Source organism: Oculina patagonica, chromosome 1 (genome assembly GCF_052425735.1).
Source record: "Oculina patagonica isolate OP01 chromosome 1, crgOcupat, whole genome shotgun sequence".
NCBI lineage: Eukaryota > Metazoa > Cnidaria > Anthozoa > Scleractinia > Oculinidae > Oculina > Oculina patagonica.
The window spans coordinates 32153905-32207873 of NC_135758.1; the positions used below are offsets into that span (position 1 = coordinate 32153905).

General features: G+C 38.7%; 5 protein-coding genes and 1 long non-coding RNA gene across 8 annotated transcripts; 2 read left to right on the plus strand and 4 right to left on the minus strand.

The window, feature by feature from the left end:
• Window positions 1-287: 287 nt before the first annotated feature.
• LOC144650002 (bcl-2-related ovarian killer protein homolog B-like) lies at window positions 288-3050 on the minus strand. Its single transcript, XM_078509640.1, has 2 exons — window positions 2430-3050; window positions 288-722 (listed from the first exon to the last, which is right to left on the minus strand). The coding sequence occupies exons 1-2, from the start codon at window positions 2934-2936 to the stop codon at window positions 555-557; spliced, it is 675 nt and encodes a 224-aa protein (XP_078365766.1). The 5' UTR covers window positions 2937-3050; the 3' UTR covers window positions 288-554.
• A 3385-nt stretch (window positions 3051-6435) lies between these two features.
• LOC144664394 (RNA-binding protein RO60-like) lies at window positions 6436-12436 on the plus strand. The gene is made up of 4 exons (XM_078525508.1): window positions 6436-7503; window positions 9546-9830; window positions 10553-10786; window positions 11488-12436. Exons 1-4 carry the CDS (start codon window positions 6670-6672, stop codon window positions 11782-11784), a joined length of 1650 nt encoding a protein of 549 aa, XP_078381634.1. The 5' UTR covers window positions 6436-6669; the 3' UTR covers window positions 11785-12436.
• Window positions 12437-15061: 2625 nt separating this feature from the next.
• LOC144664402 (uncharacterized) lies at window positions 15062-15627 on the minus strand. The gene is made up of 2 exons (XR_013572803.1): window positions 15492-15627; window positions 15062-15428 (listed from the first exon to the last, which is right to left on the minus strand). It is a non-coding gene; the product is annotated as an uncharacterized LOC144664402 (long non-coding RNA).
• Window positions 15628-16993: 1366 nt separating this feature from the next.
• Window positions 16994-25645, minus strand: LOC144664602 (uncharacterized). Its single transcript, XM_078525722.1, has 7 exons — window positions 25289-25645; window positions 23194-23930; window positions 22190-22452; window positions 21365-21549; window positions 20547-20699; window positions 20132-20221; window positions 16994-19032 (listed from the first exon to the last, which is right to left on the minus strand). The coding sequence occupies exons 1-7, from the start codon at window positions 25398-25400 to the stop codon at window positions 17351-17353; spliced, it is 3222 nt and encodes a 1073-aa protein (XP_078381848.1). The 5' UTR covers window positions 25401-25645; the 3' UTR covers window positions 16994-17350.
• A 51-nt stretch (window positions 25646-25696) lies between these two features.
• Window positions 25697-38556, plus strand: LOC144664675 (uncharacterized). Of its 2 annotated transcripts, XM_078525872.1 has the most exons (12): window positions 25697-25743; window positions 26106-26139; window positions 28204-28260; window positions 28362-28482; window positions 28720-28793; window positions 29503-29575; window positions 30436-30523; window positions 35590-35658; window positions 36187-36258; window positions 36620-36764; window positions 37447-37534; window positions 38183-38556. In XM_078525872.1, exons 1-12 carry the CDS (start codon window positions 25715-25717, stop codon window positions 38260-38262), a joined length of 930 nt encoding a protein of 309 aa, XP_078381998.1. In that variant the 5' UTR covers window positions 25697-25714; the 3' UTR covers window positions 38263-38556. The 2 variants fall into 2 exon arrangements, with proteins under 2 accessions (XP_078381998.1, XP_078381988.1); XM_078525862.1 differs by lacking the exon at window positions 25697-25743 and having other exon boundaries at window positions 26126-26228.
• Window positions 38557-40694: 2138 nt separating this feature from the next.
• LOC144664628 (sulfhydryl oxidase 1-like) lies at window positions 40695-53573 on the minus strand. 2 transcript variants are annotated; one of them, XM_078525793.1, is made up of 12 exons: window positions 53288-53573; window positions 51194-51294; window positions 50590-50638; window positions 49966-50068; window positions 49732-49825; window positions 48952-49011; window positions 48539-48624; window positions 47458-47613; window positions 45646-45775; window positions 44501-44617; window positions 43624-44175; window positions 40695-41944 (listed from the first exon to the last, which is right to left on the minus strand). In XM_078525793.1, the coding sequence occupies exons 1-12, from the start codon at window positions 53535-53537 to the stop codon at window positions 41816-41818; spliced, it is 1827 nt and encodes a 608-aa protein (XP_078381919.1). In that variant the 5' UTR covers window positions 53538-53573; the 3' UTR covers window positions 40695-41815. The 2 variants fall into 2 exon arrangements, with proteins under 2 accessions (XP_078381919.1, XP_078381910.1); XM_078525784.1 differs by lacking the exon at window positions 40695-41944 and having other exon boundaries at window positions 42214-44175; window positions 53288-53571.
• Between the last annotated feature and the right edge of the window lie 396 nt (window positions 53574-53969).

Here is a 53969-nt window from a genome sequence, read left to right on the forward strand (position 1 = left end):
TCACATCTCATCACGAGCCGAGAGCACCACCCAACAGCCGAGAAAGGAAAAGAGCAGGCAGCAAAACCGCGGGCCCCGCGACCAATAGGAGAGCGCACGTAGCGACAAAGTATTGGTGTGAGTGATGCAATGTAGAATCGGTAGTAATTGTCAGATGTATGAATGAGGTGCATGAATCAGTAAGAGCAATAAAAAAAAAAAAAAAAAAAAAAAAAAAAAAAAGAAAAGAAAAAGAGCGCGAGTGCGAAAATGGCTGTCTCAACCCCAGGTTTCCCACGACCATTTTTCCACGCACGTCCTTTTTAGCTTCATTCTCGACGCACTAAGGAAAAACTGACTGACTGACTGACAACTGCTTGTAGGGAGAGCATAACACAATTCCTATGTTTGAGATGAAAGATTTGTTTATTTTCTGGTCATAATATATATGTATCTCTATAATTTATTCATTGCTTTATTTTGTTTTGGTTCTAGTATGTAGAATTTTAACGTCATTTGAATATTTTTTATACACATAAAATTTGGCGCTTCTGATGAAATTTCTTTTTTGCTAGCTATCCACCGTTTATAAGACCCATACATTCACTTATCGCATGCCAAAGTGAGTACAGTCTATCCTTTGTTGTGTCCACAAGCCATTGTCTGTTATAGTCAAACCATCGGAGAATATACGCCATGGAATATCTCTTCTCTATGCACTTGAACTTTTCGCTGATGTCAATCTGTTGAAAAATGGTATTCTAATTTAGTTTGATGGGGGAGTTCCGAATACAGACTGCAGATCTGCACTCTAAGGGACGGACCATTATTTTCTTGGAGGGGGGGGGGATGAAAAATTTTCCTCTGCAAACTTTTTTTTTTAGTTTATGCACCTCTGCAAACATTTTTTTTCGAAATTCTTACTATTTTTTGCTATACATATCGTTTTTGCAAACAATTTATTTTGTCTTTCCAGGCCCTGCAAACATTATTTTCAATATTTTTCATCCCCCTTCCCCCTCCAAAAAAATAATGGTCCGTCCCTAATTTGCCTTGATAGCACTCCGGTTAACCTGTTTACGGTTAGCTCTCGATTTTGCCACGGATTTTAACAGATTTTTGAACAGCCAAAATGTATATATTTGTGTCAAAGGAAACCAAAAAATAATGCTCCATTTTTAATAACAATTGCTATATAATAGCACTGAAATTGATTGCAAGCGTCTTTTGCTGCGGGTGGCAAGGATGGAAATGGATTTCAACTTGATAAATTAAGGCTAAACTTTTCAAGTTGTTTCCGCGCGTCCTTCAAAAATTGATATTCATTGCCGTGGTTTGATTTCTATCCACAAATTAAGGTGATATCTACCTTAAGATGTTCAAAGATAATGTTTTTTCTGGCATTAGTTGCCTACCACTAATTTCAGAACTGATTAGACCAAAACTCCGCTTAATCGCCGTGACGTAGCTCAAGTCTGCCAGTCAGAGACAGGACTGAGTCTGCCGTTTTCAGTCATAGCGCCATGGATGTCGTGGCAACCTTCACAGCTGTCACTTGAGTGCTCGCGTTATAAAATAAATAAAAACAGAATACTATATGCAGATTTTGAATATTAACAGTATTTTCTTGAAATTTAATGCCCTTTGAGTTCAGTTCCCCCCAAAATCGCGAATAGAAATCTTTACAGAGTATGGCTCCCTGTCCGGCATTTGCGCGAAATCTAAGTACCGCCAAAAATTAAATTAATGAGAGAAAGGGTAGGAATTATTTAAGGCGAAGCGAAGGAGACGGCTGATCGAATGCGGCTTGTGGGTTTATATTAATGATATATGCAAATGTTGCAATGTGTTCCGCTCTTCTCGTGTCGCTAATTGTTGCTATGTGTTTGATTGTTTTCGCGGCCGCTTTACTGTATTTGTATTTTACAGCGATGATAAAATATTGATTTTTTCAACTTTTCGATCAGTTGAATGCGAAGTTAATTAAAAAACTTACTCAGAAAAAAATGTTGGTGACAACAATTGAGCTGATTTAGTAAGAGTTTCAAATGCAGTGATGAGTAGGAGTGTATACTAACTGAGTTTATAAACTCCGATTTTCTTTCTTACGTTTTATTTTACATGAGATGAGGGATGTATTTCTCAGTGAAAGTTTGCTATGTCAGTTATAACTACGAAATTATCCAAAAAAAAAACTTGAAAATAAAATAAAATTTCTCTTTCAAAATCAATCACAATTGAAACGCCTTGTCAAGTACTGAATGCGCTCTTTATCTATGTTTGCTGTTTTAGAGAAACGATTGATTTTTCAATATATATTCGTTCGGTTTGCATGGGAATAAATGTTGCTTTTTAGGAGGCAAGGCAGTAAGCAGTACATTAATTAATTGTTTTTGCTCACAAATAACTGACTAAAAACAAAAAGAGTAGATTTGTGAGTTTATACTAACCCAGCCGCCCTGGCTCCTTATCCAGACCGCCAAATGATCCAACACATAAAGTCTCACGCAGCTTAACACTGTTTTAACAAGCTCTGGCCGTCCCTGGGTGATACAGTCGGCGCTTATGGCGGCAGCAAATGCGAACAAGGCGACGATTCGTCCCCAAGTAACCCCTTCACGAAACAGCTCGCGTCCAAAGTTCCTGAAAATATCGCTGACTATCACTTCGCTTCGAAGTTTCACCTTGAGCTGTTTGGAAACATTGTTGTAGAGATGAGGATACGAAGTCTCCAGAAGTTCGCCCACCTCGATTATTTTTTCCGAAATTGAAAGAGTGTTTTCAGAGACATCTTTAGGGCGGATAAATTCGAGATCCGACTCGATATTGGAGCGTTTCAGCCTCTCCTCTATGTAGTCAAGGCAGTATAAATTTGCATCGTTCGCTATAGAGACGTAGTCCTCGTTTAGTTTCGCTTCTATAAACGGTTTCAACTTCTTGGTGACAGATTTGAGCATGGTTAACCGAAGATGATTTCCCCGCGCATTTAATTCTGCATTTTGAGAAAAACATTAAGCCGAAAATAAACGAATTAGAATAAAAGCGCCGATGACAGGTGGGTTCTATATGGAAGCTAAGTGCAGGTGGCATTTTTAATGGGTTCCTACGGCTATAAAACATTTGAATAGGGTCGTTCGTTAAAGTAAACAGACATTATTGACAGTGAACTGTCAAACGCATCGTGACAAAAGAGAAATTATGACCCACTTGACAAGCACTGTGTGGCCCTATCATTCTAATGAAATCAACAAAACAACAGGCTCGTAAGGGAAACATATTCCCGTAAGGGGGGGAGGGGGGATCCGGGCATGCTCCTCCTAGGAAAATTTTAAATAATCTCAACACGCTTTAATGCCATTTGGTGCATTTAGGAACAACACTTAATGAAGCAGGTTCGTTTCATTTTCAAGCAATTTTAAAAACATTTTTTGACTCTCCAAAAAAAGATAGCGTTTCTTTTGTATGTGATAAATTCAATGTTCCCGATTGTTAAGACCTGATAAGTCCTGTTCGTTAAACCCAAACCCTGACTTTTGCTTGGAGTTTCCGATCTTTTTTAGATTTTTCAGCAACGTACGTTTTAGCTGGTTCAAATAATCAATACGATCTTGGCATTACTTAAGCGTTGTTGTAACAACTTGCGAAATTACACAAGCATAAAATTCAACAGTAAACTGTGCAGCAATTTCTACCCAGCCAATTTCGTTGACACTTGCTTACATTAAACCTTGCATAATTTAAAGCATCCTCGGAGACCCAGGGGCAGTTAGTGGGGGCGACGGGCAGGCTATCGGGACGACGGGACTTTCGCGTGTAAACTTTCGCCCGGCGAAAATCCCGTCGTCCCGATAACCTGCCCGTTGCTCCCACTAACTGCCCCTGGGTTTCCGAGGATGAATTTCAAAGTAAGTGACATTAATAAGAAAAAATCTATCTTCGCATTTGGAAAATATTAGCTTTTTTCGAAAAATAGATTTTTCTAAAAGCGCTTACTTTCTCGTGATCGTTTACTTTATTCCCTCCAAAATTTAAAGCTTTATTAAATTTAAACATTTGTTATTTCGATAACCAAAAATCAGAGAAATCGGTTAAAGTTTAATTTACATGTCCAAAATTCGATTTAGAAAAGCCGAGCACCTCTGCTCTCAAAAATGGCCGTGGGCCACCGTAAATGGCACATAACTAGCTATAACTTATTATAGGAAATTAACGCTGCATGAATTTAACGCGAATTTCAAAAATTCGCGTTAATTTAAGTCGCGATAATTTTTGTTAACGTTAATTTACGCGCCGTTAATTAAGTGGAGCGTAATTTCCATGACCTTAATTTTATTTATTTTGGCCCCAATTTCTCGATACAGTCCAGACGTTGTTGACTCCTAGAAAAAAACATTATTTTTATCAGGGTGGAGTTCAGCTGTTATCACTACAACTACAAGGAACGCTAGGAGCGGTCAGATTCCTTCGATAACCCCTACTTTTGGGGAACGTTTCACGAACATTGTTTATCCCTGTTTCTCAACATTTTTGTCTTTGTGTCGTCGCGTTGATTTCCTCATTTGAAATGTACCCCATCTATCGCGTTAATTTCTTATTGGGCAGTGCCGTTTTCTTCTTGCGTTTTTAGTCGCGTTTCAGTACCAACACAAGCCTTAATTTCCCATAATAAGGTAAAAGCACCAATCACTCCACAAAAATACCAAGTTCACGACATGAACAATTGATGGCAAACTATAAAGGTTTGGGATGTTAGTAAGGGTACTTAGGCAGGCAAGAAACAGTACTGAGCTCGTGTTGTTAATTTTAATTTTTGTTCTGTTTTACACTGAAGTATTGAAATATCAAACCGACCAATGATCGAACTGCTGGGAAGAAGAGTAGAGCATAGCAAAGAAATATTCCGATTAGTGTGGAACAGGCAAAAAATAGAGACTCGAAAGCGTGAAAACCTAAAATCAGTTGTTCCTGGTTGGTTGTTAGTCTGAGCCCCAAGTTATTGTCTGCATTGTCCCCTATTGTCCTGTTGTAACAGAGATATCGGTTTTCTTGCTGATATCAACTGCCCACCCCCACCCCCACCCCCTGCATTGTCCCCTATTGTCCTGTTGTAACAGAGATATCGGTTTTCTTGCTGATATCAACTTCCCACCCCCAACCCCCACCACCCTGCATTGTCCCCTATTGTCCTGTTGTAACAGAGATATCGGTTTCAAAACTTGCTGATCAACTCACAACGAAAGAAAAAGGCGATTTAACCATAAATAAAACTTCAAACCGTTCCTTTAGACTGAGTAGCGCGGGCTACGGAAAAAAAAGCCCACGTTACACACTCGCGGCTTCGTAGCTCGTATATTGCGCTCGCTCGCTTACGCGTTCGTCCCCACGGAATTTAAAGCAAAAGAGAGACTTCCCTTTTTTCCGCGCAGATCGCAAAACTCGTCCAGGGAGCGACCGGAAGATTGGGTCTGTATCCGGGAGAGTTGGCATATAAAGAGGATCGTGTGGGATTTGATGTTCTCTCCAGTGTTATAGATCTAAAGCCTGGCCTCTTTTTGTTGTGATGTAAGTTACCATTTCGAAGAAAAAATAAACGATGAAATAGAAAATAAGCGATAAAAAAATAAAATAAAATAAAATAAACGATGAAACTGAAACGATGTAGCTGCGGTAATGGTGGACTCTGAAACTGAAAAGGAATTTGACATTCAGTCGTACTGTAGCGAAATCATATATCAAGTGACTCCTATTTTTGCTCTAATTCAACTAAACTTTATCCAGTAATCAAGATAGTATATTCTGTACATGTCCTTGTGATGGTTATTTTATTTTTTCAGCAATTTTACAATACGATTGAGAGATAGGTCCTTACAATAGTAACGCTACGTAACGCAATGCAAAACACTTCAGTAACGCAAATAGACCCTTCTCGAAGACCCTGGGGACGAAGTTGTACAGGTACAAAGGGGTTTACAAACACAGCTTTGAGAGTCTTTAGAGACGCTGCTTACTTTAATGCTCTCAGGGACCAGAGAAACAGGCTACTTCTGTTGCCCTGCTGTTCAAAGCCGGGTTTAAAGCTCAGTACTGGGATAAGAGTAATAAAATAATCAATCGCCCTCATAACAAAAGAGGCCTTTATAAAAAATTCATTTTGTATTGCATCTTCTCGAGAAACCGAAACTGAAAGTGCTGGCGTAAGCAGCTTTGATCGCGATGACAACTTGTGGTGAAATGTACAGGGCCCAGTCCCCAAGCGTCGATTTTGTTAAGCGCCGGGGCTCAGCGTTTTGACCCTTACAACAAGTATTTTCCCATTTAATTCGGTAATGGACTTGGAGTATTTTAAATGAAGGTGGTCGAAATGGTGAAAATTTATCTAATGTTTGCAATAAACCCGATAAAGTAGAAAAAACATCGAAGAAGCCCTTTCTGGGGGATGGGAGTCTGGGTCGGAGTCCTTTCAGAAGTTCCAGGATGCGCTTCAGCCATTTACAAAGTTTGCTGATACGAGGGTTTTAGCAGGTAAAAGAAGGGAAATATTGTTAAATACGCACTTTTTGACCGAAAGCGAAAGGAGGAGAACTACTCCAACTCGGTCCGTGTGTATTTTAGAAACTGAAGTGAGTAAAAAGTTTGGGATTTGGGGATTTGACGAACAACAAACAGTACAAAGCAGAAGGATCAGGAAGCATGGCTCAACAACAACCCCCAGACGTGGAGATGGCGGCAGCTGATCCCTCGGATACGCCGCAATCACAACCGATAGCAGCAAACCAGGTACAAAATGAAGCAGGCGGTTTTGTGTGGAAAGTAGATGATTTGGAGAGGTTCCGACGCTTCCTTGTGCTTGGAAGCGAAGGTGGTACGTACTACGCTACGGAGAAGAAACTTGGCCAAGAAAACGCTCAGGCTTTGTTGCGACTTATTGGCGAAGGTAGGGGGCCCGAAGCTGTAAAAATAATTGTCCAGTACAGCACGGAGGGTCGTACAGCCAAACAGGATCCCATAATCTTGTCTTTGGCTTTGTGCGCTCGCTCGACCCACCTGGAGACCAAACGGGCGGCGTACGCAGCTCTCAACCAAGTGTTGCGAATTCCTACGCATCTCTTTAACTTCGTTGAGATTTGTGAAACGCTGAGCAAGCCAAAAACTGGCTGGGGTCGAGCCCACCGAAAAGCGATTCAAAAGTGGTATACCGGAAAGAAACCACGAGGTCTAGCAACGGCTGTAACCAAATACAAACAGCGAAACGGATGGTCCCACCGTGACCTGTTTCGACTCTGCCACGTCAAACCAACAGACCCAGCCATACAGTTCATCGTGAAGTATGTGATCAAAGGCTTTGATGCCGTGCAGCCTGACGCAGCGGCGGCTGGAGTTGGCCAGGATATCACATCGGTGTACACCTTCTTGAAAGGGGTAGAAGCTGCCAAGACAATGAGCGAAGACGAATTGGTGAGCGCTATCAAGGATCACGGTCTGGTGAGAGAACATCTTCCCACAAACCATCTCAATTCTAGTAAGGTGAGCAACGTTTCAATTCATTATGAAAAAGTCTTTTAAACTATAGGGGATTGTTAGCTGAAAAGTTGAAAGCTGTAGTGTTAGTTAACCCTTGTATGGGGGGGGGGGGGGGGGAGGGGAGTCTCCAAGTATGGGCTAATGACTGTGTTAATGAAAGAGTCCAGCCTCCTGACATACCATTGGTAAGTGCAGAATTCATTTCAAATGGCTAAATGGTGGTTGCCGGTTTGGCTTCTCTGAGTTTGCACCCACGTGAAACCAAGTTTGCTCCCACCGTGAAACCAAGTTTGCTCCCAGTACGACAGAGTTCACTCCCATGTAATGACTTCCATTAACTTCATAATTGTTAAAATGGGAATTAACAGTTTGAACATAAAACCTCAATTAAGTTGTTCACACTTGTGAACATGTGAGCCCAACCTTTGAACATGAGCCCTTGATTAACTTTTTATTCAAACTTGTTAACATACAAATCTGCACGCTTTGAAAAGAAACCTTGATTAAGGTATTATTCATACTTCTGAACATGCATATATCCACACTTTGAACTGGAAACCTCGATTAACTAACTTCATACTTGTGAACATGCAAATGTACATGCTTTGAACACGAAACCTTGATTAACTTATTATCCATACTTGTGAACATGCAAATATGCATGCTTTAAACACGAAACCTTGATTGACTTATTATTCATACTTGTGAATATGCAAACTCGCACGCGAACAGAAACCTTAATTAACTTATTTATACTTGTGAATATGCGAACCCCGCTGAACCAAAAGGCAACAACAGAGCTTCTCAGATGTTTTCTACCTTGTGGAGGAAACTTGAATCAATTGCACCATCTGGCCAGCTATGTGCTGGTCCATGTATCATCAGTCAATCAGAACAAACAATAGCATGAAGGGTGACATAACAGCCCAACAGCTGAGCACAAAGAAAGAGCCATCTGCCGCTGTATAATATTTTATTTTTGCCAGGGCTCCTAAAATTATGTTCATAGGTTGTTCGCTTAAACTTGATTTCTGGTAATGAAATCCAAATAACTCACATTGTTATTTTCGGTCGGCCCAGATCCTGTGCACTTTATATTTCAAAATGGCTGCAATTTAAACCATGAAGCTTTAAATAGTGCACTCAGTTGAATGAAAAGGGTGGGTGTGGACTACAAAAGGGTGGGTGCAAACTCAGATGGTGCGAACTGGATTGGGAGTGAAACCTCCATAACCCTGGTTATTTCTCCACACTTGCTGAAATGCCCCCTTTACATTCATTTTCTTGAAAAGAATTCCAGTGGAAAACCTTGCTCCAACCACCAACGAACCATCAAATACGTTCATATTGACAGGGTGGTTTTATAAAAGGGGTTTTCAAATAAAAAATGGCTTACTGGGCTTTACATTGGGCAAAGAGAAAGTGGCTGTAATAAGGTTACAGTTTTTTAGGTAGTGTCTAAGGGCCTGTTTACATGATTCCGGAATGACTTTCATTCCGGAACGAAACTCATTCCGGAATGAAGTTCGTTCTGCATTCACATGAAACAGTCGACCGGCTCAACCTAGGCGTTTTCACGTGCGTGGTTTTCGGCGCGAGATCAAAAACAAAGATGGGCGCGTGTTTCGCGCAAACATGTTATTGTCCCCATTTATGACCAATTCTGCAATTTTAACGAGAAATTTGACCATAGGGCTGCTTCTTTGGGCTAAACAGGAAATACCATTACCGTTTTTCGCTCTGAGTTCAAACTGTGGCCTCCGTTTGAGGTTTCATGAGATGCGGTGTCATCTCAGAACGAAATTCGTTTCGTGTTTACAGTGATACCAGAATGAGATGTCATTCTGGAACGAAAATTTCATTCCGGAATGAAAACCGGAATGAACTCATTCCGGAATGACTTGACTTTCGTCTCGGTATCATGTAAACAGATACAGAGAAATGTATGGGGATGGAATGAACTCGTTCCGGAGTAAAAGTCATTCCGGAATCAGGTGTAAATAGGGCCCTAAGATAACAGTTCATTTTTTTCTTGCTTGCAACAGATCTGGGAGGCTCTCCTTGAAAAAATGCCCATGACTGCCATGATTAGAAATCTTGGTAAAATGACGAGTGTTGGAGTGTTGGCACCTTTGTCAGACGGAATGACCAAGGTCTGTGAAATGCTGCGGAGTGAACAGAAATTAAAGGATGCTCGTGTTCACCCATTCTCCATTCTGTTGGCTCTGAAACAGTATCAAGCAGGTCAAGGCGACAAAGGCAAGCTTACTTGGACTCCTAACCAAGCCATTGTGACGGCATTAGATGAGGCATTTTACATCGCTTTCAAGGTTTGTGGTTGTGCAATGTAGTTGACTTTCCTTTCAAATAAAGTAGAACAATTGAGAATAAACCGAGTAATACCAGTGATTTAATTCACTTGAGTGTCTAAAGTAATTTGCATTTGCTTTGGTTCTGCATTACTAAACTTGGGGATTGTTTAAAAAAGAAACTCACACAACTTTTTCAACCAGTCAGGAGTAAAATTAAACCAGCTGCTACTTCTCAACACTCTTTTTCATGCTTCACACTGGCTACATGTAATATAATAATAATATTTAATCTTATATTGCGCTTTTCTATAAAAATATTCAAAGCGCAACAATATTATTATTAAACTAAATAAAAAAAGACACAGAAAAATGAATTTAAAATTACAATATTTACATATAATTGCTTCTAGTTTTGATTGGTTCACTGAATAATCTGTTCAGCCAGAGTAATTACTCAAATGGTTTTGTTGTTATTACCCTCAAAAGAGACTGAATTGACCATCATGCATCACAATATCACAAATCAAGAAATGCAGTCTTGCCTCAAAATAACTAAACAACCTTAATCACATGTCACACAAAAAGAATAGGGGACCTTGACATTAACAACAAAACGCCACGATAATTTGACCGGTTTTCAGACAAAAGTGCTATATCAAATTGAATAACATTGTTTTGGACTATCTAGCCAAACCAATTCTTTGAAGTACATGTATGCTAAAAAACGTTTTTTCTTTCAGACTGTACAGCCCACCAATAAGCGATTCCTTTTGGCTATTGACGTCAGTGGCTCAATGTCATGGGGTAACTGTAACGGAACAACCATAACCCCCAGGGTGGCATCTGCTGCCATGGCAATGCTTACAGCACATACTGAACCACAGTATCACTTTGTGGGCTTTTCACATCATCTGGTGCCGCTGAATATTAACTCAACTCAGAGACTTGATACAGTCATAAGAACCATTGAACAGGTCAGTAGTGAACATTGTAAAATTCATTAACTATTCATGAGGGTGCAAACCATCCCTTTTCAGTCCTACACAATTAAACCCCATACAAATCAAAATTTTTTCCTTTTTTTTTTTTATTTTTTTTTTTTTTTTTTAAAACTTTCCCCTCCCCCCTAAACCACTCCTTTTTTTTTTTTTTTCAGTGTTTCAAATTTTCTTACATCTATATCAGCTTATCCTCAGTGTAAAAACCTGTAAGACTTGTGTGTGACATAAAATAAACAAAAACCTTGGAACAATGTTGACCAGAAAAACAATATCTCCAAATAAGAAAAGAAAACTTCGCAGGTTTTTACACCAAGGTAAACCCACTATATCTACATGTTGTGCGTAATTGTATCTAAGTTGCAGTGCATATCTAATGGCTGATTCCCTCTATAGTGCACGCCTGTAGGGAATCACGGTAGTTGTATTCATCAAACCATGTGTGAGACTCGGCAACGATGCCGAGTCTCGCACATGGTTTGATGAATACAACTACCATGATTCCCTGCAGGGGCGCGCCCTAGAAGGAATCGGGCATTGTATTTTTTTTTGTAATGATTTATATCAAAGTTACAGTGCATATGTACATTATATTTTTTTATGGTTGCAACATTCCTACGCCCGGTGCTATTGTGCTGAGTATGCCAATACTGATAGTTGTTAAACTCATACTGTAGGTGCCAATGGGGGGAACTGACTGTGCTCAACCCATGATCTACGCCAAAGAAAAGAACCTCAAGGTGGATGTGTTCATTGTTTACACTGACTGTGAAACATGGGCTGGACCAGTGCATCCTAGTGAGGCCCTCAAACAGTATAGGGCACACTCTGGTATCGATGCTAAGCTCATCGTCTGTGCAATGACGTCTAATGGCTTTACATTGGCTGATCCCGATGACAGAGGGATGCTTGACATGGCTGGGTTTGACTCTGCTGCGCCTGACATCATCAGGCAGTTTGTGGAAGGTTTCTAAACATGCTAAAGTATCTATCAGTTTACTAGTCTTACTTGCAACGGGAAGAAATGTACCTGCCTTTTTTGGCTCTATCCGTGTTGTAAATAGTAAGAGAAATTTGTAGGTCGCACTGTAGTAAGTTAGTTCCTGTTTTATTCACCTGACATGGAGGTATGCATATCCGTACATCTCTTTTTCTCATATTTTACATTACATTATAGTGTGGTCAGTAGAAATTTTTATCAAGCTATGCTTAGGAAAGAGACATAGAGAGCTTGTATTACAAGAGTATTGCTGACCATTGCAAGGTCATAACAAAAGAACTTTGCTTAATGTAATAAGCTTTACAGACCATTTTAATCCTAAAGGTAAATCAACGTTAATACAAAATCAGTTATCACAGAAGCCATGAGAATAAAAAACCTGATCATCAAGAGCAGATGTTCTTGGTGTACACTCTTATTATTCTCCCAACTAATGACAGAAGAAACACATTTAGACAAGTTGGGAGCTGAATTTGTATGTTGATGAAAAAGGGTTTTGTTAGTTCATGTCTTAAGTTGACAGAAATAGTGAATAACAACTCACTTAGTGAACAATCTATTATCTTGGAAACCTATTGCCTTGTAATTTACATGAGGTGGAATTAAAAATAAAAAAATGTTTTTGGGATTTGTGGTGTCAAGTTTTTGGACTATAATATTTCGTTTCATTTTGTGAGTGAGTTGATGACAAAGTATATGTGGCTTTATTTTGCAGTACACTGCAACTCATTTGCATCTTATTTAATGACAATAGTTTCTATCGCTATATAAAAGATAATAGATTGTTATTATTATTATTTTTATTATTATTATTGCTTCATGTCTCATTCTTAGAGTTCTGACTAGGTGGTCAGGAGATCAACTGTTCTGCCATTGCTTTATACATGCATGTGCCAAAAAAAGCACCAGCAATTTCCTGTGTCTGATGGTGATTTTGTAGTAAGGTGCGGTGTACTAATTTTTGTTAGAGATTTTTCAACATTCCTGCATGGAAACCGAAATCTCCACTGTGATTAAAATATCAAAACGTGGGAAGGGGAAGAACAAAAAAATCTGCTGGAAGTCAAACAATATGATAGTGAGCCTACTGACACTCTGACATGGATGCCACCCACCCTGCAAGGTTTCTTTAGAATTTTATATGGGTTTCACTCTGGGATGATAACATTATGTAGTGTTCAATTATCCCTCAGTGACATTCTTGACGATTTCATGGATAATTTCTTGGTATGCAGAAGGCAATCAAGTTTTTACGTACAGGTATGTCCAAATTTCAAGTTTGGCAAGGGTGGCATGATCATGGATTCTTTTTAAAATTCAGACTAACTATACTGTGTCATTTGACCTATTGTCATCATGCAATCTTGAACCAGATTTCAATTGTTGTGCAAAAGAGAAGGTGGAGATGGCTTGGACATGTCCTATGGATGAGAGCAGACTCATGGCTAAGGGTTGCATTGAGATGGACAGCCTAAGGAAAGATACTGTGCCATGTGAATCTTCATTTCAAGCCACAGTAGCTAGTTCCAGTTCAAACCAAGGTTTACAACAAAAAAGTGTCTGTTTTGGGCCCAAAACAACAATTTGTGAATATGATGTATGGAGTAAGTCAACAGTCTCAAGCATGCTGACAAAAAATGCTCTCAGTTAATGAACTTTTTCTGAAAGTCTTTATTCATGACAACTTGGCTAACTTCCTGAATGAAATACTACTAACTACAATAATACTGGTAAGAAATTTTCCATAATTCTCAAAAATAAATGCACAATATCTTTTCTTCAACATTAAACTTATGCACCTATCAATGTCAAGCGGCAGGCAGGGGGGGGGGGCAGGCATAGGAGGCGCATTTGATTTTAGCTGAGATGTTCTGTTCAAATGCCCCACTGCAGGGCATTTGTGAATGTTTACATAACCCACTGAACTCCAATAAAATTCTGTTATGAAGTCCATTTAAAGGGTTAAAAGTTCCCGCCAAGGGAAAAAAATAAAGCTTGCAGTCGCATAAATTATTTACTGCACGCGTGATTGTTTTCGAACAATGGTTTTCAACGCGCTTAAGTGAACTCAGTAATGAAATTAAATCACCGAACCTTTAAGTGTGGGGGAATAATTTATTGCTGTCAAATCCCCTGCTTATGCCCCCACCCCTCCCTGTGGCTTTACATTGATAGGTGCATTAGAGTGATTTTATTTAACCCGTGAAAAAACATTTAAAAATTAGTGCTAAATAGTGAAAAATAAAAAAAAAAAAAAAATGGAATAATTTTTTAATATTTTTTTTTTTTTAGTAATTATTTACGGTTGAAGAAAAAATACCACAGCAAGGAAATTAGCTTTGCTTTTTGGTAATTAGTCATTTAATGACCATTCTATGCAAATCAAACACACTCAATAATTTATTGTAAACATTTTGATGAATGAAGTCTTTCAAAAAGAATATTAGAGAAAAGCATAAGTGAAAATGGAACACATCTCTGGTGCCATCTTAAAATGATGATTCAAAAAATAAGTTACACTGTTATTATCAGTTTGATTTGCAGATATTGGTATTCATTGACAATGAAACTGACGTTGGAGTGGGTGGTTTGTCTTTTTATAACTTTTCAGTTCACTAAATGGCTTGCTTCAATTCTTCATAAATGTTGATGTAAAAATAATTCTAAAATTAAGCTTAAAATATTAATAAACTTCAAGCTTTTGATATCCAAACAATTTGATTCAACTAGCCATCAAATTTTGTACCTGATCATAAGGGGAAATTTAAAGCAACTGAATCATGTATAAAATAATTATCCCTGGCAAAACTGCTTACTGTTTCCCCTTCATGATTTTTATAAATTAAATACAAATTATGTACATTATCACTGATTGACAAAAATAACCAAAACTAAGAAATAGGTATTGTTGGGAAGTAATTTTATGCACTTATCAATGTTAAGCCCGAGGGGGGTGGGGTCGGGCTAACCACGGGAATTTGATCATGAGGTCAGTCCCCAGGGTAGGGATTTTAATTGTATGTGACATCCCCAGGGTTAGGATTTTGGTCGTATATGATCACCTGCAACAAGGTTTGAAGAACATCTGACCACCTTCCCTTGCTCCCAGGTGGGGATTTTGACCAATTATTCTGTCCCTGGGTGGCGGAATTTGCCTTTTTTAAAAGAAAATGTCAAAATCCCCACCCCTTGGGCTTAACATTGATAGGTGCATTAACTGCTCAAAATTAGTTGAAATAATACAACAGAAATCAGTGTAAGCTGTATGGTAATAAGAAAAATAGAAAATGATAAATAATTAATAATGTGTTGAGCTCCAGGGACCGGAAGAGTTCAGTTTCCATTAGCATTACAACAGCAATCGTGCACACCATGAAAAAACTCCAACAATGTTTCTGCCTTAACCATCTACTAAAAATGTACACAATACAAGTAACTGCAAATGTTCTATTTTCCTTACAAATAAATATCCCAATTTTGAAACTGTATGGTTTGTCATTTCACATCCATTTAAAGAGTATGGGCTTTTGCAGGACAGAAAGTTTTGTGGAGCTAACTACTACGGGTATTTAAATCAAAGAATTTTGGGGAAAGTACTGTAATTAACATGTACTTCGCCTTTCTTGCCCGGCCCTTTGCCCACGTAGGGCTTATGGCCATAAGTCAAGTAAGTCAAGTCGCCTTTCTTGCATTGGAACAGGGAAAAATAAGTTTGAGAAGTGGAGTGTTAAATTTTTTAGCTGGTGTGAGAAATATTGGTCTGTAAACATGTCTTAAGTCATAAAGTAATAAACCAGTCTTTGAGATAATAGACACGTTTAATCATATTTGATATATTAAAGTTCAATATTAAACTTTGGGTAATTGAGTGAGCATTAAAAATAATCAGCCTGCTCTAATCCCCACCACAATAACAAAGGTTATCAAACAAGATTGTTAACCAGTTGACCATATAATTTCTGGGTGCTAAAACACACCACCACCAATGCCATGTGAGTGTATTGTAAGTACTTTTATAACATAGCTAGCAGAGCCTTGCAATCAAATTCAGCATATGTAAGCATGCAGGATAATCTGATGATGCAAACTGACAGCGTGAGCAAATTGCTTTGCCAAAAAGGTTTTTTTGCAGGCAGGTTTAAACAATCGGTTCATGCTTTTAACTGTGCATTTTTGAGTTAAGGTGCACTTGGGAAGTTTGGAGAACACTTAAGAAGCTAGAGTTGCTCTCGACGATACACCTCAAGCAACTCTTATGCTTCTTTTGTGCTCACCACACATCCCACATACACCATAACTCAAAAGTGCACGCAAAAGCATGATTCGCTAAGTGAGATGGGTAATGAGCGGTCTTAAAATTCTGAATCAAGGCTTTCCTAGATAGTATGTTCATGTAAGTGAATGAAATGCATAATTTTCTGACAATAATTAAATGTTTAAAAATCTAAAGTGAAAAACTCAGTTACATTTAACATTCAAAATTTTCCAAATTTGTAACTGTGAACTTTTGTGAATTAATGGCACTTTAATTCTATGACAAAATTAATTTTGTTCTCTACTGCAAGACAGCAAGTCTTATGTCAAACACATGTACAGCTGCCCTGTCACATGATTTCAAGTTCTATGTAAATTTGAGTAGACTTGATCATGTGGTAGTAACAAACAAATGTACCATGTGCCATTTAAGTGTCTCAAAACCAGTTAGACAAAGGATACTTTTATAATAATAATTTCTCTATGACTTGATAAACCAAGACTGAATACTTATTAAAGAGACTATGTCACAGATTTTAACAGATTTTTGAACAGCCCAAATTTATATTTATGAGGTAGGAAACCTAAAAAATAGTGGTCTATTTTCATTACATAATCACAGCCCAAAGGATTTTGTGAAAATAGAATGTATGGGATTTGAGAGGTCTGAATATTCTAGTTGTCTAGAGGTCCTACTCCGGACGTTGGCGAGGGTTGCGTACTGCCGGAAGCAACAGTCAGCCCCGCGCGGGGTTCGTCCAGACACTAGCATCAAGACCCCACCCATACATTTTCGAACATACAAACAGTCACGCCGTATGGGCCCCCATGCAATAATTGCTATTTTAGAGCACTGAAACTTTTTAAAAGTGTGGGCTGCAGATGGCTGGGATGGAAATGGATTGCAATTTGAAAAATGTAAGCCAACCGGATGTTTTAGGTTTCAGCATGCCTTTAAAAAAATCGATATTTTATAGCCAAAGTTTGATTTCTATCCCCAAATAAAGGTTATATCTTCCGTTTTTTAAATGTTCAAAGACGATGTTTTTCGTGGGTAAAGTTGCTTTCCACTTATTTCAGAACAAACCAAAAATCTGCAAAATCCCCATGACATAGTCCCTTTAAGAGATTGAGATACTGTGACTGCTCTCACTCTTAATGACAAAAAGCTGAGATATCAAATGACTGGATAACTCTGTTCATACTTCTAGAAGATTTACAACACTTCTTGCAGGTGCACATATTAACAGGTGATCCAAGAGGCAGATGAAATAATTATTAAGATGTCAAGATGCAGTAGCTCTAACAGTCGTGCACACGCTGTCTAATGCACCAGAAAAACTGTTCACAACCTTTCCAATTCTCTCCATATCAACCGCATTAGGATTTGGTCCTGCAGTTTCAACCACACCCTCCATATCACTGTATTTGCCCTCAAGATCTGTTACAGTCCGACGGACTCTGAACCGTGCCTGCGGTCCTAGTGAGTCTGTCAAGCTTGAGGATGTCTCCAGTACTTCAAGGGAGATTTTCTTAAGTTCATCAATAACCTCGAGAAGATTGTTATGTGAATCATCCACAACTCGAGCATCAGTTAAAGAAAGAATTTCTTTGACCTTCGTCTGCCCCTGATGGGAAAGCTGTAATATTTCATTCACTTTGGGAGGTAGACTAGGGTCAGGTTCTGAACTTGGAGGGGTTATTTTGGGTTTCCTGGCTACGTTTGGCTTAACTGGAGGTTTTGGTTTAGTTGGAGTTGGTCTTGGACCAGGTGACATTGGTTTCGTTCCTGGTGTATTGACTTTCTGGTCACTCGAAGTCACAGAATTGCTGCTGCCAGGCTTTTTAGCGATGCCTGGAATTGAGGGAGGAGGATGAGCTGGTCTTGACTTGATAGAGGGTTGTCTGGTATTGTTAGATTCCTTTCCAGCTGGTGACATCACTCTCTCTGAGGATCCTTCCTGCTGCTCTGCTCTCTGCCTAGGGCGTGGCACTGGGCGGGGTCTGGGAGATGGGCCCAGTCCATCACATGATGATTCTGACAAATTTACATCACCTGATGATAGGCTTGAACTTGAAGTAGACTTTCCAGTCTTCTTTAGCTGCCCTGGTGGTGGCGGCGGTGGGGGTCTGTTTCGAGGTCTTGGCACAGGACTTTTTGGTTTGGCCTCTTCTGGATTTATACTGTCTGATGACTTAGTTTGCGCAGGACTTGGTCTTCCTGCAACCTTTGCTGGTTTGGTTTTCTTCAGTGACTGGGTATCCTGTTTTTCCTGTTCTTCGGATTTTTCCTCTTGAGCTGGCGGGCCAGAAACTGGTTTATTTTGTGTTGGAGGAGGAGGTGGTGGATTTGATAAAGACTTCTTCACAGGCTGACGGGGTGGTGCAGGAAGGGGCTTGTTTTGACTCGGAGGAGCTGAGGATTTACGTGGAGCTTGAGAAGGCACTGGAAAATGCTTTGTTCCATTTTCTTGCTTTAAAGGTGAGAAAGGGCGTTTAGACTGTTCTGATTCCTGTTGTTGTTGATCTGGAGGTAAAGGTGCCGGTGGTCGTTTCTGGAGGTTTTCTGAAGTGAATCTGGAAGGCAGATCCTCTTTTTGCTGTGCATCACTTGGTATGTTTCCTTTATCAGGTCGCTTTTTAAGAGTGTTAGACTTTTGACCCAATTCTTTCATCAAATTAGACATACCAGGCTTATCTGGCATTGAAGAATATGAGGGATTTTTTTCAGGTTCTTCATCCAAACTTTGTTCTTTAGGTGTCGGCCTCGCTGGAGGTTCTGGGGGAGGCCCTGATGGATTAAGTGAGTTGGCAAGTTTTTTCAAGGTGGAGGTTTTTGACTTTGTTTTCTTTTTGCCCGTGCTTTCGTCTCCTTCAACTGACAAGGAATCCTTAGTTTCTCCTTTCTTCTTACTTTTCTTTCCTTTATCCTTTTTTGTTTTTTGTTTCTCCAAGGCTTTTTCCACTTCTGAAAACATCAATCATATCACAAACAAAACTGTTGATGCTAACTATTTAACAGTTCAGTTTATTTAGCTGTTAAACTATTTGTTCAATAGAACATGCAACATTTTAAAAAAATCTGTTCGAGCCTAGTGGCCAGAACTTATCCTGGATGAGGTGCTAGTCCATTGCAGGGTTTCCTTCCATTATTAAATTCACCAGCACCCATTTCAGGGCTGCAAATAATTTTTTTCACTTGAAAGGACATATTTCCTACTAAGACACCATCAGGGTCGGACAAAACAAAATTGTGGTTGGACAGATTTCATTCATCGTTGCCATAAAATCAAAAAATCGTCTGCACATCAATTCCAAGCACACTTGGGATTTCATCCGACATAGCAAATTTTGGTCGGCCAATGTCCGATGACCGACTCTTATTTTCAGCCCTGCCAATTATACTCCTGGGTGGAGAGAGACACTGTGAGGGTAAAGTGTCTGCCTGCAAGAACACAACACAGTGACCCCAGCCAGGGCTAGAACCTGCACCACTTGATCCAGAGTTTAGCACACTAACCATAAGGCCACCCTGCACCTCCCACCAGGGCTACATCATTAGCATGGAATTTCTAGAAGGAAATCTTAGTCCTCTCTCAGTGCCCCAAGCTCAAGTTCTTTCAATCACCTCTTGATGACTTCCTTTTGTAAAATGGTCCCCACAAGAAAACTTTTGGTTGTCAAATTGGCCAACTGCCATTTAGTTGCCAAAATTTTGTTGCCATTTTTTTGCCATGGTGACCAAAATGATGGCATTGTCTCTTTTATGGAGATTATTTGAGAGCGTAACAAGAGACGTTTGAGCTATAACTAACTTGTAATCTATTGCCTTAAATAGGATCTTCAAATGAGGATAAACAAATGACAATGCAAGCCAGATGAGCCTTCATTCAAAAAACTGACATGTTAATCATTATTTTACCCTTCTTTGTTTTTTTTTGGTGAAGTGATAACCCTTAAAATGTCAGCCGTAAAATTACCCTTATCAACCTCAAGTTGATAATTTGCTAAAATTCACTTGCCCATGACACTGCACAATAGTTTTTTAGCAACTAGTCCCTTTATACCTTCATCCACACTGCTGGTTGAGAAGACACTATTAAGCCACTTGTGGATCTCAGAAAATGTTGGTCGATCAAGTGCATCCCAGCTCCAACCTAGAAATTATGTTTTAGTTGCAGTCAATTAAAACAGATTAAGTGCAAACAACTAGTAAATATTTATATTATAACACTGTAACAATATAATACCAAGTACCAGTGGCTCATAAACAAAAAATGTTTGCTGACTGTTCTCTCATGAGTGTTAAGCAAATCAGTTACTCTGCAAACTGGTAAATAAACCAAAATCAAATGCCCTGACAACAACATCATTGTGCCTTTCCCCTTGGACAGAAAATTTTGTCCAAGAAAGATTACTATGATAACTATGAACAACTGGGCCCTTATATTTGTTTATAGGCCACCAAGAAAGTTGACTCACATCTCTTCATCATGTCATAAACTTCCTGAGGGCAGCCATCTGGGCAGGGCATTCTGTAGCCTGACTCCAACATTTCATACACTTGAGACAGATCAATTCCTGGATAAGGGGACATTCCATACGTTGCAAGTTCCCACAACAGTATTCCAAATGCTATTGAATGAAAGGGAAACAAAAAAGAAAAAAAACTCTGTGACACTGTGCTTAAAATGTTGTTTGCAACAGAAAATATTCTTCGTGCCTACCAGTACCGGAATTCACACAAGGGCCTCACATTTCTTATGATAAGATGTCAATTTATGGCAAAATGGCAACTAAACAGTGAGAAAGCACAGTGTCAACCCAGAAAAACTGACTGTAACAGTTACATGTGCCAAGTGTAAAAAGGTTAAGTGGCAATCACACCAAATGGCCTACGCCATTGGAGCTTATCATATTTTTTGTAGCATGAAGTAACTTGGAGTAAGGACGGTTACTCCCCCTGGATGGGATGCCAATTTATCTCAAGTTATCCCCACCACCCACCCCCTCAGCATTTTATCAGCTTACTCCAACCAACAGTTGACTGAAAATTATATATTCATTTATAATTCTGGGTGGAGAAAAGCACATTGATACCAGTCCTGCGACTGATGGGGTTTCCCTGTATAAATATCAATCATCATCATTATCATCATCACCGTCATTATTATTTATTATTTTTGCATTGTAACCCTGACCAATGTTTAAACTCTTACAAAGAAATCGCAGACTGATTGCAATTCTTGATGGTTGAGAAATGACTTTTTTTATTGTTAATTTGTATCAGTATAACATACCCCACACATCAGACTTGATTGAGAATGTGTTGTAGGCCAGCGCTTCAGGTGCAGTCCACTTGATTGGAAACTTTGCACCTTCATGGGCAGTATAGATGTCATACGTCACAAGTCTTGACAAACCAAAGTCAGCAACCTTTACAAGGTTGTTCTCCCCTACAAGACAGTTCCTGGCAGCAAGATCCCTTGAATGAAATGTAGGAAAATTATTAAACAAACTACATGTAATTCTTTGAAGTAAATGAATGATTACTGCACTTAAGTTTGCATTTAAAAAAAAAAAAAAAAACCAAAAAAAAAAAAAAACTCGTGTTCGGGGGGGGAAATTAAATGCCATTAATTTTGGGTTCATTGCATTAGCCTAAATTGTAAGTTTACACATTGTAAAGATCCTTTAAATCTTGACTTCTCTTTCAGTCCACAGTTCATGTAAAGTTACAAGTAATGCCTGCATTTGGGCCTAGCCACCCAGTGGTTTCAGTAAGCATGAAGCAACTTGTCAGGAATATCTGAGTGTACTCCCCTCTGAATAGGAAGCTACATGTAGTCTGTCACAGGGTTACCCCCAGCATTTAACTTGTGGTACTTATTTATACACCTGGGTGGAGAGGGGTACTGTGAGAGTAAAACTGATTTGCCCAAATAAAACACAACACAGTGACCTTGGCCATGGCTCAAGCCTGGACTGCTTAATCCAGACACCAAGGCACATAAATTACTTGGATTTCAGCTATTCTGAGAATCAGCTATTATCTCGTACAAGGGAAGCAATAGAGAAGTGGTGAAGAATTTCTTTTTATTACTGCTGTTGTATAAAGTTCTAACCTGTGAATAAAATTCATTGATTCTAAATAAGACATGGCATGGGCCACTTGAGTTGCCATGTACATCAGTGTGACGGCATTCAAACCCTTGCTGGCAGAACTCCGTAAATAGTCCAACAAGTTGCCATTAGGCATGAACTCTGTGATGATGTAGAATGGCGGCTCTCTTGTACAAACACCTAAAAGCTGCACCAGTTTTGGATGCTTGATTTCCTTCATGACTGAAGCTTCTTTCAAGAATTCATCAACCTCCATTGTTTCTTCCTAGAATTAAAAATAACTTAATTATTTATTCTTCCATTCATTTCCCAACAAAAAATATTCTATTAAAGATTGAAATGTAACCAGGATATGACATAATAAAAATGCTGTCTGCATGACGTATTTGACTTTAAAAAATCATGACATGGCAAATCCCATTTATACATTTAAATCTTTGCTCATTAATTAGTTTGCCAATTCTCCCATCTATCCATTAGGATTGTTCAATGGTTCATTTGTCCATTTTATTATTAGAAAATGTTTCTTCTCTCATGCCAATTCATTGGTCAATCTTAATCTATGGTGATGATAATTTCTTGTGCGCGTGGCTAATGTATTTGAAAATTTAAATGCCATGAGCAGGCCCACACTTGTTAGAGTTAAATAAAGAAAACACTGTAGGAAATTGAAGTCCACACTCAGTCCATGTGGTCGTAATAACATCTGGGTGATAGATTAGGGAACATTTGAGATGAAGTCCACACAAAGTGTTTTCCGTGGGTGAACATTTTATTTTCCGGCCCCCAAACACTTTTTTTTTTTTTGTCCTAAATTTTTTTTTTTATTTTTTTTTTTTTTTTTTTTTTTATTAAATTTTTTTCAAAAATTTTAGAGATTTCTTAGTTAGTTGTGCTACCTTGAGCAACTGAGGCCAGAAGGTAAACATGCATTAATAAATCACGGCCAGCAAAACAACAGAATTATTCTTGGTGGATTCTTATGTATAACACAAAGTTTACCCACCCTTAAAGTCTTTACTGCCACTGGCCTGTCATACTTCTTCCAAATTCCCTCATAAACCTCCCCATACTGTCCCCCACCCAGCCGATGCTTCATAGCAATTTCTGTTCTCGGTATCTCCCATTCATCTGGCTCGGGAGAAAAGCTGTACACAGCTGGTTTATCAGTCTTTGGTGCTGGATAATGAAGTGTTGTTACAAGCCCATCCGCATGCACAGAGTGATGGTGAATTAGCTCCGCAATTGTGCTAAATCTGTTTTCGTTAGAGACGTACATTTTACCATCAGGTGCATTGCTGACTCTGTAATGATACACTCGTGAATCAAACCGTAATGAGATGGATAATTGTCCAGGACTACTTTCACTTTCACGAACCAAAAAACTGCCATTAATTCCGCTGCTTAGCAAATATTCTGCCACATTCCGTGCTATAGTTCCGTGATACCAAGAATGTTTTTCTAGACTGTTTACTGGTTTAACATAGCTACTTGGCAACCAGCCAATGTTTCCATTTCGTGCCTGTCCTTCGCACCACTCCTGAGTGTCATTGTAGCGCAAAACAGCAACCTCTTCTCCTGCATGAATACTCAGTTGATTACTGCCAGCAGCTTGAAAGTCATGAATTGCAACAAAAATTGATTTATCTTGATTGTCTGCATCAGTTAAAAGATCGTCTTTAGAGTTCCACTCTCCTGGAAGTTGCTCCAGTGGTGTTTCCGGCAAAGGCCGTCTTGAAAGATCTTCAACAGTAAAACAAGCACAAAATTAACAGGAAGTTATTCCAATAAAACCAGGGACGCCGTTTTGAATTTACATATTGCTGAAGAAGGCTACAGCAGTAGCCTGAACGTCCTGTATATAATCTTTCATGCCAGTGTCAACTTTTTATCAAGTGATTTTAAATGATAGCTCATAGAGTTTGAGAAAAGCTCGATTTCCAGCCGATTTTTCAGGAAAATGAGCCCGCTGTCATGGAGAACAAAGACTGGACCCGAGAAGGCAGCTGAAATCGAGCCTCAGTTTAAGTTGAACCTTTAAAAAAATGTAATGTAAAAATTAAATACATCTGTTCATGTGCTTGCATCAAGCTGCAAGAATGCATGCAGGTCGTGTACCACATGTAAAGGGGGGAAAGGGGAATATGACACTTATGTGTACCTATCCGGATCCACCTCATTCAGGATACTTAATATACAAGTGTTTTAAGTTTATTTAGTCTATAACCACCGGCAATATGCAAAACTTATCCAAAGAGATTTCAATCTTAAAAAATTATGTCTACCAAATTTTGAATGTTTGAACATTGAAAATGTCTGTTCTTTGTTCAGGTATAAAATAAACAATATGTTGATATTTTATTTGTATTTAAAAAACATATAACCTTTCTAAATATAGAAGACAATGATGATATTGCATTCAATGAATATAAAGAGGGTGTTTAACTTGCCTGAAGAACGAATACGCGTTTCATTCCGGAAAACAAAACAAAGATCATTATAAATACAACAATTACCGCTGGCTAAAGCTGTAGCTTTTGACTTTATAGCTCCCTATTCGACATGAATTGATCTCTGCTGATTAATTTTCAAACATCCAATGAAATGTTGTTTTCACAACATGAAGCATGATCGCTTCGTAAGGTCAGAAAATTACGGATGTAAATTACCCATATTGCGATCGGCGAAATGTGTTTCTTGAATTAATCTGTTTTAAGCAAAGGATTTATAGGGATGAAGTTCCTGAGGAATAGTTTACACATACTGCCTTGATCGCCTTTGAAATTGTAATGTACGTGCGGAAATTATGCCGCTGTACATTTCCCGAATGCATTCCAGTTTTAATTTCTTTTTCTGCACATTGATCTCAAGCGCTAGAAATAGATTTCCTCCGGAGATTAAGCTTTGCATGTTCATAATTAAACCTCACGAGCCTTCTTAGCCCAACTGGTATTCAATCAGGAAATATTTGACCAAATTCCACTACAAACTTCATGTATTAAAACAGTTCTAACACATTACCCCATTAGTGTGTGGTTTATCAGATATCAACTACATCCGATTTGGAATTGAAATAAAGTTATGACCACTATTTCTCATACCTGATGCAGTATGAAATTCAGATTTCTCAACATCTTTAGTTTTCAAAGATGATTTGTTCCCTCTTCCAGACTTGGTTCGATCGGTAAGAGCTTTAACTTGCTGTTGACCCATAGCTGGGCTTTACGCCAGTCGTGCCTTCGGCTCAGGTCGTCTAGCCACAAATGCCATCTTCTAACCTGAATAGTGAACACGAACCTTTCACATAGCTAGATCAGAACTCACACAAAACCAGGCCATTGGATTCAATCGACTGCTAAGCTCAAGGCTTGCATAAAAAACGCAAATAAACGGGCTTAAACGCTGAGCCCAAACACCTTCGAATGTCATGCGACCCGGAAACTGGACCCGCTCCCAGTCCTCTCTGGCGGAAATCAACTGCAAAACATGCGCGCGCAAAACACAGGTCTTTGCGCGCTAAATTCAAGATGGCGTCTGCAACAAGATCTGCAGCAAGGTAGGTTTATAATTTGTTTGCTATCACAGGCTTTTGTCTAATGGGATGCCGCCTTCCTAGATGGGTTTAAACCTTTACAAAGGAAAAAATAAAGTGCAAGTGATCCTCCGTCCCTTTTAGTTCAATTGCAAACAATTATAAGCAGAAGAAGACTCAACTCCTCCACGCTTTGCAAACAGCCAACTGATCAGCCTTCTGTCAGTTGGAATTTTCAACAAGTTTCTGTTCAATTTGCAATGTTTTTTTACAACATCTACAATTATTACACATAATTAATGTGTCAAGCCTGGGTCAATTGTTATAGATATGAGAAAAGTTGGCGTTTAATGAGTTTACTTAATAAATAGTTTCTTTGGTCACAGGAAAAGGGCCAAAGCAGTTGAAGAGATACCACAGGTATGATTAGTTTCTTTGGGAGAGAGAGATACCCCTTAAAATATATTAGATATCCATGTACCTGTATGTGCCAAGCCAAGGGTTACCAGGTTAGTCCCAGCATGATCAATCAATGATATCTATAATCACTAACAATCAATGGCAATAGATGTCAATTGATAACAATGCCTGATTCCCTCTATGGTGCGTGCCTGCAGGGAATCATGGTAGTTGTATTCATCAAAGCATGGAAGAGATGATGCGAGATACATAGCAACAATGAATACAACTACCATGATTCCCTTCATGCGGGGGACAGAGGGAATCAGGCATTAGTTGAAGGGCTCAGAGATTTTTGACTTAAAATGAATATTGCAGAAACAACACCAAATTTCACATGAAGGTTTGTTTGTGTCTGCAAAACATTGTCCTGTTTTTATTTCCGCTGGGTTTTGCTTCGTTTTCAAGAAATAATGGATACAAAAGACCTGGTTTGTCCAGTCGGCGTCTTTTGAAGTTCCTTTGTTGCGCTTAAACAAAGGAACTCCTAAAAATGCCAGCTGGACAGCCAAGTTAATATTTTCCCGTGAAAGGAATAGAATGGCGTAAAGTATATGAAATAATTCATATATGTGAACTACGGATGAGATGTAAAGTGAAGAAATGATCCACGCAGCGAATTGCAATTAAAGAAACTCACAATTGACTTTGCTCCCAATGTGTGGCTTCAATAGCTTAGTTGGTAGAGCATCGCACTGGTATTGCAGAGGTCACGGGTTCAAATCTCATTGAAGCCAGAATTTTATCCGGTTTCTTTCTTTGCAATTTCTTTAATTGCAATTCACTGCAAGGATCATTTCTTAAACTGAATGCCATTTTGTTATCTTTTCTTATCACTCATAGTTTTGTTTTTGGAAGACTACTCCCTATGGTAGAGCAAGAAAAATGATTGACACAAATAAATAACTAGTAATACATGACTCGCAGGGCCTCGCGAAGCTCTGGGTTATTGTTGCCTAGTAACAGACAAAATACAGCAGACAGAAAACAAACAGAAACTGAACAACAACAAACTGCACGATTACAGAGACTTCGACAAAATACAGCAGACAGAATACAAACAGAAACTGAACAACAACGAACTGCACGATTACAGAGACTTCGGCAAAATACAGCAGACAGAATACAAACAGAAACTGAACAACAACGAACTACACGATTACAGAGACTTCGACAAAATACCGCGGACAGAATACAAACAGAAACTGAACAACAACGAACTGCACGATTACAGTAGCCTGCGAATACAGCCGCCTCTCATTCGCGTCCCGCAACGAAGAGCGAAACAGATTACAATAACTGAGACAAAATTATACAGACAGACTTTTAGTAGAATCAACTGAACAGCTACAGGATAGATTACAATTAAGAAGGGAAAGTGATGCAGCGCTCTTACAATTAGAATCGGAGGAGGAGAGATTACAGTCTGCTCGAGAAAATAGTGACACGCGTAGACAACAACAACAATTGCAGCAACAGCAACAGGAACTAAACAGAGATGATTATCTTTCCAATGGATGGAGAAATCCCGATCAGCCTTTACATCAGCAACAATGGGTTCGGAACGAAATGGCAAATTTTCATACAACAATGAACAGTTTTCAACACCGGCAGTTTATAGCCTGAATAGGCGTTGAGGAAGTATGTGGAAATCAGTGTTATTTTAATCCGAAAAGAAAAACGATGAAAATGAAAGGCTCAGGATTCGAACCCACAAAAAAAAACCCTAGCCGGATTTGAACCCCCGCCCTCAGTCCCGAAGATCTGATTTCAAGTTCGACACCTTACACCATTATGCCACCAGCACGCGGCCGTGTGGCGTCATTTCCGCCAGACACCAAGCTCACAAATAAATATATATATATATATATGACTGTAAACTCCACACGAGATTTCATCCCGCCTGAGCCCTTTGAGGGACAAAATTATACACCCCGCTACGCTCGGCCTTTGGCCTCGCTTCGCGAGGAAATATTTGTTTCTAATTAATGACATTGAAATGTTGTATTTCTTAAATTGTTTTAGGACTTAGGCCTGCAAGCAAGTGGATTCAAGTTCTCACGACAAAGCAGATACCGAAAGGTGGAACGCTGCAAATCATCTTTTTAAAAATAAGTATAGCTAAATGTTTAACAAGAAGATCATTCCTAATTTTTGATACATTTGACGTGTGGTAATTTCAGGTTACTCAAAAGAAAGGAAGTGTAACAAAGAGTGCAAGGAAGAAAAGAAGATCCAGCTTTGTCAGAGGAAGAAAAGAACGCAAGTCCCTTGTGTTCTCATCTGCTCCTTCAGGAAAGTCTGGTAGGTTGTTACTTTTGTGAGTGATAAAAGTTATAACTGTGTGCAAACATCAAGCATTTGGACAAAATGGAAATGAGGGTACTCCACAATCTTGAGGTATTCTGCTGGGGTCATTGAGCACTGTCTTTCCCTTTTCAAACCTCAAATATTTGTTTTCCTTTTTCCTAACCCAAACCCTAACAGCCTTTAAACAGTTGTACTTGATTTTTTTTTCTTCTTCTTCTTTTTGAATATCAGAGCTTTACAAAGAAATTCCCACAGATTTGCCACAAGAAGCAAGACTGAGGAAGTTATTTGATGCTTGTCTTGAGGTAAATACCCTCTAGATATAAGTGATGACTTTCCACCACTGTTACTTAAAACAAAATAACAGTGTAGGCTAATCTAGGATGAAAAAATGATCTCTGTGACTTTTCCTTCATTTTGACTTTGGTGGGCTCATAATGGTTTAAACATTCCTGTTTTGGGTATTCTATCACAGCTACACCAATAACATTGGCCATTTTCACACTAGAAGACAGACAAATCAGCTAGATGGAAGAAGTCGTCTGACAATTTGTTCATCCAGTGTGAATTTAAGACAGCTTTTAGACAGCCAAGTCGTCCTCGAAAAATTATCTTCCTAGACGGCCAAATCGATGGACAAATTCAGACGACTTGTACGTTCAAAATTGCGCCTGTCCCGTTTTCACACTAAGGAGATTTGTCCGTCTAGACAATTTGTCCATCTCTAGTTTAAAAATGGCCATCGAGGAATAACTTTTAAAGTAGTAGTACCAATTTGAATCGATTTTTACCAATGAATAAATTGAAGTTGCTTTGTCAAAGATACCCTATTTTGTCCTTTGAGGCCAATAACTTAAAAACGACTTGGTGAAAGTTTTTGTATTCAACATATTTTTGTCTAACAGGCAAAGGAAACTGTCAGTTGTGTTCAGAGTAACACTATTTTTCATAAACGTACGGTGGCTCTGAATGTTGCATGATGCCATGTATTTTATTTACCGGTATCTTTATCAGGGTGCATTGGAGAAACTGGAAAATAATTCATCTCAGTACAATGTTGATGGGATAGCTAACTTTACCGCAGAAGGTACTTAAAATTACCAGTAATAAGCATTATTCAAGTCTAAAATCAGGATGAGTGGTTCAAACAGGCTACTGCATAATTAACCTGTTCACAGTCTTCCATAGTGTGTGGTTCCAACTTGTTAAACCACTGCATCTGCTGTTAACTGTAATAGCAACTTAAAAACTGCTGGGGTGATCTGGGATGGACTACATGTACAGAACCTCATCTAGGGAGTGTAGTAATACTACATGTTGCTTCATACTACAGAACCAGGATAAGGTCCAGCAGCTAAATGGACCAACCATACTTTTTTAACAAAGTTCTAACTTTTAGTCTGTGGATGAAACCCTAGATGGTGACCAAGTTATTCTATTTTAGAATATGTTATATCTTATTAATGATAAAAATAAATTTATTAATCAGGGTTGCCACAGATTGGGAAATGGTCCGGGAAAAATAACATTATTAAAAATCAGGGAAAAGTCAGGGAATTTTATTTTGAGTCAGGGAAACTTAACATTTTGAAGAAAAGTCAGGGAAAATTAAAATTGTAATGTCTCTGGTTAGAACAAATATTTCACTGAGGTCAATGTGATCTCAGTGATGTTTTTCTTTTGGAAGCAGAGGCTGGGGGCTACTACTTTGTCTAACATTAGGTATTTATTTGGTCAGAGAAATTTTATTTTTATCAAGGAATTTTGATACTGATGTCTGTGGCAACCATGTTAATGTGCAAAACAATTCACAGCCTAAGAAAAAATTTTGTCTCATTCATTACCATAACAGTATGAATAGGCTAAGAAGTGTATTGAATTTTTTCCCTCTTTTTCTGTAATAGATTAGAATCTGCTCCTTGTTAACATGTTGTTCCTTGTTTATAGCAAAAGAAGTTTTCAGTCATTTACGAACACTGATATTAGACAGTGAGATTATTGATGAAGCAATTAAACCTCCTGACGACAAAGTCAAGTAAGTGGAATTAAAACACTTAATACAAGCAAAATCTGTTTGGTTGATACTGGCAATAGTCCCTTATCAGTTAACCCTGTTACTCTGCCTTGTCAGTTACAAAGTTTGAAAAGGGTGGCAAAAGTGGAAAGAGTGCAATGGGATTGGAGAGACTGCCAATTTTTACCTCAAGATCATTCTGAATGGCGTGACTCTGTAGATGCCCAATGCTCCTCCAAGGAGCTATGGGGTTAAGTAAGCAATTTTGAGACAATTGATGTTTAATTGTGAGATTTTATGGGGGCTTGAAAGTTTAAAGAATTAAGATCAAGATTTAACCCTACTTTGTTGCCATGGTAACCAAATAGTGAAGTTCATATTATGAAACACAACTTTTAGAGTATTACTGCAAAGATTCAGATACTTCCGATAGAAATTGGCAGAGAGTTTACTTTTTCCATATTTGATCAGAATTTGGTGTGTCTATGGTGTCATTACTTTGCTAATTTTCATACCGCCACACCCCCGATAATTCTCGCACACGGCAGAAAGACGTGTCTAAGTGACGGCAGGCGTCACTGCAAACAGGTTTGCAGAGGGAAAAAAAGGCAGTACAACAGCAAAGTTAAATTCAGGTTGTTATATGTTTATTCTGCCATGTCTTGAAAAGTTTTTGCGTTCGACGAAGGAGAGCGCAAGCCTAATTCTGTTTTGCGTCCTGTGTCTTTTGAGTTGGTAGGCCTGTGCACTGTTATGCGGAATGAATCGAGCCGTAATGCGCGCGCAGGTGTATGGACTCCAAATTGGCCGCCCCGGTTGATTTTTGCAGGGGCAAGTCTCGGCCGCGAAACTGGTGCGACGATATTTTAGTCTCGTTTTCGCATTGAATCGTCCCTTTTGTCGTCTTTTGTCGCTGTTCTGCACGCGTGCTTCACGAATTCGCTAGAACATTTCGTTTGGTCGCTAGATTGTGTACTTAGTAAAACTGTTTACTTTCGTTCTCGTACAAGAATCGCCTCTTCTGTCGTCTTTGGTTGCTGAACTGCGACCAAAACTGACCGTTGCTTGTGGTGAAATAGCAAATGTTCTGAGTTGTATAGCTCAGCGGCCATTGTGCCACTTGATCATGGCTTGTGTTTAAATAACAAACTTTTCGAGTTATGTAACTCGGCGGCTGTTGAGCCACTTGATCATTACTTGTGATCAGAACACGGCATTATCGAGTGATGAGGCTCGCATTTGCGTTAAACATTTGCACGGTGTAGACGACATCAGAGCAGATGAAGCGATCGAATACAACCGAACCATTGTTCAGTCAGATGAAGCGATCGAATACAACCGAACCATTGTTCAGTCGAGTAAATGCGGCACCGGAAGCATTCTTTTGTATAACTAGACCAAATCACGTCGTGCACAGAGTTCTGTCCAGACTTCGATAAATGATACCCACAATAATTATGACAGTAAGCTTATAAACAGATATGAAAGAGATGTCCGTGTTGTAGCTGGAAAGAATGGCGATAGGAGTTGTTCTGTTGCTATGATCTCTACAAATGCTGAGAAATCTCAGGCTGTGAAAAAAGAAAGAAAGAAATACAGAAGTAGACTTAAAAAACTACTGAAACATAATTTCCCAAGCTCCTCACTTATTAGAAATTTTTGTAGCAATTACAAGAAATGGTTTATAAACAGAAAGAGTTATCAATTGACATGCTTCAAACAAGTTCTGACTTCAGTCACAGTAGCGCTTTTGGTCATATTTTCCAAAGTTCAAAGTTAAAAGGAGGTATGCTTCCTGCAAATGAAAGTTGTAATTTGCCTTGGGTATCTCTTAATGAAAGACTTTCATTAATAAGTTTAATGCCTTATGATGTTGGTGGGAGTGGAGACTGTTTTTTTGTTTCGTTTCCTCAGAAACGATACGGTATTATTTTGGCTTCGATGTGAACTATTTACACAGTGGGGGCTACTATCCAATCAGAAGAACGGTCGTCACCACAAAGTAAATACGTTTGACCGAAGGCAATTAATTTCGTAAAAACATGTTCTTCAAATATCGAAAAGATATTCCTCAGCATGATCAAAAAATATTGAGATTCGTTGCAAACAGAAATATCTGACGACTGCAATGGTTTTAAGTTTGATTAAAGCGATATATTGTAAGAAAACTAGAGAAAGCTCTCGTAGCGTTTAATTGTTATGTAAACATTCTAGCGATTTTCTGAAACGGAAGTAAATTTCCACCAATCAGAGTTTGCAAGCGCAAACAAAAACGGGATGACTTGTCGTGTTTGCTCGCACGGGGGGCTGCTATCCAATCACAAGAACGGTCGTAACCACAAAGTAAATACGTATGACCGATGGCAATTAATTTCGCAAAAACATGTTCTTCAAATATCGGAAATATATTCCTCTGCATGACCAAAAATATTGAGATTCGTTGCAAACAGAAATATCTAGCGACTGCAATAGTTTTAAGTTTGATTAAAGCGATGTATTGTAAGACAACTGGAGAAAGCTCTCGTAGCGCTTAATATTATTCTGAAACGGAAGTAAATTTTCACCAACCAGTGTTTGCAAGCGCAAAGAAAAACGGGATGACTTGGCGTATCTCGTGTTTGCTCGCACGGTAAAGTTTAAGTGCGCTACAAAGAGAAGTGCATATTTTCAGGTGAGTTACAAAGTTAATTTCACTTCATGTAACAGAGGAATGTATAAATGTGGGAGATTGCCCTATTCTATTTGTGCAGAATTGCGTGGGTTCTCGCGTGGATGTACCCGGAATTGCGTGATCAGTGTCACGTGCGTCGCAAAAACATTCGAGTCTGCACGGAAAGTTCTGTTCAAAGTTTAAATTTTGTATGGACAGTATCGTATAGCAAGGTGTGCAACTGCCGTGTCGAACTAAATTCGTCTCCTTAGTTGATGTAACGCTCAACATTAACTACCTTTGCAAGTGCTGGAGCAGATTTCTGAGATTAAATTAATGATATAAACATTATTTAGATTATTCAAAGCCACCCCCCTCGCGGTCTGATCGAAACTCCACAGTATCGCCAAAAATGCAAATCGTTATTATCAGTGTTACCAATGCAAGGCTGTTACACTGACAACAGAAGCAACTTGGCTGTGTCTTATTCTGTGGAGATAATTTTATATTTGCCGGGAGAGCGTGCAGCGCGGATCGAGCAAAATACAATAATGGTATGACTATGTATAACATAAAACTTTCTTTAAACTTGAATTTTGCTTAATTAAAAATCCCAGTTAAAAATCTGTGTATGGTAGCTTTTTACATTAAATTGCCAAGGTTGTTTACGTGTCTTTTGTAAAGTGACAACAGGCATTTGATTTTGAAGAAATGGCTTCGAAACAGTGTGCTTATCTCTGTTCTTGTCGACCAGGGTTTTGGTTTGTCTTGAATTTGGCATTTGATTTGAGCATGTGCAGTGATCAACTCAGAGAAGTATATACCTCAAGCTTTTTGTCAAAAGGTAATAATTTCATCTACGATTAAAGTGTTGTTTTGCATTTTATCAGAGATCAGTAGTCACAAAACATTTTAGTTATGGAACTGATTTATTTTAGGATTGTTTGTTTCAAAAAATAAACCATTTAAATTAATTGCATTACTCTGATTTTGCAATTTACTCTTGTGGTTTGATGTTTCCCCGCATTGATAGGAATATATTTAAATATTTTCTTTAAGTTATTTTTCCATTCATGTAACATTCAAAGTTATGCTATCAGGTGCCATTTTTAATCAAAAAAGTGTTCTGCAGAAATAAAAAAATCATTTTAATTTTCACTGGATGAGTAAAAACGATAAAGGCAAGCTCCCTTCACTTAACTTAATTTGGAGAGAAAGACACATGCGATTTCTATAAAGAGAAATAATTATGTGTTACTTGAACTCTTGAAAGCCAAACTGCAGCAGGACGTAGTTTATGTCTCCTTTACATAAAATGGACAGTAAGTGTTAAATGGGAATTTAAGTTACTACTTAATACGAAGTTCTTCTTTTCATTTATCACTCGTGCATAAATTCGGCAAATTCAACATACACTAGGACCTTCTCCAAATTAAAGTAAACCACAAACCCATCTCTCAAGTGTTACACTATTCTCACCCTTCCGCAATCTGGAAACGAAACACTATTTCTTTTTGAAATAGCTGCTTGTTAGGTCAGTTTCACACCAACTGTATGGAACTGCAGAGTTGCATTTTCAAATTCGTGCTGCTGGTATTAGGCACTTGAATAATCATCCAGAATTTTATGTTGAGAGCGTTTCTGACAATAGTTGGCAAGACTACATTCAGCAAATGTCAACACCAGGAACTTGGTGTGACAATGTAATTATCCAGGCAGTAAGTATTTTTAGTTGAAAGCAAATTCTGCAATATTAATTCATACTTCAATATATTGCTGTTTCAAGTTAAAAGTGCTTTCTATGGAATTCACATGTTGCTGTTTCAAATATAAAATAATGTTGTCTGTAACCTTAATGGAACAGTGCCACAGCTGAGTTTAAGTTTGAACTTTGAACTGTGTCGTTACTTTCATACTTGTGTGTTACACATAACACACATTCATTCTTAGAATTAATAAAGTTATTGTTCACAGTTTATTCGCCATCAATGTTGTTAAATTATTCTTACGAACATTTCACCTTCCTCTTTTGTCCCATCATCAACAAATTGTACAAGAAAAAGGGGAAATCCCAGTCAACACCAAAAACTACCCCTCCTTTCAAGCCTTACTCGAATGCATTCCCCTAATCGCTGATTACTACTAGTTTATGAATATTAATTAGGCCTTTGAGAACTACAACCAGAGATGTTTCTGTAGATAAACCGCACCCCCCGTTTTTTTACCTTAATTTTGAGGAAAAAAGTGCGGCTTATACTTGGATCTTTACGGTATTTTAAAAACTTGAATATCTCTGTAAAGAATAGAGATATTGGAAAACAGTAAACAACAATTTTCTTCTCATATAGAGTACTTGTTAATGTTCTAAACCACTACAAAAGAGAAGATACAAATTTCATCATAGCAGCACTTTAATTTTTTTTTTTACCCACATCAGGCAAATACCCAACCCTAAGAATGAGGAATTGGAGGTCAAAGCAGCATCACGCCAGGCTGTTACTGAAAGGTATACTGTACATCAATTTACACACTACAGCTCATTACAGAGTAAACACAGAGAGTTTTAGTACTGTACAGTCAAACCTCCAAACCTTCTCCTACACAACCATCTATTTGGTCAAGCAAAGGTCAGGGGCCTGTTTCTCGAAGGTCCTGAAAAGTTTTTGCACCCAGATAGCCATAACAAAATCTCGAACCTTATGATTACAGAGCTGTTAGTTAATTCACTTATTTAATATGAACAGAGGTTCCATTTATACAAAGATTCAGGCCTAGTCACTTCTCTATTTTTAAGATACAGATGACTTAAAATTGCTTTGCTGGCCTGATAAGTTTCCAGGGCTTTCAAGGAACAGGCCCCAGGTCACGTACAGAAGGTTTCACCCAATGCTTTAATTATTACAATAACATTGAAGCACTGAGTGAAACCTTTCGTAAGTTAATTTCGTAATTTTGCTTTTTTATTACCCTATACCTAACACACCATTACATGTAACTATCTTTTTATTGTGGACCATGTGTTATTTTTTGCCAGGTTAAAAACAGAAAATGAAAAGTGGGATAAGTTGCTGTCATCCCATCAAGACCATGTGGAAAAGAAAGAAAGGTAAAAAAGAAAATAAAATTTTCTTGTTTTTAAGGAGGTTAACAACAGTTTCCAGCACTTTCTAGCTCTCATACTTCAATTGGTTAGTGCTGCAAACATTTATCAGTAACCGCTACAAAAATGGAATAAAAAAATTGCCCAATCATCAATAAACACATTTTGGTGATTAACTTGACATCACTAGTAACCATAGCAATGGTATAACCTGTTAAAAACACCCAAGTGCTTATAACTCAAAAATGAGTCCAGTAACCCCAATTTTTTATCATTGAATAATAATCAGCATGTTAAGATTCAACATTTTGCAATGTTAAAAAAGAGATTGTTTAACATGTGGTCACTTGTTTGCAATGTTTTACAGAGAAGAACAAGAAGATGACAGGAAAGCCACAGATCAGTGCCCAGACTTCCTTTCCCTTGAGCAGCACGAACTGCTTTCTGGGAAGCCATCATTGAAAGGTGTAATGGACAGACTACATGAGATGAAAAGCAAGACAATGCTACAGGTATGAAAACAGCCGGCAGTACAAATTGGCATCCTTCTGTGTTTGTTTGTTTTGTTTCTGTCTCGTGCTTTTATGTAAAACGGGAGCAGGATGGTGCAGTAGGGAGAGTGCTCGCCTCCCACCAATGAGACCTGGGTTCGATTCCTGGACCCGGCGACATGTGGGTTGAGTTTGTTGTTGGTTCTCGTCCTTGCTCCAAAAGACTGTTACATGCTACTCTCGTAAACTAAAGATTTTTTTTTTTAAGAAAAGTTTATTGTCTAAATTTTACATACAATAGCAACCAAACTTTCAACATCAAAAGCCTTAACTGTAGCAAAGAAAGGGTGCTGAGAAGAAGGGTAGTAAAAATTTAAATCGTGTCAGATTGCATGTATGCCAGATCTTGTACACACAACCGAAAAAGGTCCTAAGAGGTTAATAACTCACCATAGACTTGAGTGGTGTATGGACAGGCAGTACCTTGCTGTTTGTGATGCAGGGTGCATCCTCTGTCTGCAACTTCACATTTCTATAGACAGACCTCACTGTATCCATTTCTCAGCAACCCCGTTTCCCCCTCCCTAACCCCCCCCCCCTCCCCCAAAAAAAAGGTAGGTCTAGGCCCTAGAAATCAAGAAATAGAGGTCTTACACAAGAAAGCCAACAGTAAGATGCCAGGGGTCTTCCACTTTGTTTACAGGTCGATGCAGTTGCTCAAGCCATAAATACCAACAAAGAGTACGAAAAAGTGTGTGGAAGTTTCGTAAGTGAGCAAGTCAAATCGTTTGGTAAGTTAATTGATTTAGCTGTTTGAGAGGTTTTCACTTGAGTGTCGAAAGTAGTTTGCGTTTGCTTTGGTTTTGCGTTCACTACGCTTAGTGATTGGTTTAAAAATTTCGCGCCACTTTCTCGGCCAATCAGGAGTAAACCAAAACCAATCGTGACTCGCTCGCGCATGTTTCCCGCGCTTCGTGCCAGCTACATGTATTTGCTTCGAGTTTTCATTGGTTCACTGGATTGTCTGTGTCCTTTGTGATTGCCTAGAGTAATTACTTTGGTTTTGGTTTTACGACACTCAATTGAAAACTGCTCTAATCTTTTTTCACCATCAAACCAAAGCGAATAACATAAAGAAGGGGAGGGTCACAATCAATTATAATATTGGGCTTGTGAAGTCCTTGAGTGAGAAAGACCCTTGTGTCAGATCATTTGTTTCTTCGTTTACTCCGTAGTTTTTATTTCGATGTAGAAGATATATTACACACTCGAGACAGTGTTTCATCAGCCACGGATTTCGTCAAAAATACTTCGCTGCACGTCGTATTTCAACTCTCTTGTCGGTGTCTGGATATGCCGATGAAACACTGTCGCTCGTGTTTGTTATATTACTTCAATGATAAGCAGCATTGACATGAGATTCCTTTTTGCATTTGCAGCAAGCACAACGTTTGAAGCTGTAAACCAAGCTGGGACGCCACGAACAGTGATTCCTCGGCTACTAAAGAAACTGTACTAAATATTTTGTACTGAACATTTTCCATTGCCGTAAATATTCTTTTTTCTAAAACCTATATATTTTTGTAGCCAAAGTTTGTATTATTTTTTCATACATAAGTGTAGATAATGTAAGGTTTGTAGCTATAGAACTAGAAAACAAATGTTTTGGTTGTTAAGTGAAAGTAAGCTTAGCCTCGTTAGTCATGCGGACTGTCCTTTGTGTATTGTAGGGCAAAATTACGGTAACATTGTAACATACAAAATAGCTTCTGTCATTTCTTTCCATGTAAATAATAAAATGTGACATTTTCAATTTGACTGTTAACTGCTCCTCTGTGTTTTGAAACGGTTTTTGATGTTTTCTGCTTCTATTCTGCAAATACCTCCACTCCACTTCCTTGTTGTGTGAACACCTCCATACCCCCTTTAATGTTCAGCTCAAGTAATCACATTTGGACTCCATCGAAAATATTTTGCTGCCATTATCAACCTTCTTGGGGTCCTTGTAGTCTATCGACTTCAAATTAGTAATAGTATTTGGCGGTGGGTTTGGTTGGGGGTTTGCGCGGCGGGGGGGGGAGGAAGTATAAAAAATATTGAGAAAAAGAAAAAAGAAAAAAAAAAAAAAAAAAAAAAAAAAAAGGGGCCAGCGCCCAAAAAAAAAAAAAAAATTACATGTCTAACAACTAAATTTTGAACTGCGATTGTTTCTGACATGAAAGGATCTTTGTAACAAGTTTACGTCGCAAATTATTCTAAGAGTATTCTGACACTTATAATTATCCATCTCAAGTTCAGTTTACCATATCAAAGTCTTGAAAAGCAAACGCCGGGCGGGCACCATCTTCGAATCTGCAAACGCCCGTTGTTTTTTTTTGTTTTTTTTTTTTCGGGGGGGGGGGGGGGGTTGGTGGGGGGGGGGGGGGACGGGAGCGGACGGTGCGGAAATTTCCATACCCGGGAAAATTGCCAGAAAGTCTTAAAGCTGTTAAATTTATGAAATGCGAACCATTCGACCAAAAATTTCGGAACCTCGGGGAGGAAAATCGAATGGAATGGCATGCCTCCCGATGTGTATAATCCGTCCCTCACGAAAGTACGTCTGATACAAAACTGGCTGTCATGCAATTTCACGACCCCAAGGGGGGGAACAGGATTCCGGGATCTCTAATATTTTCGCTGTGGAGCCTGAAGCCCCCTCGTTTTGCTACTTGGAGCCCTTTGCTGGAGAGCGTAGAGCCCTGCTGATTGTTTGCCAAACAGTGCAGTTTTTTTTTCTTTTCTTTTCCTTTTCATGTTGCGGGAGGGGGAGGAGCGGAGCCCTGGAGCCCTAACCCCGTTTGGGAGCCTGTCCTTTTCAGAAGAGTGGTGCGTAACTGACCTAAGTAATAGCTGCGACAACGGCTTTTGCAAGATAAACGTGAGATTTGAGTGCATAATTCCATGAACGTGACGTAACACTAAGCCTCACTAGAAGACTCGTGTACTATCTCTTTTTGGCCGATAGATGTTATTACGCGCACAAGTAACGTTCAATCAGGCTCAACACTGACTTCTTTGAGACATCGTCGTCAGTACAGAACTTTTCACTTCGAAACTTGGGATCAATTTAGGTTTCTGGGAAACTGCTCACCTACCCCTCCCCAAACCTAACATTTTGCCCAAAGCGATAGTAAGGGTTAGTGTTAGGTTTGGGGAGGGGTAGGTGAGCAGTTTCCCAGAAACCTAAATTGATCCGAAACTTGGACGTCACTTTTAATTAATATAACGAAAGCGTTCTTTGGTGAAACAACGAGCGAGAATGGGACAATGCAATGGCAGAGGGACCACTGTCATTCTCACTTTTTAATTCGCCTCTTCTTCTGCTTTTGCGCGATAAAGTAAGACCGTCATTTAAGCAGCTGAATTTTATGGGATTTTTGACGTTATGTAAGTAATTAGAGTAAGACACACCAGCATATTTTGGTGGGTTCTAAAGTTTTACTCAACATCAATCTGGCCTTTAACAACAGTTGCGCATTTACAAACAAAACAGAAAATGCAAAAGCAAAAGCAAAAAGATGAAAGCTCAGGATAGATTCACATGTAAAGGAAGGAATGTTTTAAAAAATGAAGAATGAAAAGGGAAAATGTTGCCAGTGAAAGATGTCGGTGGTTATTTACAGCAGGTATTGAAACAAGAAATGTTAAATTTAAAACACTATTCAAAAATCTATCATTTGTAACTTTATAGTATGAACATTCAATGATGCATTAACTTTAGGTTTGGTGAAAGTCAGCTCTTGTGGACACTAGGAACACTCCCTGGGAGAGCTTCGTTGATCATCATTCCTCTTCCTCGTCCTCAGGTGCCGGTCGGTTAAGGCGTTAAGGCGGGAAAACGAGAGCGCGGGGGTTGCCCGTCCGCATCAAGCCCACAACGCCGAGCGATCAGTGCACGTCAGTCCCATAACGCCAAGCGAACCGTGCACGACCAAGGAGGACGACGCCTGGGGACGAGGCAGATCATTCCTGGTAGTCCAGTTCTGACACTCTCTCTCTGTCGCTGCGTGACAGGCAAAGGGCCAGAACTGGCGTGACAGAGAGAGGGCCAAATCTGGCGTGACAGAGAAAGAGCCAGTACATTCCTAGTACATTCGTTAAATTCTTGTATCTCCCAATCAGCTGTTGCACAGGACCTTAGCTTCAATAACTAAAATCAGCAATCACAACGCTTTATGCAGATAAATTTTTACAGCTCTTTTTCAAAACTCTGAACTTATTACTGAACCAAGCCTTCTCGGGGCCGTACTCGGAAAATATCGGCCGTTTGTAGTTAATAAAAAACATATGAACAACGCAATGTATCACTGCCCCTCCCCTCTAGCCTAACCACCCTCCACCGCTTACTAAAAAAATAACTAAACGGCTGCCCTCATTATTTCTTGCATAGTGTTACGGACTGCAGATAATATAGTGTACAAAAATTTGCTCTGGTTCACTTTGAGCCTGCATTTGACAACACATGTGTAAATACAGTCGGAGGAACAAGAACCACCTGAGGGGGAAAAATGACTCAGCCCGCGCCCGCGGTTCAAACCTAAAGTTGCTAAGCAACATGACGTGATCTCATTACGTCATGCTGACGTAACTGTTTTTGGAGAATTTGCGAGTGCTGGCGCTAGTTCTTTGATTGAATGGTAAAAATCGGAAACTTTACGAAAGTTTCAACGAAGATTTGCAAAAGCCGACAGTTGTTCCCCAGACTGAAATACATCCAAAGGTAAGTGCAAGTATTAAAACTAGGCTAAGTTTGCAGTGAGTACATAAGAATGCTGCCTGCTTGTAGAGTACTGTCGACAGGCAGCAATGAATTACAAAAATGTTCTATCGGACGCGCAAATTTCACATGCCAAAAGGTTCGTGGGTAAAACCGATTTGCTCTCACTGTCGTGTGTAACGTAAAGGAGACTGAGTACCAAGTAGTATATTGTGTTATGTTGTGTAGCGCCGGCGCTAATTTCCCACAATGCACTATGGGCATGTCTAGTTCCAGTCTACTTGCTGCTGCAAGTGCCTCTTGGGTAACGCTTTCAAATAATTTCCGCGAATGGATCAATGTCTGTTTCTGTCACGTCAGTGTCTGCAAGCGTGTCCTGTTCACTGTCCTCTGTCTTGTATTTTTGTGTTTGTAACTGTCGTACAAAGTAATCGGCAAACTCCTGGAAAAGGAACAAACATGCAGTCAGTGTGAGAGTCAGTTACAAAGTTGTTGATAAATCAACGGCTGCTGGCGAGGAAGACCAAGTTGAAACATCATGTTTTAATTTTACGTATCTAACACAAACTATTTCGAGCAATAGCTTGTTTGTATTAGATTCGTAACAAGACATCAAGATCTTCATCTCCAATCGTAATCAAAATCTACAAAACCAGTGGGTTTTTCCATGAAAACCATGTGTGAAAGTAAAGAAAGCATCACGTATTAATTATTTCATTTCATTTATTGCAGACTGTTCAAAAGTCGTTGGTAATTTTCAGTTCGTCTGTAATTATTCAAATAAAATCAGCAGTGCAGGCAGTTTTGTTGTTGACAGATCAACAAATTTGATGAAGAAACTAAAATCACAGTAGCTGTTTTTTTTTTCTTCTAAAACCTGAATTTAGCTAAAAACAAGGGTTTTGCGTTACTACCTGTGTACGTATCATGTCCTTGATTATCCTTTACTATCAAATATTAATTATATTTAGGAGGAAAACTTGCCATGACAATAGGTATGATTCCAGTATGGCACGAAGGTGCTCCGAAAATAAAACGGATGCTTCTCTAAAAATCTATCCAGTTATGTATCACTATTTACATTGGAAAATATTTATTCATTTAATAAATGTTCTTAAAATACTTGCAGATGTGTGAGGTTACATCTGTGGTAAAAATAAATAACTCTATTTTGGTTGTTTTCCAAAGTTTTTGGCAGTGTTATTCAAACTGTTTCTTGTGCTGTGCTACTAAATTCTACAGCATTATCAATGAGATGTCAATTTGGTTCAAATTGGGACCTGTTCGCTTGACGTTTCAGCCAGATAAAAATCTTATCAGTATTTTGTTTTTGTTTGTCCAGCTAACAACTACTGAAAACATATATTTATTTTTAAGCTGGCCAAACACAAAATTTTGGTAATTTTTTTTCTATTTAATTGCTTTTACGTATGGTTTCACAATTCGATTCTAAAAATACATATTCTTATTGACGAGTGACCGTACGCGAGATTACTTGGTCCCGGGGGAGAGGGTTACTTGATTCAGTAACACAACTCAATTGGATTCAATTAATGAAATTTTCTGCCTGATTCAGGCATATAAATAAATAAATAAATATTGATCCTGTTTACAGGTTAGCCGGCAAAGAAAGCTTTAAAGGCCGGGCCAAACGAGAATGAGAGTTGGTGAGAGTTCATACTCTCGCTTTCTTTGGTCTAAAACTCTCATTGACTCTCGTGCGCTCTCATCGAGTTTGAACGTGCCCAAACTTTCCATAAGAGTCGATGAGAGCTTGACGGACTCTCGTTCTCGTTTGGCCCGAGTTGATGATAGTCAATGAGAGTTGAAAAAAACTCTCATGAGAGTTAACTCTTATCAACTCTCATCCTCGTTTGGCCCGGGCTTAAAACTGTTAAAAGTATTAGTTGCAAGTTCATCGTACGGTGACCTTGCAACGTGTTACGGAGTGTGAACGCGAAGCTTTACGATTCTCCTTCGCCTCCGGATGAAATAGATATACAAGGCAATGACAGCCATAGCTATCGCAGAGTAAAGAATCAAACACATGCTGGCGTCTATCGAACTCAAACCGATCAAACTAAGATGACTGACAAAATGACGCTTGGACTGTTTGCTTACAATGTCGGTGTCCTCGAGTTCTGGGGATGATCGCGCAGGCGGTTTCTTGATCCTAATGTTGTCCACGCCGTAATGGTTCTTCAAAAATTCCAGCACTACACCTTCGTTCCACTGAATCTCGCCGTTTTCGGAGTCGGCATAACGACACTCCTCGCACAGGTCTTTTGACGGAAACTGAATCTTGGGGTGTTTAGGGTCCTCGCTGTGATCTCCGGACAGCCGTTTGTTAACTTTGTTGTGACTTCGCCATAGCCATAGAATCGCCTCGCTGTGAGAACTAACTTCGTTCTTGAGATTGGCGGACATTTTCTTGAAGTGTTTTCTGCACTCCTCGCAGGTAAAGAAGTAGCTGACGAATTCTCGCACGCGTGTAAGAACATCAAGACCTGTTAGTTGATGCCTGGAGCCGCAGTTGACGGTCAGTGTATGGAACAGAGTCCACAAACTACATGGGTAGCCACGGTACTGCGCTTCACTGCCCGAACAACCCACCCATTTGGCCTGCTTAGGGAGGGGATGGAGAGGCGATCCACTTCTCGACTTGATGTTAGCCTAAAAAAGTAGTTGATAGGAAAACAAACGAAATTAAACTAGGACATTTCGAAGTCATCTTGACTCCATTATCAAGCATTATCAACAGTTGTAGTTTCGAGTTTAAATACAAAGAAAGGTGACAGAGTATGTAAAGTGAAATGGCAACTTGGATAAAGTGAAAGTAAATGAAGAAGAGTATATTAGAACATTAAGTTAAATTTGGAATTTAACAAAGGGATTTTGAAACATTCCATAACGGTTGCTTTTATTATCCAGAATTAGGGTGGTCACGTGACCGGCGCGGTGTTAAGCTCTAAGAGCTTCTTGTTACTAAAGAACTTACCTGGGATTGTTGAAGAATGCGTGTGTATTCCGACCTGAATATGTTTGTTCGCGTTAGAGGTAACTTGGCATGTAAATTGCTGAATACCTGACCAAGGGAGGGCCTTCCTGGAAAACACTGAGAAAATGTGCAACAAATAAATGTTAGATCTTTGAAAAAAAATACACCTTCTCCCTAGATGTGATTTCAAACTGTTACTGGTGATTGACTTTCACGTGCTGTCATCAACTCTCTCTGAATTTTAGCCTGCTCAAAAACGATTGTAAAATTGTTTACACTGTTTCTACTTAACAATTAGACCAAAGTTTTCTATAGGTGAATTATAAAAAGAGATTTGGGAGCCATCCGTTAAAGATAAACTTGTTGCATCAAGAAGGTTTTTTGTAATCAGTTTGACAAATTAATGCGCCATCTAAGTGCTTAACGGGGAAGAAAAAGTAGACCATGATCCGCATTTACCAGGCGAATACTCGTGGTATTTTCTCGCTCGTGGAGTATCAATATTTTGACTGTTGAAAACATAGGCCATCCTAGACACTGCAAACAGCTTTGGATAATCTTTATTTAAAACACGGTCAAATTCATCAGCTTACAATACAACAATCTAATTATAATATATATACACTCAAAGAGGGGAAAAAAAAAAATATATTAAAAAAAAAAAAAATTTTCAGCTTTTTTTTTTTTTTAATCAGGTTTTTTTTAAAAAAATCAAATGGCGCCCCTATTTTTTGGGGGGGAAAAATTTAAGAGCTGTCAAACTTGCAAAAGCAATGACCAGTACTCTCTTGTAGCTTTATGTAATATTAATTTACATAGTGATACTTTTCAAGTGTGATTTCACAAATATTTTTGGCACCTTTTCCAAATGTTCCCGCAGATGAGCTGCACCCTCGATTTCGAGCCAAGCTTTTTGGAAAAAAATGGGGCTTATCGATGGGTGTTATGGTATGTAGAAGCATACGAAACATCAAGTAAAATGGTTTAATTTTTTCCAACAATGCATATGACATTTGTAAAGTTTATCACTGCAGTTTGCATGTTATTTCTAGTATTTCAGGGTGTTGGCAATTATAGCAGATTTGATCTTAACATGACAAGGTAACATTATAATCACATGTATCTCAACACTGGCATTTTTTTACCTTTGCCAACATTCCTATGAAGTTCCTGAGTGCCAAGTACTCTGGTCCTTGAATTACAAGCTTGCCACCCACTTCCTGGTTAAGCATGAAGGTGAAACTACTTTCCAAGTCTTGCATATACACCTCAGAACTGTTTTGGGGAAACATAAAAACACTAAAATGCCAAACTCGTAAATATAAAAGGTCTTAAGAACTTTAAAACTAGTAATAACCAAAGGTTAGAAAGTCCGGGCGAGGACGATACGTGGTGTTTTGGGGTAAAAAAGGTTTATATTGTCGAAGGTATAGTCAGTGAGGGATGCTCAGTAGCTATAAGGGTGTGAAATATTTCTAGGACATGCCCTACACCTGCACCTCTCTTCCTCTCCCAGACTCCCCATATATTCACTGTTTACATTAATTTTCTCCAGTATTTGGTACTGCTTAAAGTTGAAAATAGTATGTGTTGTAACCAAACAAACGATAAAAATTGCTGTTTTTACTATTTCTTCTTTAAACCTCTTAAAATTATACTCAAATCGCTGCACCACGACTCTCTAGAAACATGTACGCGTTGCGGACCTATGTGTTTAGTAAGCTCAATGTGTTTGAAATTGAGTTCGAAAGCAGCGAGGGCGCGAGTTCAAGGCCCAGGCGGGCAAGCACACAATCTTTTTTTTTTACCTTAAACGTGTTTCTTTTTTCTTTTTTCCCCCCAAAAAGGCTACTGGTAATTTGTGCTTCCCATTTATTAATTTACTCAATATTGAATATTGCAATGAATGCAATGTGTTTCCCGTGAGTCCGTGTTTATCTCGTGAGAACAACTCTATATGCTTTCTAGGTAATGTTTTGAAACATTCAAATACAAAGTCCGATATCTTCCATATTTGTCGATTATTCGCGTAAAAAGAATTCGATAGCTGTTATCTTCATCGGTTCCACTGTCTGCTCGCACCGAATCTCAAATGAAGTTTGTCGAAACAGGTTTTCATCCTTTGCTGTTCTTCTTTTGATATCATAGCGAGAATTGCGCTTTCTTTAAAACTGTTTCTTTCCATTTTCAAACTTTTAATTGGACATTACACACAAATGAAGCGAAACTTTGGCTTTGAAAATTGAGTACACCGGCCAACGTGGCGGCCATCTTTAAAAAAATTCTTGTCATTCCATTCATTCTTAGTGGAAGATCGCAAAATTGGGAAAGGATCTGGCTATATACATGCCGCGCATGCGTAAGAGCAACGTTGAGATTAGGATTGCCGGCTCCTCTGGTCCCCACATACTTAAAACAAAAAGACTGACTGACTGACTGACTGACTGACAAAGGGACAAATAATAAGATAATAAGTTGTAGTAATTATTAGGGATGGACCATATGAGGGGGGAAATTCCCTGAAATTTTAGTATGCACCTCTGCAAAATTTTTTAAAAAATTTAAAATATTTTTTGCTATACATATTGTGTTTGCAAACAATAATGTTTATTATTTTTGTCTTTCTAGGCCCTGCAAACATTTTTTTCAATGATATTTTCATACCCCCCCCCCCCCAAAGAAAAAAAAATGGTCTGTCCCTTATCATGGAAAGTCAAAGACATTTTTACTGCAGGATCAAAGATTGTCTTTTGGGTAATTTACTGAATGACCATCTAGAATAATTCGCAAACCACACAATTACACATTGTGGCCTAGTTATTTTCCAACCAAGGGAAGGATGGATGGACAGACAGAGGACCGAACCGATGGACAGACTGGTTACCTGACTGACTGTTTGTTTGTTTGTTAACTGATCAATCAGTCAAAGCTTTCAGATAATATCATTGCATTCCCACCTGCTTCCAGCTTCTTGCTTTCTCTTGTCTTCTCTGCCATGCAGCCTCTTGTACACTGTCATAGCTTCAGCTACCTCAGGAAGTTCTCTTGGAGGCCTGGCTCCAACACAGAGATCTTCTAGAACTCTTTTGAAACCAGCATGGGTCCTTTCATCACTGTACAAAGAATTTACAAATCCATAAGTACTTGGATGGTCAGTTACATGTATAACAGATGTGCAGCATAGAGTGGTTTTCACTTGAGTGTCGAAAGTAATTCTCATTTGCTTTGGTTTTGCATTACTATGTGATTGGCTCAAGTAACTCGCGCCACTTTCTCAGCCAATTAGAAGTGAAACCAAAACCAATTGTTATTCGCTTGCGTACATTTTCCCATGCTTTGTGCCAGCTACATGTATTTGCTTCAAGTTTTCATTGGATCACTGGATTGTCTGTGTCCTTTAATTTGTGATTGGCCAGACTCAGAGTGATTAACTTGGTTTTAGTTTTACGACACTTACCGGGGTAATTGAAAACTGCTCTTATACAAGAAAAGTAATCAACGAGTAATCAACAGGTAATTGGTAATTGGGGGGGGGCTTATGTGTCTTATGTCCTGGGGACTTTAAAGCAGAATAATAATAATAAAAACGTTTCGAAACGAGCCACGGCAGTGTTGATCGAAATAAGTTTTTAAGTTATAATAAAGCAACATTTAGCCCTGTTCATTACTGTCATCTAGCAGGGGGGGGGGGGGGCAGGGCTTATATCCAGGGGGGCTTATAACCAGATGCATTTCTTTGTTTCCAGGTAGATGGGCCTAAAACCAAGGGGGGCTTATAAGTGGGGGTTTTAAAACCGACATTTTACAGTAGGCCACAGAACTTGTTGTCATCTTGATTATTCATTGATCATATTGGCAATAACCAATGACTAATTAGCTGATTACTCATAGATTTATCATTGATGCCATTGATTATTTATTTATTTATTTGTCTGAAAGGGAAATGCAGGGGGGGGGACCTCTGCATTACAAATGTGGACAGCACTCAGACCACTGCGCGGTTAACAACTGCGATATCACAAGTAAATTTCCACTTACTGTGAAAGCTCTTGAAATGTGCCTCTTCGGTGGACTACAACAATGGTTGGAAACTTTTTGACTGAATATTTTTCAACCAACAATTTCTGTGAAACAACAGTAAAAATGATCAACTCTTCAGGAGTTATCAAACAAATAACTTTGCTTCTTGATAACATCTTCAATAAAAAAACAAATGCAAAAACAGAAACTATTGTCAGGAAGTACAGTCAACTCTCACCTTGCGGACACCCCGCTATTACTGACACTCGCTATTACGGACAAAATCCAGATCCCCAACGAACAAGGTTTGACTGGAAATGACTCCCGCTATTACGGACTCTCGCTAAAACGGACACTAAACGACCCCCCCCGAGCGTGTCCGCTTGAACGAGAGTTGACTGTATTACACTTGATAGACAAATGGTACTCACATTTTGGTTCAGGACTCTTCTGACTAACAAACGTGGGCATTTGATCATGTCTAACATAACCTGAAAAAGTGGATTTAATACTGATTTCACTTCACTGTAAAAAAACCCATACTAGTTAGTAATGTCACAGTCTACAGTAATGGTAATTACTAGCATACTAATGCAAATAATTATTCATCTCATATTAAATTGATTTGTCTTTTTGCCTTTTTCAAACTGAAGGCCATAGATTTTCAGTCAAAATGTCTTGATTCAAGTTTCGTTGTGAACATTGTGTTCAATCCACTAAGTCAGTGTCAGAATTTGTTAAACTCCTTATTGTCTGCCTTCCCCTCCCCCTTCTGGCCTGCCCCACCATCATGCTGCCAGTAGTCACTCTGTTCTACATAAGCAGGCACAAACCATGCCCGGGGGGGGGGGGACTCCCATATTAAAGGGACGGGGATGCTCGTCGGAAATTTTGAAAAGAACCCCTAAAAGAGACCAATCTGGGCGTGGCTCAAGCTATTTTAGACCCCTAAAAGATACCAAAATTCTGAAAAAAAGAACTTATATTTGTATATTTCTTCGTGTGCAACCCTAAACGAGACCCTGATGGCTAAAAATATTGCCATTTTCTTGCATTTTCCCCAGAACACCCTAAGCGAGACCCAAAGTCTGAAATTTATACCCCTAAGCGAGACGACGAGCATCCCCGTCACTCTCATATGGGAGTCCCCCCCCCCCCGGGAAACCATGCCCCAAGTAAATATACATGTAATCAGTATCAATTCAACTCACCTCACGACCAATATATGAAGTTGGTACCTCAAAAATCAATGCTAGCTCGTCATATGATGTTCTACCTCCCAGAAAACTGGTTACAAATTCATTTCTTTTAAACAAATAAAATAAAAATAACATTGTAAGAAGTGTTTACAGACAAGGAAGGAACTACAAAAAAGATTGCTTTCAAAAGCAGATAACAAAGTTATTAAACACTGACAGTAGAAACATTGTTCCAAACCCACTTACCCTATGGGTATAAAGTCCACATCTGCACGAACTAAGCCAAGAGTTTTCTGCATTTCAGCTATCTTGACCATTTCATGAAGAAGATTTAGAAGAGTCTTTTCTCCTGTATGAGTCAATGACATTGGATTTATGAACACACAAATTTGCAAAAACACATAGTTACATACACTACTTAAATTGAAGGCCCTCAAGCAATCTCATGGTAATTTGATGAAGTGCCAACCTTCGCATTATTCTTCCAAATAAGCGTCCAATAATGTAACAATCTCACTTCATTTGCCTTTGAATGTTTTATTTTAACTCACTTAATTGCTCACTCACACACATGCATGTACAAGAATTACATGGCAGTCATATAGATCATCCATATAGTTACTGCTGGCATGTACTAAAACCCGAAACAACGAAAGAAACCGGAACAAAGCAAACGCGAAACAAAAAACGAAAAAAAGAAAAAAAAAAAAAATTTTTTTGTTACTGCTCACTCTCAGTTTCTATCAACTATGATAGTTGACTTGGGGTCTGCCCCTCGTAACTATCAACAAATAAAATGTTGACAGAAACCTTGAGCTTACAGTCTAATAATAAAAACTGCATAAGAAAGTACTTTTCAATGGAGCATACCTCGAAATGTTTCTCCTAGATTAGATGCGGGAGCTGATGCATTAAAAAACTGCTCAAGAAAGAAAAACAAGAAAAACAAGAAGTGATTAGCATGTAAACTTGGCAAACAACCGGTGGTAGTTATGGTATGATTGTTGTAGTTTTAATTTCCCTTTTGTTTAAATTTTTGTAAACCAGTTTGTTTTTTACTTTCCTTTGTCTCACAGTTCATTATTGTAATTTGAAACAAAGTGAAACAAAAATCAAACTTTTTTTAAAAAAACACACACACATCATGATACAACTTTTGTCAAAATTTTGTCAGAGCAGCTCAGAGCTACCTTAAATTTTCAAAATGGTAAGGTGGCTCTGAACAGCTCTGACAGAATTTCTTTAAACTTTGCCAAAAGTTGTATTATGATGCGCTAATCATAATTCAACAATAAAAATGCGGGTCATTGAGCTCATTTTCAGTTTATTAGCAGGTTATATTGTTGACCAATGATAGGGCATTTGTTTCATGCCATTTCTGTAATAGTAGTTCAAAGTGTTTGAGAACTGGCCCATCAAAGTATAAGGTCTGTAAATTATTTAAAACAGTTATCAGCCATTACATCACACTCACCTTTACTGATGGATAACCTTCTATCTGATAATGCACACAAGTGGCAAGATTACGCTCTTCTGCGCAATCAATAGCAGCAACATGTATAAGATGCCTCCAATCTGAGACAGACAAATTAAAAGTTAAAACAAGTCTCACTTTTTAAATAAGAGAAAACTGCATAAAATCGTATAACACTGAGTCCTGAGTCCTGTCTGATTGCTCAGGATTAGCAGAGATGCAACCAAAAAAAAAAACAACTGACAAATTAAGGAACACCCCAAGTCACACTCCAAAATCACCTAAAACCAGCAAAAAAAAGTGCAAAAACACATACATATATAAACTTTAAGCATTTTCCTTTTAATGCAGGAGATTTGACAGCCCAACTGGCTAATCAGCAGACTTACCCTCATCTGGGAGAGCTGGCAGGTATAGAGTAGTAGATTTTTTCAGGCAAGTACTGTACTGTTTTTCACTTTTTTCGTTAGTTAATGATGTAAGGTCAATAACAAAGGCCTTCAGTGACAGCTTGAGGCTGGCAAATAATGTGTTTGTGCAGACTCTCCCAGATTATCTAGGAGTGTCCAGAATACAGACTGAATCTCCTGGCATATTGGACTCGCTGTCAGCTCAGATACAAAGACAATATTTTAAGTACACCGTTAGTTTCTTACTGATTGTCGCTGAATCCTAGAGACTTTCTGGGGTTATTATGCACATTCATGGAGTTAATGTCGTGGAATCTGCAGACATTTTTCATTTTCTTTTTTTTTTTTTGGTCACTTGGCCATTTTTAGGCAAAAATAAATTTAGGACTTTCATACAACATTGATGATCTTCTAGAATTGAATTTCTTTAGGTTAGCATCACTCATAATGGCTCCAACTTGCCCAGAAGGCAACCTGGAAAACCTGTTATCTTTACAGAGGGTGGTTTAGTGGAAAATAAAACGGCCCTTTCAACTTTCACGAAAAATATAATATTGGCATTTAACGCTTCACGGTTAATAAAAGAGAATATTTTGGAAAATCACAGTTCACAGCTACTATGGAAATCATGATTCACGAGGAAAAAAATAGCCATTTCACATTTCACATGCACAGGAAATAAAAAGGGCCAATCACAGGTCACAAAAATTCCCTTTACTGCCCTCTTTGCACCCGGTCCCAACCATTTTACCCCTTCTGAATAAATATTGCTTTTTATAAAACCATAAATTTAGCTTTGGAAACAAAGAGTATTTAAATTGCCTGCAGTATAGGGGAATAAGATAAGAAAAATTCTTGCCCAATAAAAGCTCCTAGGCGCCATGATTGCATTTAAACAACGTCTTATGTGAATTTGGTTTCAATTAAAACAGGACTACCAAACATCCTCTTCTAATTCTAAAACAGGAAAAATGCGACTCAAAAATATATATCCTAGAATAAAATAAAGTGTCATACAAAAAAGGTTTCTACAGAATGAGTTTTCCAACACCAGCTGTTTACACGTATAATTTCCATGTAAATTAACACTCCCCTTTAGTTTACTTTTTTCATGGCATAATTTACGTACTTCATCAGCTCGCTCGTCAGCGAACCAATATACCGTATATTGCATTTTGGCCGAGCCTTTTAGTTCGCTTTAAACAGCATTTAACCTTAGTTAGCCCTTACAGCGAATAAGGATCGGGAATATTTGGATTTTAAAGCACCGTGCCTCTAATTGCGGTGAATTGAATTTCTTTTCTTTTTCTGTTCCTGATTATTAATTCATCACAACAAAGTAAGACGAACAAGGAACTGCACCTGACGTTAGTGAACTAAATTTAGCTTCTTTGAATACACCAATACAAAGCAAATTATTTCCTTCCTTGACAAAGAAAAGGAATTTGTTAGGAACAACCCTTTCTCTTAAAACAGTATCGTTGAAATCCCTTTCGCTTTACCTTTAAATCTGATCCCTTTGCGATGTCATTAAAAATATATCAGATCCAAACAAAAGAACGATCCATCGAGCAGATGGATCGCTTTCAGTAATCTGCGTTTTTGCTTTCCCTTCGATTTTTATGAATCGTTCCCATCATCATAATCTTCTTTTTAAGGCTATATTTAACTCGTAGTCACTCACCTTTCGTCATTTTTGCCAACTTTTTCCATATCGGAGCAAATGCATGACAGTGTCCGCAAAAACTGGAATAAAACTCTACTACCCAAGCCGTTTGGCTATTGTGAATTACACTGGAAATTGTATCGTTTTCTAAAAGGACTGTGTGATCGGCTGATGAATATAACACGCCATAAGAAAGTCTAAAAGAAAGGAAAAGCACAAAACAAACTACAAAACAACTGTAAATGTATCCAGTACTGTGTTCGGCCATTTTTCATGACCACTCGTGTGCGTTATACCGCTGATTATCTTGTGGGCTCATGAATTGGACAAGGTTGTCTTTTCCGAACACGTGCAGTGTTTCATGCGCTGTTTGAGGTCTTTGAGGGTTTTGAAAAATATTAGAATTGTAACAAAATCCCAAAAAAAATCAGATCATATTTTAAAGGGCTAATTTTCCTTAAGACGCGTCATCGGAAATTCTCTGACACTTATTTGATGCTTCGAGCCTACATGTCCTACTATCTAATAAAAAAGAATTGATCAGCCATACGGATGAGTGCTCGTTCAACAGGTTTTGCAGTTAACTTGTGCCAAACTCCGTTGCATGAAATTTTTTCACACCTGTGGAATTAAAACAACCAACAAAGACTTTCTTAGTAAATAATAAAGATGGTAAATTTTGAGCTCGGGGATAAATAAA

What these genes read in the sequence shown, in the direction of transcription:
- LOC144664602 (XM_078525722.1), bottom strand. Translation starts at nt 25,400, where the DNA reads ATGGGTCAACAGCAAGTTAAAGCTCTTACCGATCGAACCAAGTCTGGA. An exon ending in TGAATTTCATACTGCATCAG is followed by an intron (nt 23,931 to 25,288) that starts GTATGAGAAATA and finishes TTACTGTTGAAG; the next exon opens with ATCTTTCAAGACGGCCTTTG. An exon ending in TTATGACATGATGAAGAGAT is followed by an intron (nt 20,222 to 20,546) that starts GTGAGTCAACTT and finishes CATAATTTCTAG; the next exon opens with GTTGGAGCTGGGATGCACTT.
- LOC144664628 (XM_078525784.1), bottom strand. Translation starts at nt 53,537, where the DNA reads ATGGCCGAACACAGTACTGGATACATTTACAGTTGTTTTGTAGTTTGT. An exon ending in GAAGAGTCCTGAACCAAAAT is followed by an intron (nt 48,625 to 48,951) that starts GTGAGTACCATT and finishes GTTGTTTCACAG; the next exon opens with AAATTGTTGGTTGAAAAATA. An exon ending in GCATTCTTCAACAATCCCAG is followed by an intron (nt 44,176 to 44,500) that starts GTAAGTTCTTTA and finishes CTACTTTTTTAG; the next exon opens with GCTAACATCAAGTCGAGAAG.
- LOC144664675 (XM_078525862.1), top strand. Translation starts at nt 26,142, where the DNA reads ATGATTAGTTTCTTTGGGAGAGAGAGATACCCCTTAAAATATATTAGA. An exon ending in AGCTAACTTTACCGCAGAAG is followed by an intron (nt 29,576 to 30,435) that starts GTACTTAAAATT and finishes CCTTGTTTATAG; the next exon opens with CAAAAGAAGTTTTCAGTCAT. An exon ending in CCTCCTGACGACAAAGTCAA is followed by an intron (nt 30,524 to 35,589) that starts GTAAGTGGAATT and finishes TACCCACATCAG; the next exon opens with GCAAATACCCAACCCTAAGA.
- LOC144650002 (XM_078509640.1), bottom strand. Translation starts at nt 2,936, where the DNA reads ATGCTCAAATCTGTCACCAAGAAGTTGAAACCGTTTATAGAAGCGAAA. An exon ending in TAAGGAGCCAGGGCGGCTGG is followed by an intron (nt 723 to 2,429) that starts GTTAGTATAAAC and finishes ATTTTTCAACAG; the next exon opens with ATTGACATCAGCGAAAAGTT.
- LOC144664394 (XM_078525508.1), top strand. Translation starts at nt 6,670, where the DNA reads ATGGCTCAACAACAACCCCCAGACGTGGAGATGGCGGCAGCTGATCCC. An exon ending in ACCATCTCAATTCTAGTAAG is followed by an intron (nt 7,504 to 9,545) that starts GTGAGCAACGTT and finishes TGCTTGCAACAG; the next exon opens with ATCTGGGAGGCTCTCCTTGA. An exon ending in TCATAAGAACCATTGAACAG is followed by an intron (nt 10,787 to 11,487) that starts GTCAGTAGTGAA and finishes CTCATACTGTAG; the next exon opens with GTGCCAATGGGGGGAACTGA.